Genomic DNA, 72089 nt, shown 5'->3' with positions numbered 1-72089 from the left:
CACCATTAACGGGTCTTCAGGTCTGTTTTCTGAGAAAAGAATGTGAGATCTTAAAGCCAAAGTCCAAGGGAAGCTGAATTCTCCTCTCTGCAAGGGAGTCAAGGATGTTTTGTTAAGCTGTCAAACTTCCCCACGGTTGTTAAACAGAATATGCAGTACTGTGTCAGTTGCCCTATAATTGTTAATAGGAAAACACTTGAAACAAAAAGGATCATATGCATGTACCAGGTATAGCAAAGGAGAATGGGAAACTGGCAAAAGGTGTAAATAATGTCCAATTATTACTGTATTTCCGATGTTGTGTTAGGTGCTTTTTGTTAGGTAACTTTTGTTACCTCATTTAACTCTTCATATCTTCCATTATTCCCTCCTTGGGCCTCTTGGCACTATGAGTTACATAAATTATTCCCATCTTTTTTCCAAATTGAGATATAATTGCCATTAACGTTGTATTAGTTTTAGGTGTACAACATAATGATTTGGTATATACATGTATGTATGGTGAAATGATCGCCAGAGTAAGGCTAGCTGACATCCATCATCATACATAGTTAGATTTCTTTCTTTCTTGTGATGAGAAGTTCAAGGTTTACTCTCTTGGCAACTTTCAAATATATAGTACAGTGTTAGAAACTACAGCCACCATGTTCTACCTGACATCCCCATGAGTTATTTATCCTATAACTGCAAGTTTGTACCTTTTGACCACTTTTACCCATTTCACCCGCCTCCCAAACCCCACCTCTGACAACCACGAATCTGTTCTCTGTATCTGAGTTCCATATTTTTTCTTTTTTGATTCCACGTTTAAGTGAGATCATACAGTATTTGTCTTCCTCTGTCTGACTTATTTCACTACTCCCATTTTATAAACAAAAGGAAATGGTGGATCAGTCTCACGAAGTAATTTGCCCAAAGTTACACAGCAAGTAGGTGGCATTTGAACTCAGAGTGTGGCTCCAAAGCCTAGAGTCTTTCCTTTATACCTAGGAAGGGAGAAGTCAGGGAGACTTTTTCCTGAAGAAAGAAGACAGAACCATCACACTGAGGAAGCCAAGAGCAGCCCAGGAGAAGTAGGACAACCACAGTGTCCCCAGAGGTGTAGCCAGAGAAAGATCTGTGGAGTTTCCCCACAGGGGCTTTCTCTGGGTAGATTATACATTCTGGGAAAGCTTGGACCTCCCAAGAAGTTTCTGGCTGCACCTGGTCCAACCAAACTACATCCCCAGAACCCAGAAGTAAGAAAGAGGAGAAAATCAAGAATGGACAGTTGTTGCCTGGTGGCCAGGGAAGGTCTCCATATTGAAATAATTAAAAGTAGACTAAACAGTGGAAAGACTTCTCTTTGTCTTGTCAACATTGCTCAAGTCAGCCAGAAATTAAAGCAGAGGGCTTAAGAAGAGACAGGAGGTAGAGAGAAGAAGGAAGCTGCTTTTTCCCTGTCACCAGGTCTTCTCTCCAGAAACATACAGGAATAAACTGAAGACATTCTCCAGTCATTGCTGTCGCATTTAGCCCTCCAGTGTCAGAAGGCTAAGGTGCAGGCTGGTACCCAGAAGATAACTGCCAGGTGCCCTGAGCTGGTGGGCCCTGCCTGTGGCACAGGCTGGTACCGCCTTAGAGTCCAGAGGCACAGGAAGAGCTGGAAAAGTAGGACCATTCCCAGCTGAACGTCACTCTGTATCACCCACTTCCTGGGAAAGACTCAGCTTTGAGTGGACATCCACAAGATGGAACTTACACTGGTTCTCAGCCATGATAGGGATGTCTACACGTCTCTCAGATTACCTGTCAGTGTCTGGAAAGTAGGTAATATAATTAACATCTATTCTGTGGGTTCCATCACAAAGACTTAAACTGGTCTCTAGCTCTCTTCAACAGACAGGATTCCACAATGAGATTTCTGAAATTGGAGAGAGAAAAAGAGAGTGAGAGAGAGAGGAACCAAACTTTCCACCAGATACCACAGCAAACAGGACAACAAGTGAACACGAGGGATGGGCTCGATATTCAGGCCCAGAGAAGGCTCTTCACTGAGGGTTGATGGTCCACTTATCCCATGCACTATTTGCTGCATGACTTTCCCATGTAATCAAATAATACATAATCGGGCAGTTCTTGGGAGCTCGTCCTCATCTCTGTACCAGTCTGTACGTCTTCAAAGCCCCTACTAGTTAATTTCTTTAATACCTGGCTCAGAGTTTCCATTCCCGGTGACACCTTCCCTGATAGATCTTATCAATCCTTCATTGGAGCTCTACGCACCTTTTTTTTTTTTGCGATACGTGGGCCTCTCACTGTTGTGGCCTCTCCCGTTGCGGAGCACAGGCTCCGGACGCGCAGGCTCAGCGGCCATGGCTCACGGGCCCAGCCGCTCCGCGGCATGTGGGATCCTCCCGGACCGGGGCACGAACCCGCGTCCCCTGCATCGGCAGGCGGACTCTCAACCACTGCGCCACCACACTGCGCCCTCTACACACCTTTTAATCACCAAACTTCCTTACTTCCTTCCTTAAACATTTTAAAATGTTTTAGAATTAGTGAACCAATAACTGTTAAAATTTTATAAAACACAAAACTTAGGGGGAAAAAATGAGTTACCTGTAATCAGACCACCCAGAGATGAACAGTTACCACTGTCATGTGTGTTCTTCTAGTCTCTCTGGTTTTCTGTTTCCCTCTGTGTTGTTAACATGTTCTTTTTTTTTTCCTATGTAGCAAACTATCAAGTATCTCTTTTATACGTGTGTCTATCTGCCTATCTATATCTATATCTATTGGGTAGGCCAAAAAGTTCATTTGGGTTTTTCCATAAGATGTTATGATGCATAGTAGTTCACAGCGTTTTAATTAGCATCGTTACAGAGCATATCACATTTTACTATAGTTCATGATAAATAGTTAGCACTCACATAGAGCATACTATTCATTGGGTTGTTCTAAGTGCTTACATGCATTGATCTATTTAATCTGTTTAATCTGAGGTGGTTGGTTTAATTATTACTATCAAATTTCACAGATAAGGAAACGGAGGCACCAAGAGTTTAAATAATTTGTTCATGACTAGTATGTTTAGAGCTAGAATTTGAACCTGAACTAGACTGGCTTTAGACTCTTAATCATTGCCCATATAGGACTTTAACAGTTTTTAATTGAGCATCTAATAATCAGCAGTTTCTTTAAATATTTTATTTGTCAACTCTGGAAGTCAGGAGCAACAATGTGAGAATCTTGTCTGAGGTCAAACATCTTCAAGGCGGGGCAGCCAGGTCTGCCTGCTCCCTACACCCATCCACCACCACCACCATCAACCCCCAACACTACCACCAACACCAGCACCACTATCACTATTACCACCACGATCACTATCATCACCACCACCATCACCCCCACTACTACCACTATCACCACTACCATCACTACCACTATCACTACTGCCACCACCACCATCACCAACACCAACACCATCACCACCATCACTACCACCACCATCACCATCACCACTATCACCACCACCATCGCCACCATCACCACTATCGCCACCATCACCACCACCATCATCACCACCATCACCACCACCACCATCACCACTGTCACCATCATCACCACCACCACCATCACCACTATCACCACTGTCACCATCATCACCACCACCACCACACTGTATTTACTAATTAGCTGGGTATCTGTCTTTACTTTCTCTTTCTCATTCCCCAGAATATCAAGTCTTTGAAGTCAGAAAATGAGTAGTTTTATTCATCCTGTAACCCCAGCACCTAGCACAGTTCCTAGTCCATGGTTACCACGCAATAAATACTTGAAGGAATAAAGGACTCACAGACTTGGTTTGACTGACAGCCAACCAAAGAAGATATTTTGCATGAAGACATCAGTCAACACCTGTTTACACAGAATGTGCAATACATGATGTGAATTTGTCTCTGTAGACTTGACTCTCTAACACAAAGCAAAACGAAAAGTTTAAATTTTCCACTTTGAAAACCTCTAACCTTCGCGTGACAGATGTGGCCAGGAGCACTGGTATAGGCTAGTTCTGCTCTGCCTGCAGTTCTCTAACGGGAGGTGTGACTTTGTCTCCTTCTCGCTCACTTCCCGCCCGGACCTTTGTTCTCCCCACCTTCTACCCCACTGTGGCATGCTCCTGTATGTGGGAGCTGATTTCATCTCAGTATCCTTTGTCAAAGTTCTCTTTTGTCTGGTGGTTGATACTGTATCAGTTACTTCAGGGCAAGCCCAGAGCTCTGCAAGTCACCCTGGCCATTATTTATTGCCACATCCAGTTCCACAAAGCTTGCGCCAGCAGAGGACTCCAGTAGGTTTTGATGGCCCGTTCTCCCTCATGCATAATTGTGTTTTAAAACTCATGCAGCTGAATGGGCTGTTTTGGTGTCCTGGGTTTGAAGACTGGGGATTTCTTTTTACTGTTCACTGCAGCAGCCATTCAGTGCTACTCCTACTCTGTAACTCTCCTCACTTGAAATTTTCCTCTCTCCCACTTTTGACTTTGCAAAATCCACAGAAACAGGCAAACTCTGGTCTCGGAGCAGGGCTGACCCTTTGGTAGATAAAACTGGCAGAAAGCTTGAGTTTGTCGAAACTAGAAGAAATATACCACTAGGAAAACAGCTTATGCACAAAGCAACGAATACTTCCTTTATTTTCATAGTCCCACGGGAGATGTACAGAGAGTGGGTGGGAAAGGTCCGACTTTGTCAGTTTGCTGGGGTGGGTTGAGAAGAAATTTGGGGTACTTTCCGTGGTTCATAAAACACAAGGTTTCATACGCAGGAAATTGCCAAGAGGTCTGCTTTATCTTCTTTCCTAATTACAAACTAGAAGCGTTGACTTTCCAACATGCCAAAATTCCCCAAGTGAATCAAATAGAAGCAATGGTAGGTCTTCCAAACCGAGCCAGAGGATAACAGCTAACATTTATTGAGCACTTAAGGTATGGCAAGCTCTGTGCTATGTGCTTTACCTAAACTGACTTGCTGAAGCCTCACACCTATCTGAATCTGAAGTATTAAATGCTATTGCCACACTGGCTTTACAGATAAGGAAATCAAGGCACAGAAAGGTTAAGTAACTTGAATGCTCACATGTCACAATTATGAGTGGTAGGCAGGAAACAAGCCTGGGGAGCTTTATATATCACTGGACTCCCATAATCAGAGAACACATTTGACAAGATCACACTGATTTCAGTGAGCGTTTCCCTTGAAGATATCCAAGGCCAGTCTTATCACTGTGAAGTACTAAAATAAGTATCATTTATTTACTCTACAAATACTCGTTGAACACGTTCTATCTGCCACTTGCTGGGCAAGGCTATGCCATTGTAATTACTAGTAACTATTCCTGATTGAATTAAATCCTTCATGTGCTTTATTTCATTTAATCCTCACAACTCTTTCAGGTAGGTTTTGTTATTATCAGGTAAAGAATTGATGTTGTAGGGTATACAGAAGTAGAAAATATAACACTGTACACATGAAACTTATATAAGTCAATGTTACCTCAATTAAAAAATTAATTAAAAAAAGAATGGCGGTGTAAAGAAGTATTTGTCAAATATGTGCTGCTATAATCACTGCCATCATGGGTAGTGGAGTCAGGATTTGGACCCAGTTTGATCTGACCCCAAAACCAATGTGTTAAAGACAAAGTAAAATTGTAGAAATTGGAGGTTAGCAATATGATGTGAAATTAGGGAAATGGAAAAAGAGGATAGATACATAGAAGAAAAGTCTGAATTCTACTATTTAAACATTTCCCTCAAAATGCCCTGTCATAGCTCCTCATGAGCAAACACCCTGTCACTCTAAGATGAGGTGTACAGATCTCCTGCCTTCTGCAGTTCACCAGTCACAGAGACCAGGACTCCTTCCAGCTTGCTCGTTGTCTCCTCTTCACAGTCTTCCAGGGACTAAACTTAGTGCATAACGAGATGACTTGAATGTACTCAGCCAGGTGACCCCTGGAAGAGTTAATATACATTTCATGTAAATGCAGACGGTGCCGGGAATCGTGAGAAACAGAGGATTAAATTAAATGATCCATTAAGAAGGGTTTTTCAGCAACAGTAAGATGCCTGGACCGTGACAAACATTCTATAGACAATGAAGATGTTTCTGAACAATTCATAATTGTCCCAGTTATTCTGAAACAATTAAAATAGGTTTTGCCTTTGGGACACAGAGCCATGGGGTCCACTTTGAACTCGACCTGCCACCTTGTGGAAATTGGAGGCAATAAAAAACATGGCCCTTGAATAATACCCTAATAATAATATGATCTGGGCTAACAGTTTTTGAGGGCTTACCATACGCTAAGCACTATACGAACCATCTTTTTCTTTTTTAATTGAAGACCTTTATTAACAGGTGCTTGCAGTTTGTTGGCTTTTTTGAAAAAATCAAGCTGTAAACTTTTATTACAAATTAAAAATGAGATTCTTAAAAATCTCAACTTGACCAGATATGAAACAATTTAAAAACCTTTAAAGATGTATTGAGAAAAACCAGGCTTTTTTAAAAAAAAAAAAAAAACACGTTTGTCATTACTAAAAAGAGACGTCTTTAGGTAAAAATAATAAAAACCCCATGCTGCATAGGTAACGCAGATCGTTCTAGTTATCCGGTCAACAGGCAAAAAGCAAGCACTTTAGTCTTTAGCTCCAATCTTTCGTTCATTTCTTATTGCTGGAATTTCATATTCATTTCTTCGTGTTGGATGACTAAACCGGATGATGGTAGAGATGGTAAGCCAGCATTTACTCAGCCCCGCCCTGCTCAGCCTCGGGAGCGGACGCATTCTCAGCTGGTAGATCTGCTGCTTTTGTCTCTTTGCCACCTTGTGGTTTAGGGTTTTCTGGGCGTCTGCGTCGGTAATTGAAGTTGCGGCGGTACCGACGTTGAGGGGGCGGCTGACCTTGGGTCTCATGTCCTCGATTTTCCATATCCTCTTCACTGCCGTCCTCTCTGCGCTGTCCTTGGCGAGGAGGGCCCCTGCGGAACGGTGGTCTATAACCCCGATACATATTCTGTGTCACTGGTCTACCTTGTTCTCCTGCACCCTGGTTGTCCGCACCCTCCATCACCTCTCTCTGCACGGGAGGGCTGGAACGCTGTGCTCGACGCCCATAGGGTCTCCGCATGCAGTAAGGTGGGCGCCTGCGCCTGCGGTAGGGCCGGCGCTGTCGGGCCTGGCCTTCGGAGACACTCTCGGATCCCTCCGCCTTTTCCCCACTCTCACTCTTCTGGTACTTCTGCTGGAGGTTGCGTGGAGGACCGCTGCGACGTGGAGGACCGCTGCGACGTGGAGAGCGGCTCTAGTGGTCGCGGTGTGCGGCACGTTTACCGCCTTGCGCTGGAACCGCTCCAGGGCCTGCATCGTTTGCTGCTTCGCACCCTCTTCTCCTTCAACGACATCGGACTCCACGGTCTCCCCATCTCCTACACCGCGAAGGTGCCTCCTGGGGTTCTTCTTCTTTATGGCACTCCGGTGAACAAATGCATCTTCCTCGGTGTCATTCCTGTTGATGAAACCACACCCGTTTCTCACACTGAACCATTTTGCTGTTCCCAAAACCTTCGATGCGATGGTCTTTTCGTCTCCGCCGGCAGGCGCCGCCGGTGTGAGGCCGCCCGGGCCGCCGCGCCCGGCGCCGCCGCTGCCCGTCGTGCGGGGCTTGGGGTCGGCAGCGCTGAGGGCGGGGGGCGGCGGGCGGCTGCCGGGTCTCGGCCTCGCTGCTTGTGGTTGCGGCGACGGTGACTGGGGGCCCCTGCGGCAGCTGCGGCTCCTCCCGGGCTGGGACGGTAACTAGGCCGGCGGCAGCGGTGAGGCTGCTCGGGGCTCTCTCGGGGTCCGCTCTCCGCTCCCGCTACCGATAGAACTCTGTGCTAACCACCTTTTAAATGTTTTCTTGTTTAATGATCAAAATAACTTTATGAGATAGGAACTACCACTGTCCCCATTTTAAGGGCGAGGAAGAGGTGACTTAGCAAGGTCAAGTAATTTGCCTACAGTCACAGATCTGGGCAGCATGACCTCAGGGCCCGTGCACTAAACCACGCACTGTCCTGTGCCCTATACAGCCCCTCTCATTCTCATGTAGTATTTAAACATTTAAATAAATATTGCAGTTCTTTGGAAGGGTCAGTAACAACCTTCCATCTTGAGATAACCACGTTCCATCAGAATCATCAGAAACATACTTTTAGCAGCTACCAGCTGGCCCAATGCATAGGAGGCAAGAAGGATGAGAGTAGAGGGGTTGGAGGAGAGCTTTCCTTGGAGTCTTTCATTATCTCAAAGTTCCTTTCTCTTTGCAGGGTTCTGTCCAGTGATCACCACTCCCTTCATGTTCTTACGTTTCTTCATACTCACTCATGCACAAATACCATCTGACCTAGATCCTACACCTTGGTTTTCCCGCTGTGTAACCTTGGGCCTAACCTTTCTGAGCGTCATTTTCCTCATCTGTAAATGGCGATAACATTGACACATATAACCACGCTCTGAGAATAAATGAGATCTAAAATATCTAGCATAGTACTCAGCACACAGTAAGTCCTTGATTCATATATACAACAAAAATGATAATTTTACTATCAATTCTACATCACGTTTGAATAGCATTCAATACTTTTCACAGTAGCTCCAAGCATTATTTCCTGTGCTCCTTACATCAACCTATTTGGTGCAAAGGGCAGGAAAGATCTACAACCCCACTTTACAAATAATCGTCATTAAGATTTGTCATGTACCTACTCTGACTAGGGAACTGGACTAGGAATTTAGAGATGTATAACATTTACATTGACTTTCACAATGGTTTAGTAGCTATCCTTTTTTATGACAAGGTACACAGTGAATCCCTGGTGAGGTAACAGAAAACATATATATTGGTCTCTGCCCCTCATTCATGGCACAGGACTCTTAAAACCCTTGTAATTTCCTAAGTGGTAAGAGCATTAGGAGTATCTTTTGTCCTAATATTTGGTCTTTGCTAAGGAGGTGACTCTGGGTGGCTCCTGGATGAGGGCTGGTCATTGGAAAGACAAAGCCATGATTAGAAGCTTGGAATTTTCAGCCCTGCCCCTCGTTTTCTTGAGAAGGGTAAAGGGCTGAAAATGGAGTTAATGATCACTCAAGCCTACGTGATGAAGCTTCTATGAAACTCCAATAGTCTGGGGTTCGGAGAGCTTCCGGGCTGGTGAACACATGGAGGTACTGGGCAGGGGGGTTGGAGGGGGTGGGCCTGGATGGGGCATGGAAGCGCCACACCTCTTCCCACCCACCTTGCCCTACACATCCCTTCCATCTAGACGTTAATCTGTATCCTTTACCATATTCTTTTATTATAAACTGCTAAACATGTAAAGGTTTCCCTGAGTTCTGTGAAGCACTCTAACAAATTGGTCACACCCAAGGTGGAGGTTGATGGAAACTCCAATCTTTAGCCAGTCAGTCAGAAGCACAGGTGACAACCTTGACTGGTACCTGAAGAGGGGGGTAGTCTTATAGGACTGAGCCCTTAACCTATGGGGTTTGCTAGCACCAGGTAGACAGTGTCAGAATTGAGCTGAATTGCAGGACATCCAGCTGGTATCAGAGCATTGCTTCTTGGTGTGGGACCCACTCGCCATCTTCATCTCCACCCCAACCGCTGCCCAACATGGGAAATTGGTGATCAGAGCCCGTTAAAGAGAAAAACCCAAGGCCCTCCTAGTTTTGTGTTTTTCATGTTACACTCTGCCCCTTACTGACTGGAGATGAAGGCTACTTCTGTAGCCATAGTGGGGCACCATCACTTCAAGAAGCACAAAGGGAAGAGATCCAGATAAAATGATGCTTCCCCTACTTCCCCCAGGGCAATCTTGTGGCCTCCTAGAAATTATACTTATGAATATATGACTTACACAATGGAGTGATACGTAGCAGTCAAAATAAATAAAATACATGACATGCAATGCTATAGATAAGTGCCTTTTACATGCCAAGCACTTTCTAAACACTAGGGATATAGCAGTGAATGCAACAGACAAAAATCCCTGCATTCCAATAACTAAGTTCTAGGGTTGAAAAGAACAGTGGCCTTGGAGTGGGATAAATTCTAAGGCAAAATAGTGGTTAATAGCCTGGACACTGTGAGTTGGGCTGCTTGGGTTTAAATCTTGGCTCTTCCAATGGGCAAGTTACTTAATTTCTCTAAGCTTCCATTCCTGTATCTGTGAGTTAACGCCTACATTGGAAAGTTCCTTGAGGATTAATGATTTATCATATACTACACTGTTTAACATAGTGCCTGATATACAGTAAGCACTCAATGAGTATCAGCAATGATTTATTGCTTGGTGAGACACTTACTTACCAAATCACTTAAGCCGAAATCGTGAGGGTATACTTGACACCTGACCCTTTTGATTATTGTGTTCTGTCAATTTTACCTCCTAAATACTTCTTGAGTGTGTATATTCCCCCCCCTTTTCTCCCTTGCCATTATCTTAGCTCAGACTGACGCGTCTAGTATTGATTAGAAAATTAATTTGCCAAGTGGGCTCCCTGCCTTTAGCTTTCTTCTCCCACACATTCCTCTTCCTTGATCAAAAATTTGACCAAAAAATCATTTCCCTGATTGAAATCCTCCTTGAATGCTCCTTCCATGACTCTCCCTTGCTTGTAAACTCTTTAGCATGGTCTGTGAGACCTTCATAATCTAGCCCCTGCCTATCACCGGTCACCTCCCCTTGTACTCTAAGCCTCCACCACATGGGTCTCTCTCCCTAAACAGATTTTAAGCTCTTTGGGCAAAGGAAACGAGTCTTCGTTCCTCTGGTGTACCCAACACTTAACTTAGCACAGGGTGTGTCACATGGTAGGTGAACTGAAGTCTATTGAAGAATGGTTGCAATGCTGTCATGATCATTTTGATGTTGCTTGGTAATAATAAATGATAACATGGTAACTGAACACCTGCCATGTCCAGGCACAGGGCTAAGTGCTTCACAGGCATCATTTCACTTAATCTTTTTTTTTAAAAAAACAAACCTATGAGAGAGGTAAGTGCTGTTAAGATGAGACAACTTTGGTTTAGCAGGGTTTCGTAGTTCTCAGCATCACAGAGTGGTAAATGGTAGGGCAGGATGTCAAAACCTGGTATGTGGATTCTAAATCCCTGTGCTTTGTTCCCATATGCATTTTGGAAATCTCAGAATGAGAAATAACTTCTCCATCTTTCTTCAAGGCCTCAGAAATGTTGACCAGTGGAATCCACTGATTAAAAGTCCTGGACATCACTGTTTCTCATACAGCTATCATTTCTATTTTAGTTCAGACTAACAACTCCAACTAGAATTTTTTACCTTATATATTTCCTTTTAGTCTAGGTATTTCATCCTAGGTCCCTTTCAAAGGTAACATGAAAGATTTGTTGAAATGTGTAGTTTTGCCAACTTATTTTAGAGGAAAAGCGTATCTTAGAAACTTGATTCTAAACACCCCTGTATTTAACATGAAACGACCACAATTCGTGCTGCCATTCAGATGGGCAATGGTTAGATCAGTAGTTCAGCAGATGTTTTCTGAAATAAATTATTATGCATTGCCACTGCTCTAGCTTGATCAGACGAGAAAGGGGAAGCCAGGAGTACATACATCTTCGTTTTTATTCCTTTCTTAAGGATGAATGTGATTAATAAGACGGTAGACAAATGGAAGCAGCAAAAGCTTTATAACCAAAACATGTTTTAAAATGTCATTAGTTGTCAGTGCCAGGTACCAAACAATACTGGTTGACGATAACAACAGATTACCTTTTACAGAGGCAAGAACTTGTATTACACTGTTTTGCATTTTATGTTTTAGAACTGAACAAAGAGTCTCACTTCCAAAGCAGAAATATAATTTGGATAGTATTAGCTGATCCTTAATGTCATTTAAAAATTTCATTTATAAACGGCTACGTTATGATGAGATGTTCTACGATAATAATCACTTTGTTGTTGTTATTATTAAGGAACAATGAAAATCTCTATTAGGAAAACAGGTTGCTCTTGACACTTGCTTGTACTTGTAAATACTGCGAGAAAGAAGTAATTAGAGCTGTGGGAAAAGTCCGTCATGGGAGCACGCAGCCTTTAGAAATGACATTCTTGACTCAGTCATCTCCTCCACAGATCTTTACGAGTGTGATTGCATAGTCTCCAGAAGTATCTGACTGTAAGGGACAGGACCGATGGAGAGAAGGACAGACATGGCGTAAATAATGAGGGGACCATGAATGAATCAAATCGCACAGCACTAGGGGATTCACTGGCATGTAAGGCTCATGACCTGTACCATTTAGTGAAATGCACCTGTAATTCCATCACCCATTCACACCTGAGTGTAATCCTGTTCCAGCCTAGCATCTTCTTTATAACATATGATGTTTAAATTCTTCCTGATATACTGCAATTAAATTTCAATTTGGGTTTAAAAAAAATGAGTGCATCAATTACCTAATATTACATAATCGTATTTTTCTCACAAAACTTTAGGAAATTATAGTTTTAATAATATTTATATTAGTATTTATCTAACACTTGCTCTTCTAAGGGTTAACTCCTTTAACCCTTATAATAACTCTGTACAGTAGATACCATAGTAGCTCCACCTAACAGATAAGTAAAACGAGAAAAACAGAGGTGGGGAAATTTGCCCCAGACTATATAGAGAATAAATGCAGAGGGAGGATTCGAACCCAGTTAATCTGGCTCCTTAACACCAAACTATACTTCCTGACTTAAGAGAGTGAAATGAACTACATCCCCACAGAGTATGTTTCCCAGTTCCTCTCGCCTAGGCTAGCCAAAAAAGGATCTTGGTTTAGAAAAGATACCAGGTGAGATTGAGGCTTACAGTACAAGATGCCACGTTTGTTATGAGTCTGGGAGTTAGAAACCTGGGAGTCATCCTCGACTCCTTCCCTTCCTTTCTCCTCACACCAAGATGTTCATACCAAGTCCCTTAAGTTTTAACTCCTAGATATCTTTTGAGTCTTTGCTCTTTCCTCCTTTTGTATCACCAGTAGCTTTGCATCACTATTTTGTGTTACAGTCAGAGCTACTCTAATATGACGAATATAGTAACTCATCACCCCACATACCTTCTATCTTATGTCCAATTCATTCTCCACAGTCACAGGGATCTTTTCTAAATATACTTCTGGTCATGACACTATGTTCTTAAAATTTAAACACTTCACTGGCCTCCCATCGCTCTTAAGCAAGACAAAATCCTTAGACATTGTCAGAAAAAGTCCTGAATGATCTGGTCCCGCCAGCCTCAATTTTCATTAATGTTTCCTCCACCACGAGATCTTTCCACTTGCAATTCCTTTTGTTAGAAGGCTCTGCTGACCTCTGACCCCCACAGCCTTCGCCTTGTTAAGTCTAGTCATTTTTAGATCTGAATCATAACCTTCCTATCGGTCAAATCCTCCTGTTATGTGATCTTATAGCACAATCTCCTTTACATTGAACATGGTTGTAATTTTACATTTATTTCTAATTCCATAAGGACAGAAAACTTTTTTCTTTACTTATAATTGTAATCCTGAACCTGGCACATAATATACATTCAGTAAATATTTTAAATGGAATGAATGGAATACGAATTCTGTGATCTCAAGTCTTCCTTTCAACTGAATGCATATTGCCACTCAGATTTTATTTTTCTATATTCCCAAGATAGACTCCTAATCAATCAAGTGCCTCATTAATTCTTATCCTCCTACTTCTCATCATATATATGTTTCTAGAGCATTCCCCTTTGAGACCCTATTGACCGGCATAGCACCTGGCTCATGCGAGGCACTTAACACATGCTTATTCACCTGAAAGGCAAGTTCAAGACCCATTTCCCAAGAAATATTCCCTATCTAATCCCAAACGTCTTTTTTTTTTTTGCGGTACGCGGGCCTCTCACTGCTGTGGCCTCTCCCGTTGCGGACCACAGGCTCCGGACGCGCAGGCTCAGCGGCCATGGCTCACGGGCCCAGCCGCTCCGCGGCATGTGGGATCTTCCCGGACTGGGGCACGAACCCGTGTCCCCTGCATCGGCAGGTGGACTCTCAACCACTGCACCACCAGGTAAGCCCCATATTATTTCTTTATGTCAGCCACTTTATTCTCTCTTTTTTAAAAAAAAATTTTTTGCATTTATAATCTCACGTTTTAGTATGTACTATCAATATGAAATATTATTAGGCAGAATACTGTGGTAACACATATTATTATCTTGTAATTGTTTTATTTATGCCCACCTCAGTCTCCACATAGATTATGAATTATTGAGGGTAGCTATTATATTTTCCTTTAAAGACCCTGGAATTATGCTATTTATTAAATAGCTACTCAACTTGTTGATAAAGGAAATCTACCAAAAACTGTAATTTCATCCAATTTTTAAATTAAGATCCTATTATTAAGAAATACAGATTTATTCTCACCTACTCTCTTCCTCTTCTCCTCCCCTCCAGTCATCATTTGAGAAAGGTGTTAATGAGCAGAGAAATGTCTAAATTAAAGGCAGAAGGAAGAGGAACCCAAGGCTGGGATGATATACAAAATGGAACTCTAGCTCCTGAATTACAGAATTTTAACCATCGAAAACATCCTATTCGTCAGTCTTGAAAACGTAATGAGATTACTTGATAATGTATGTTAGGTGACAGAAGTGAAGAAACCTTAGATAATTTTAAATTACACACTGAACTCTGCAGCAATGGATTTTTCTTTTCTGTCAAGATACACGTTGCTTAAATGTTTCCTAATACAATAAGCCTCAATTACCCAGACCATGGAGGGGGGCAGGGAGAGCTACCAGTTAACTGAATTTCCTGGTTTGCCAAGGGTGAACTGAAGGCTTTCTTCGTGTTTCAACCTTGTTACTGGCAATCTTTATAAAACATATGCCTCTCCTTTTCTGCCTTGGTAAAAACAATTTGGTTAACGTTATTGTATCTTTCTCTGTTGATTGAAACTATTGTAATGTGTCAGATCGATTCAAATTCCGTTGAGTATGAGCAGTTGATGGAATCTGTGCTAAGCCCCAGGCACAGCCTGACAGCTGCCTTTTTGAGTAAGTTTTCTATTTCAACTTAGGCATGCATCTTTTCCCGCAAAGGTTTAGTGCAAAAACAACGGCTCTCATTAAAAACAAAAACGATTTTGGTGAATGAATCTAGTTGACTAACTGAGGTGCAGTGGAAGTCAACTGGTAATATTTACCAAAATTATGGGTATATTTACATCTGTCTCAGCAATCCTACCAACTCATGAGAACTTATCCCTCAGATACACTTGTACCTTATGAAATTGTATATGCGTATTGCAGCGTTGTTTATAATAGCAAGAAACTTGAAACATCTGTTGATGTGGTAGGTACAAATATACAAATAATGGAATGATATGCAGCTGTTAAGAAGAATGAGAAAGCTTCCTATATCCTGAAATAAAAAGAACTCCAAGGTGCAGAACGATGTTATCTTTTGAGTCAAACAAAGAAGAAATTTTAAATACGTACTTTTCTTCTATTGTCAGAAAGAAAAACTGAAATAAGTCAAAATACTGCAATATAAAAAATAGGTTAAGCAACTTGCATATGCAATTCACAAAAGAAGAAAAATTAGTGGCCACTAAACCTGAAAAAAGTGTTGAGTGTCTTTTATGTGCCTGGGATCTTAGAGCTGAAAAATAATCACTGTCTTTAAGGGATATTTTGTTATTACTCTTTTAAACTCAGGAAACACATTTACACACTGACAAGAGAGAGAAACCTAAGTCACATGTCTCCATGTTTTGAGAATCATAAGGGAAAAAGGATGGGTAGAGAGAGGCATGATATGTTTTGCTATTTATAAGAAGAGACTTACTTTAATTGCTGAATGTAGGGAATAGCCATACTGCTTCTTAAACTCTGCTCGAATGTCCAAAAGGTCAATTTCTGATCTGGAAACCATTATTCGGTTCAGAGTAAACTCATCAGTCCCAGCGCCCTGTTGAGAAATGCAAGTGTCCACAATACCAATCTCATTGCTCACAAAACAACATATAGAACTATATTTACAGGACATAGATAATGGTACACAAAATATTCAACCACAGTGACTCTCCTTCACTCATTTTTCATCAAACATCAACATCCATTTATTCAAGAAATATTTATGGAGCACTTTGTGCCATCACGTTGTCAAATGCTGAAAACAGAGATGAGATGCCCCGGTTAAACTTTCAATTTTGTAAAGGATACAGGCGAGAAAATGGGCCATTACAATAAAACCTGACATATGGGAACGACTGGGTACTATGGGAGCATATGCTCGGGAGGCCTAAGATAGATCAAAGATTAGGAAAGGTCTGTTTGAGAAAGTGGTATTGAAGCTGGGGCCTAAATAATCAGCCAGGGGAAGAAGGAATGGAGTTCTTACAGAGAGGAAAACAAGTGTTCCTACACAGGAAACAGCATGTGTGATGGTTTAGGGCAAGAACATCAATAATCAGAAGGAACAGCTAGAAATATGTCTAGAAAGGCCAGACTTTGTAAACCGTGAAATGAAATTCGACTTTATCCCAAGTGTGAAGAACTACTGCAATCTGTTAAACATGAGAGTGTTGAGATCAGATCAGATTTGTGGTTTCAGAAAATTCCTTTGACAGCAACAGTATGAAGAATGGACTGCAGGGCAAGGGTGGGATGAAGATAACAGAATAAGACTAGAAGCTTTGGGACCCATCCAGAGATGATTACATAACCAGAGCGAGAAGGGGAGAGACAGAGAGACAGAGACAGAGAGATGATGATGATGATGGCCTGACCTAGAATAATGGCAGTAGGGATGGAGAAAATGGATAGATTGAAGAGATGCTCATAAAAATTGATTGACAAAACTTAATGATATATCATCTGAGGAGAATGAAGGAGAGGGAAGTGTAACATTTCTCGCTGAACGGTTAGGTGAATATTGACACTACTCATTTATTCATTCATTCAACAAATGCTTATTGAGCACCTCCTATGTGCCAGACATTGTGCCATGTGCTGTGCATATGGTAGTGAACGACACAGATGATATCTCTGTTCTCATGCAGTTTACGTTCTAATAGATGGAGATGGACAGTACAATGAACAAGTTGCTCAAGTACATGGTAATAAGAATGATGGGATGGAGTGTGAGTGAAAGGAAGCCAGCTGACCGGTGTAGTGAGGGAAGGCCTCTCCCAGGAGGTGACATTTGAGCTGAGACCTCAGAGGTGAGAAGGAGACAGCCATAGGCAGACCTGGAGGAGAGAGGATGACACATGCAAAGACCCTGACATGGGAAGAGGCTCAGCACAGTCAAGAAACAGAAAGAAGGCTGTGGCTGATGCGTAGGAACAAGGCTGGGGAGGAAAGGCATAACTTCAGCGACTTGGGCAAGGCTAGTTCCTGCTGGGGTTATCCACTAAGATGACTGAACGCAGGATGGGGGGCAAGACTGGGGTGGGAGGTGAGGTGAGGAAAATGATGTGTTTGCTCTGGACACAGCCTTGTAGGAGCACATGGAGTTCCACAGGAAATGTCCAGGAAGAACCTGAAGTAAGCACCTTCTATGTGCCAGGCTCAGTATGAGGGTCTAAAGACAAAAGAGCAAGAAAACCTCCTGAACAGATTCCTGGAGCTCCCCATCCAGCAGTGGCAGCAGACGAGAAAATACAGGGTTTCTGTAGCATGAAAGGCCGCTGACGCAGTTTGGTTTGAGTAAGGCAGCTTGAGAGGCTACTGGCCCACGCTGGAGGTCTGTCATCCTAAAACAAGTCGACTGCCCACATTACTGTGAAGTGGGGGAAATGATTTACTCAACACTTCAGTGTACCTACGTCTGTAATGATGAGGATACTCATTAACAACCAATGAGCCAAATTAGTAGACACATTAGCTACAGAAGAGAACTCATCAAGGTGGAAGAGAAATACGAAATTCCATCAACATTAAGCAATATTTTTACATTCTCCTTGAGGCAAGTTAAGAATATATATGAAATTTCCAGACCAACCTTCAAAGCTTGGTGCAGTCTTTTAGCTAAAAAGGCAGGCGTGTTCCTTGCACAACAGACTGTTATAAAAAAGCAAAGTAATGTTCAGTTTCATTTAATAGAAATTGAGTTAATCTACAGTAATAGGTTTAAAAAATTTTTTTTTAAGTAACCATACCACTCTCCTCCCCATTCCTGGCTTTTCTTTAGAATGAAAGAGTGAATGAATGCTTAACCTGAATTTCAAAGCCTTATAATGTCATACTTGCATGGAACTTTAGCACGGTAATTATCCTTAGCCACAGGGAAAATAAAATTACCTGCCAAAGAAACTCTCACAGCCGCTGACTCATTTCCAGATCCCAGACACACCAACACCTACGCTTACATTGATAACTCCCTAGGGTGTACCACTGCTCCATTTCTAGCATCTTTGACTACTGATGAATAGCTTGGGTCTAAAGACTGCAGAGGTGTTGCTCCAAATAACACATTAGGTAAGCAAGGGCACTGCAGCTCAGTTTAAAACCAGTTTTTCCAATGGAAAGATTTTCTCTTAAATGACTGGATTAGAATTTATAGGTTGATTAATTACATTAGAACCAGCACCTATAATCTAAATTCAGTCATCAAAAAAATACTACAATCTTTCAATTCTTTATTTTGAAATAACAAGTAAAGCAGAATAAGGAAAAGATAATAGGCAAAAACATAAGCAAATTAATTATCCTTTAAGTAAAGTGAAAACAGCCAGGACTAGAAAAGTCTGTAGAGAATAAATCTATTTATTGCAACACAATTATTTTTATCATCTTAAATCTGATCTCTAGGTAGGAATCTGACCCAAAGTGAAGGAATTTTTAATGAATTTTGGAGAACAGAACAAGAATAGTGACTTTCTCATGACGCCTTTCAGACTCTCTTAAGGAAAGCTAAAAGGCCTTTTGTGTAAGTGATTTAAGGGAAACAGAAAGAGAAATATATTAGAAACACGGAATCTGGGAGAAACATGAAAACAGTTATAGATTTGAAGCTGTCTGAGAAGAAATCAAGGATGCAAATTGATATTACCTGTTTTTTTCTCAAAGTAATATTCGGCAAGCTTTAATCATTTGATTGAAAGTTTTATGCCCACTTTTAAGCTATTAAGCTTTTCAATCATCTCCTTCACCCCAGACTAAACGCAGAGAATCCTTTCTTTTCATAACCCTTTACCTTGTTCTCCGCTTTATGTTCTTAAACACACGATTTGTTCCTCAGGAATATTTGGGGAGATGGTGGCATATGCAGTATAAGGAAGCTTGCTTTAAGACCCAACCCCAGCAGGGAAACTCAGGGAAATTCCTAAAAATCAGGGAGTCCACTGAAGTTCATTATGATGAGCCAGTGTTGACAGCTGCCCGCTTCTTACCCTCTGTGTTCTCTTGACCATTACTCAGGCCTCTCCCCTCCCCCACACAGGCCCCTGAACCCTAGCTTGGCCCCCCAGCCTGAGCAGGTGTTGAAATGCAGAACGTGTCCCCTTTTCAGCTGGTCCTGAGAACCAGTTGACACAGCGAGACACATTTCCTGTCAACCCCCAACGATTATGCCGCCTTGCTTGTCCAACTTCCCTTTGAAAGTTTCTGCTGAGGTCTGTTTATCTCCTCCCCATAAAAGAAAAGCTTTTTCTGTTTGATTTTCAGACTCTTGTACGTTTCTGAGACTCAACTATTCTCCCTATTGAAATAGTCTCTTTGAATAAAGCCTCTCCTTATCTGAGTCCAGATCTGACAGCTAGCAATCTTCCTATCATGCATTTCTAAGATGTTAGAACTCAGACGGTTTTTCACGTCAAAAGCTACGCGTTGACATACTGTATTAGAGTCCTTGTATATGAAATAGCCAGGACAGGCAGATCTATCAACACAGAAAGTAAACTGGTAGTTGCCAGGGGCTGGTGGCTGGGGAGGAGTGGGGAGTGACTGTCAAGGGGCACAGGGTTTCTTTGGGGGCTGAGGGAAATATCCTAAACTTAGATAGTGGTGACAGTTGCACAACTCTGTTAAGACACTAAAAAGCACTGAATTGCACACTTTGGGTAAGTTTTATGGTACTTAAGTTATAGCTCAATAAAGATTAAAAATAAAACTGTTGTATTCCAATGGTAGACTGAAATAGAAAATGAAAGTGTGACATATCTTGAACTTTAAATTATAAGGTCTTTCTTTTACTTGAAAAAATAATGTATATTATAGCCCTAATTTAGTGCATAATTCAATGTCTATTTCCGACAATGCTTCTTAGCTCAATGAAGTGAGAATTTGTACATCTCAATAAAGTTTTTCAAATATTACAGCAGGCAAGGGAAAAAGCAGCAAAATTGTTGTAAAGATTAAAATATGAAATGGAGGGACTTCCCTGGTGGTCCAGTGGTAAAGAATCTGCCTTCCAATGCATGGGACATGGGTTCAATCCCTGGTCAGGGAACTATGATCCCACATGCCATGGGGCAACTAAGCCTGCGTGCCACAACTACTGAGCCCATGCACTCTGGAGCCCGTGTGCCACAACTGGACAAAGAAAACCCGCGCACCACAACTAGAGAGAAGCCCGCACGCCGCAGTGAAGAGCCTGCGCGCCACATCGAAAGATCCCACGTGCCGCAACTAAGACCCGATGCAGCCAAAAAAATTAAAACATAAAAAACAAATAAAAACCAAATAAATATTTAAAAAAAGAAATGGAAAAAAATTAACTGTCTATATCATTGCCACTGGAATATTCTCACAGCTAATTATGGAGGCTGATCTCTAATTCCTTTTTTTTTTTCTTGGCCATGCCACGCTGTACGCCTGTGGGATTTTAGTTCCCCGAACAGGGATTGAACCTGTTCCCCCTGCAGTAGAAGTGCAGAGTCTTAACCACTAGACTGCCAGGGAAGTCCCTGATGCATATTTTTTAATTGAAGAAGAAGCTTGTTTTCCTTCTTGGCCTATCTTTTAGCAAATCAATCAGAGTCATATATTTTAAGCGGCATTTGGATCAACAGTACTATTCTTGGCACTGAAGAGAGGCTCAGAAGTTAAATGAAATAACATATGTGGAGGAAACGCCCAGACTTTAGTGAGTGCTTGCTCCCTGGGATATTTTCTGCAATTTAAAATATCAATAGTTGAGCATGGACTGTGTGATGCATGCAGGTTTCAGACTCTGTTTACGCTGCAGCACATTGGAGGGGTTGGTTGACATCATAGGCTGTGGAGCCCAAGTGCCTAGGTTAGAATTCCAGCTCTACCACACTTTCCCTGGGTAACTTGGGGAAGGAACTTAACCTTCTGGTGCCTCAGGTTTGCCACGGGGGGAATAATAGTCCCTAATCATGGGACTGTTACGAGGCTTAAATGGGTTGGTATTTGTAAAGAGGTTAGCACAATGCTGAGCGAGGTGCCTGATGAGTGTTTATTTGAAAATACAATTTGAGGCACCCTAATGGGGAGTTCACCCTCCAGAGATGGTAATTAACATTTGAAAGATGAATCAGAGGCTCACCCCAGAGGAGGTTACCCTCAGACATCAGCTATCTTTAACTCACCGTAGAAGCTATTAATTATCATGATGGACGTTAGATATGATTTTTCATCGGCGAAATGACAGGCTGTGTGGAGTACAGGTACTCCTACCCTGGCATTAATGGAGAAGCAGCCTGGAGCAAGCCCAACAGCCACCCAACATTGGGTATTTAGGATTCTGAACAACTTAGGATTGTTCATAACAAGTTAGGATTGCTATTTAGGATTCTCTGTGTGTACGAGCACTTAGAGTTAATTGCCTGACTCTGACTAGAATGGTCACTGAATCCTGTCTTCCAAGAGTGTCTCATTTCTCTGAATGCAATCTTTCTTGCAAGGTGGGTTCCTAAAAGCACAGACTGCAGAGACCTGATTGAGAAGACAGATCAGCTTATATAACCGTGTTTTTGTCTGCTTGTTAATCCATGTGTCTCTCCAGGAACGGGTTCAGTCTGTGACTTATTTTCTTTCTGATATTCCCTGTTTGCATCACCAAGAGGGAGGAGACCTGTAGTTCCGACCTGAGTTTAACTTTGGGAGGCCACTGCCAAAAATAACCAAATATGATGAATTACCAAATGGGCTTAGGTCTGTGTTTTCAACAGGCTCCATAAAAATGCCAGCAAGAACATAATATTTTTATCTCTCAAGGAGCTGACGATCCAAACGTGGTAACAAGACAAATACAGAGTTAAAAGGCAAAGGAAGACCTAAAAAGATAACTTCTTCCCGCATCCATTTAACAATATTTGTTGAGCATATTGTGTGTACCATGGACGGTGCTGAGGTCTATGAGAAGCATAAGGATGAAATCAGTCAGGATTCTGAGACGAAAAGAGCTAATCTTGAGATTTATTTAAAAGAAGTGCAAAGTAACTCAGTTTATAAGCACTAAAGGGCTTACCTATGGCTAGCAGTAAGTCTTCAAAATGCCCAGACAATTCTCCTTTTATGCTGTCCTCAATGTCCTTCTGGCTGATATTTCTGTATTCATCAAATGCTAAAAAAAAAAACCAGCACCACAAAAATATTTAAAGTATCCCAGTTGACCACACTTGAATATATTGTGGTTTTTGATTTGATAGGCAGCAAATCAGGTTATTAAGTGGCAAGCTCAAAAACTCCTTTAAAACATCAAAAACTCAGGCTTCCCTGGTGGCGCAGTGGTTGGGAGTCCGCCTGCCGATGCAGGGGACACGGGTTCGTGCCCCAGTCCGGGAGGATCCCGCATGCCGTGGAACGGCTGGGCCCGTGGGCCATGGCCGCTGAGCCTGCGCGTCCGGAGCACGCAGCGGGAGAGGCCACAGCAGTGAGAGGCCCGTGTACCGCAAAAAAAAAAAAAAAAAAAAAAACAAACATCAAAAACTCAGCACAGAAGTTTTTGTTTTTTTATTACTTTTAAAAAATGTCATCTGCAATAAAACCTGAACTTCATAGGCCATTTTCTTCAATGATCAATCTCTCTCTCTCTCTCCTCTCTTCCCTCCCCATTCCCAGGCTGTAAGCATTTAAAATAGCCTGAAAGGTTAACAGATAAATAATTTATCTAATAAGGTGGGCTACTTTTAAATTATAGCAGCACCAGGGAAACAATAATGTGGTCATGAGTCAAATATGTTTTAAATCTGCTGAAGAAATCTTAATTATGAAGATTTTGTGCTGAGTCAATCATTCCCTAAGGCAGCATAGCCTACTTCATACTTACTAGAAGGCATTCAAAGTATTTGATCAACATTTGCCCAAAAGCAAAACCTGTACATACGTCACCGAGCATGTAGGCGTACTTTGTAAGCCAAGTATATTTTTTCCAAGTGAATTTCAAAAAAAGAAAATTTGGAGAGAGATCTAGGATTGTTTGGTCTTTATTTTTCAAATAAAGACATCAATAAAGCAACTATAATATACTACTGCCATTGTTTTATAAAAAGGATGAAATGTTAATGCCCAAGTTTCCTCATTTTCCCATGAACTCGGCATAAGCGTAGTCATCACTGTGGTTGTTCTCTAGACCAGCACTGGGGAGCCACAGTCAGATGTCCCTAGTTAAGTGGAGATCTGGGCTTCTGGGTGCCGTTGCTTCCAGAATGACTCAGAGAGATGCATGAGTGAAGGGGTGGGTGCTGAGGTGTTCCATGTAATAGTTGGTCTGATAAAAAGTGTTCCCCCTCACCCATGTACCTTCATATCAGAAAAAGCTGAATGTTAATCTGCATTAATGCATTAACAAAGACTCACCCGCAATGCCTAGTTTTCCTGGAAAGTGGCTAACTAGGCAAGAGATGGGCTGGAAGCAGTGCCGTCAGGCTCCTCCATCCCACGGGAACCCTCCTCTCTGCTCTCACCCCAGAGAGCTGCTCCTCTCTTCTCCCTGCCATCCCTCCCACCCCCACCCCCCAGGTTGTTTCCTGAAATGTTTGTACGTAAAAATGGGACAGGCCTTCACGATTTTTCACTTCATTTTCCAGAACTAGGTATGTTAAACCTTGAAATATTTGCCAAAACAATACAATGCAAAAAAGGATTGTAATGCGAGTCCATACTCAGTTTCAGTTGAGGAAAGCTCCTTAAACAGAGGATCTCAGTGAACGTATCTTCATCCGTGCCCCATTTGTTCTCACCAGCATTATACAGAATCTGTTGGACACGGGAGAAGACTTAAATGTTATTACAGACCCAATTCTGTCTCTTTCTGAGGAGGTGGAATGAGAAGAGGGCAAGTTTATTTTACAGGTCATTGAGATCATCGATAATCCGTGTCTCTCACTTTTAGTGGACTGGAAATCTGACAGTTGTGTGGCAGGAGCCGGGGGAATAATAACCACCACTGGGGAAGGAAGAAAGGTGGGGTTAGGGGATCCCCAGGTGTCAGGCTTCTCCTCCAGACAGGACAGGAGACAGCATGACCCCGGCTGGTGCCGTAGAAGTGAGAACGCAGTCAGGAGGGAGAATCGTTAAAGGAGATGTTTTCTTTGCTCTGTTACCGACCTGGGCATCCTCTTTGGCCAGCTGTTCATCCACTTTCAGACCCTCATCTCTTCTGCCCTAGACAGGGAAGATAAAAGTGAGGGCAATCCTTTTAAAAATAAAAATTCCATCACTCGGCATTCCAACCAGCAGGGCATCTTAGAGCTGCTTCTTCAGTGGCGACCATGCAGCACAAAAGAATCAGGCACTTGGGGCTCTCGTTCTGGCACCGACTAGCCATGAAACCTGTAGCAAATCACACAGTTTTCTGAGCCGCAGTTTCCTCCCCTGAAAACTCAAATGTCTGAATGGAATCAAAAGACAAGCCACACACTGGGAGAAAAATATCTGAAAACACATATCTGATACAGGACTTGTATCTAAAACATATAAAGAACTCTTAAACCCCAACAATAAGATAACAAACAACCCAATTAAAAATGGGCAAAATATCTGAATAGACATCAGATACACAGATGGCAAGAAAGCACATGAAAAGATGCTCAACATCACAGGCCATTAGAGAACTGAAAATTAAAACAATACCCCTACACACCAATTAGAATGGCTAAACTTCTAAACAGTGACAACACCAAATGCTGGCAGGGATGTGGAAAAACAGGAAATCTCATTCCTTGCTGTTGGAAATGCAAAATGGGACAGCCTCTTTGGAAGACAGTTTGGCAGGTTCTTACAAAACTAAACATACTTTTACCATACGACCCAGCAACCGTGCTCCTTGACACTTACCCAAATAAGGTGAAATCTAATGTCCACACAAAAACTTTCACATGGATGTTTACAGAAGCTTTTGTTCATAACTGCCAAAACTTGGAAGCAACCAAGCTGCCCTTCAACAGGTGAATAAACTGTGGCATATCCATACAATGCAATAGTACTCGGTGATAAGAAGGAAATGAGTTATCAAGCCATGAAGAGAGGCCGTCTGAAAAGCCTGCATACCGTATGATTCCAACTATAGGACAGTCTGGAAAAGGCAAAACTATAGCGATAAAGAGATCACTGGTTACCAGGCGTTCAGAGGGAGAAACAGAGGGGTGAAGAGCTGGAGCACAGATGATTTTTAGGGCAGTAAAACCATTCTGTATGATACTGTAATGGTGGACACAAGACATTACACACTGGTCAAAACCCATAGAATGTATAACACGAAGAGTGAATCCTAATGTAAACTATGGACTTTAGTTAATAATAATGTGTCAGTTCATTCATTCATCATCTAATTCATCATCTAATTCTTTTATCATTCATTCATCATCTAATTCATTCATCAGCTATAACCAATGTACCACACTAGTGCAGATGTTAACAACAGGGCTATCTGTGATGGGGGGGTGGCATATGGGAGCTCTCTGTAGTTTCTGCTGCATTTTTCTGCAAATCTAAAATTGCTCTAAAAAATAAAGTCTATTAAAATAAACCAAAACCTCAAAGATTCCCCACTAACTCTACTGTTGAAGGCTCTGTGGCTAAGTGTGTGTGCTTGTACACAAATAATTCAGCACATTATAGCAAGATGGGAGACGGAGAAGGCAAAGAAGATTGCCTGAATTATTTCGCAAATTATAGGTGAATGAAACATTTGGCTATAATACTTTAAAAATGCATTTGTTCCAAACTAGTGGTTACCAGCAGGGAGAGGGAAGGGGGCAGGGGCATTATAGGAGTAGGGGAGTCAGAGGTACAAACTATCAGGTATAAAACACACTCTAAGGATATACTGTACAACACAGGGAATACAGCCAATATCTTATGATAACTATAAATGGAGTATAACCTTTAAATAGTGTGAATCACTATACTGTACACCTGTAACATATAATATTGTAGAGCAACTATACTTCAATATAAATAAATAAATAATAAATAAAAATTTTAAAAATGCATTTGTTCCTATTTGCAAACATTAGGTCTTTGTATGCCTGCCTGATTTTTTTTTTTTAACTACTCTTTTTTTTTCTTTTTTAATTAATTTATTTTTGGCTGCGTTGGGTATTCATTGCTGTGTGCGGGCTTTCTCTAGGTGCGGCGAGCAGGGGTGCTACTCTTCCTTGCGGTGCGCAAGCTTCTTATTGTGGTGGCTTCTCTTGTTGTGGAGCACTGGCTCTAGGCACGCGGGCTTCAGTAGCTGTGGCACACAGGCTTCAGTAGTTGTGGCTCATGGGCTCTAGAGCGCAGGCTCAGTAGTTGTGGCACGTGGGCTTAGTTGCTCCGCGGCACGCGGGATCCTCCCATACCACGGTTCGAACCCGTGTCCCGTGAACCAGCAGGTGTATTCTTAACCCCTGCACCACCAGGGAAGCCCCGGCCTGCCTGATTTTTGCATGATTTCTTTTCTCGGTTTCTTTCAGTGCTGCTGCTACTCTGCTCTAACTAGTCATCCCTAGTTTGCTGCCTTCTTGTTCTCCTTTCATCAGTCACTCTGCTCCAAAAATAAAAACGCTGATGATCACTGGTATTAATTACAATAAGCCAGCACCACCACGTACTGACGTAGTGATAACTTTCTCTGTGCTAAGTATTTCACACTCTTTCTCTCTTAATCTTCTCAACACGCTCTGAGGCTGGTACTGTTATTATTTTAATTGAACAGATGTGAAATGAAGGCTTTGAGGCTTGACTTAAGGTAACTCGTCTCAGCATATCAAGCTAGCAGGCGGCAGAGGAGCAGCAGACTCCAGGTCTTATCCTGAAACCCTGCCCAGGAGCCTTGCTCTCCACTGCCTTCTGTGGGCGTGTGTGCTCACGTGCACACAAGCAGATCTGCACTTATGAATACAGACCTGGGGGATCGTATGTTTGCAGCGATACCTCATCAGTTTGGGTTTGTAGGTTCAAACGTCATAAGGTTGTCACCATTGGAAACAACTGAAACCATAATTAGGATAAACCGTTCCTTAGTGGCATAATGCCTCACTTTGCCAAGTGCTGCTTTAACCCTCAGGCTGGGATGGTTGTTGGGATTTTCTCACACATTAAGGGCTGTTTAAATCAGCTGAAAGAGGCTGTTGAGATACGGCTTAAATCATTTTCTCTCTTACACACACCTATGACTCTATCTCATCCTTGACCTCACCACCTTTTTTATAAAACCAAGATCCTCCTAAAAAGAGACGGCAAGGTGTGGTCTCATTTGGTCACATGGTGATGAATGGTTTAGCAGCTCTTCCAAAGAGGGCAAGGATGAAGTTCCAGCAAGCCACATTTTTTTAATCCTGAGACTGATATACCCATCTCTGAAGATAATTCATCTGTATCATGCTTCCTACTTAATTTACGTGCTACCAAAAGAAATATATTTTCTTTCAAGTCCAGAAGAAAATCAACATGTTCTTAAAAATGGAGACAAAATGGAAATGAACAATTATTTTCCTTCCAGATGAATGTGCAGAACATTTTCTAATGTATTATGAAACCTGATCAAAATACATTTAATTCATATACTGACCAAAACAAGATTTTTTGGTTACATCACTATGTTATACCTTTATGAGGGTGGTTAAATATTATACTGTGTGGTGGCAATGCAAACGTAAGATGAACAAATCATTTCATAAGGAAAACTGCCATCTCAGCGTCTCACTTTGGTTATTTTCAAACACCCTAAAAACTATTATTGACCATGCAGCTTATTGGGGACTTAAAAAGTAAAACATAAAACCTTACATCTGCCAAAGTCAACAGAGCTTTCCGGAAGTCACCAGATGTTTCAGAACTAATTTCATCTCCAAGACTCTTCTTATACACTGAAACCAGATAAGAATGAAATTAAGCCTTGATGAACTAAAAAATATTATTATAAAACACAGAAAAGCTTAAAATGTCAACATTGGCAAGGAATGAATACCTGATAAAATAAATCTTGTTTCTTCTTTTTTTTAAAAATCTTTTAGTGCTCTCCTGATATGGATGCATTCTTCTTGTAACTATTACTGCAGTGTGTGGTGTGATAGATGCACAAGAACAGAAACAGCTGCCATTCTGGGTCAAATCATGGTTCATTTTATCTGACAAAGGCACTAAGGAAGGTATAGTGAGAAAGCTAGGATGGGCAAGCTGTTAGTTTGCCTTCCAATTTCTATTATGTCCGCCTTCCATAGGAATAGAACCCTGGCCTTAAGCAAGGTATAATGCACACAGCGTAAAGACCACATTCTCAGCTCTCCTCTTGGCAATGAAACGTAGGCAGACCTACGTGACATTGCTGGGAAATCTCCTTAATGATGGCTCATGCCAATCTTAGTCCCTTACTCCATCCTACTGCCTGGTGTGTAGATTGATCCTTGCAGCTTGGGCAGCCATCTTGGTCTAGGCAGGACTATATCTGAGCGATGGCATAAAAATAAGCAGGAAGGGGCCTGGGTTCCTGAAAGTTTTGAGGCGTTGTCATGCCAGTCCTAGAATTGTCTATCTCCAGACTGCTTCTACATAGGAGATAAATAAATGTTTATCTTATTTAAACCACTGTTATTTTTCTGTTTTATTGACTCTAACCCTAACCTTAACGCATACAGTTAGAATGTATTATTTCATAGCTCTCAAAAGTAAGAAAGCTTCCCGAAAACATACTCTTTCCCCATAACAAATGCCAACTGTGTGTTCGCATATTTTTAGTACTGAATAGTTGTAGCTCCTTTCGCATAGCCTGTGATGTGCAGTGTCCACTGAATTTTAAACCTCTGTTCTGCTCCACCCATGGAGCAGTGATTCTCTTCGAGCCACTGTATACCTGGATGCAGCTGACACCAGGTGGCTATTTGAACTCCACCTGCATCATCCTCAAGACCGCTATAAAATTAGTCATATGAATGCTTGTCCTTTCAAATCAGTAAAAGACGACTATAGAAAGTGATGTGAGATTATCTAATAGCAAGAACTGTGTTGAGAGAGAAATTCTTCCAGCATGATTTTAATAAGTCGCTTTTTATGAAATCTATAATTTTCCAGAGCAATTCAAGTAAACAAAACCACTATAAAGACAGATTATTTACCTAAGTAATAACATTTAGTAGGCATCACTTTCCCTAATAGTCATATTGTTGTTACATCTCTCCTTCCTTCACTCTATGAAAAAAAATTTTTAATTTAAAAATATCAAGCCAAGGGCTTCCCTGGTGGCGCAGTGGTTGAGAGTCCGTCTGCCGATGCAGGGGACAAGGGTTCGTGCCCCGGTCTGGGAAGATCCCACATGCCGGGAAGCGGCTGGGCCCGTGAGCCATGGCCGCTAAGCCTGCGCGTCCGGAGCCTGTGCTCCGCAACGAGAGAGGCTACAGCAGTGAGAGGCCCGCGTACCGCAAAAAAAAAAAAAAAAAAAAAAAATCAAGCCAAAAAAATGAAGCTCTCAATTGTTAGAATTTGGGGAAGTATTTTATAATTTTAGAATTATCTACATGAGTCTCACACAGCCTCCCATGCCTCTCCTCTACCCCAGGTATTTTGCAGGAAACTAGACTAAAAATATGAACATTATTTTGATGCAAGTTGAAAACTACCTTATGCATTTTGAGACACAATAGGGTACAGAAAAACAGATACAACGTTTTAATAGTGCAGAAGCTGAACTTAGAGTTCTTGATCCTGATTCAATGTTCTCTCATGCACCATTAACTTTAGAATACTGCAAAGAGTTCAGAATTTAGCTTTCTATTCATTTAGGTGCTATTGTATCATTGTAGTGTGTGAGCCACTCAGTATGCCTGGTCCTTTTATGAGAGCCAAGTTGATAGGTCCTCTGATGGTCTAATGCATGGGTCACCACTGCACATTACATGATGCCATCACTCTTGCTACAGTTGACTGCACCAGGGCTGGCATCTGACTATAAATGGCCAGCTGTCTACAAGGTGACCTGGTGGGAGAACTTTGCCCAAAAGAAGGCTCTCTACTAGACAGTGCCTTTCTGAGCCCATTGAATCTTCTCTTAGGGAGTGAGATGTACAGAATTTTTTAAAAAGAGTAACAAAGAAGTGGAAAGGCCCCCAGAAATACGGCACAAAACACAAGTCAAGAATAACAGCCAGAAACCATGGGCAAATAGAAACCTTGAGTAGACAAACGTCATGTGGTAAGGGAAGAGAAGTTTCTTGGTGGCGTCAAGAACAGTAGAGGCAGAAAGGCAGGGCAAAGAGTTACTAGGATGAAAATGTGCACAGGGAGCAATGGATGTCTGATGCTGAGGGAGTGACTAGACAGCTGAGTCCCTAGCTGTGTCCTGAATCTCTGTACAGCTTGGCTATATCTGATTGAGACTATTTCTTTCTTTTACTTCTTGTGTATCATGAATCCCTACTTACCAAGGGAACCTAGATGCAGTTCAATTCCTTGTAGCCTTAGAGAACTTAACTCACACAGATACCAGAGCATCTGGTAACTTTAAACAATGACCACTTGTCATATTTGCAAAACAACAGTCCTAAATGCTAAGACATTCACTGGGCTCTTAAGATCCCAGGTCTCAATCTTAAGGATATTCATTCAACGAATATTTGAATTTATCCCCCACTGTTCTGGGCACTGGAGATACAGCAGTGAGCAAAACAGACAAAAATCGCCCCCTTCATAGAGCTTACATCCTAGGGTTGTTTGTACATAAATGCTGAACTCCAGGGAGAATCTTGGGGCCAGTCAACTCATGGAGCGGTAACTCTTCTAAGAAACACAAGGAAGTAACATAGCCTCTGGGGGTAGAGCCCCTGGATCTGATGATTTTTTTACATGTACATCTTGTTGAACTGAGGGAACCAAATATGTTAAACACCTGCCATGTACCCATTTGTGCCCATTATTAAGCAATTATCTCATCTACCCCAAATTTGCCCTTCTATACCTTGCTTTGTGGAGCTGGGGTTGGGACTCTGCAAATAACATTTCTCTTTTATCCCCCATCCTCCACCTCCATGTCAGTTTCCACCAATGGGGGGAGCAGAGGGAGATGAGATGGAAGGCAGGAGGAGGAAGGAAGGACGCGCTATTATTGGCTTGTGATTCACATCAGTGTCAACCCAGTGACAGGCTTTCACCCTGACAGCAGCAGTTGGCTCCAGGCTCCTAGAACAAGTCACCTGTTTACATGCCCTTGGAGGTACTAGCTCCAGCTAGATGGAGACCCTTCCCCTTCACAGAGATCTGAACTCCAATTCCTAGGGCCTCTCCTCTGAGCCGCTGAAGTACCAACACCAGAAACTGATGCCCTCCTCTGAGCTTCTAGTTTCTGAAAATCCCAGTCTCTTCCTTTGTCGTCCCAGCCTTGAGGATTATACCTCTGAGGTGTGTTTCTGTTTTGCTTTTTCAGTCCTCCAAAAAGGTACTGAAGCAATTCTCTACATTAAATTCGCTCTGTTAAAATACCTAGTGCATTTCTGTTTTTCTGACTAGACCTCATTGGCATATCAACAATGAAACAGGCACTTACCTATCATTGAGGTATTTAACTTCTAATGGAAATTTCTCAAAGTAACCTCTTTAACACCCACCGGGGGCCGGTATATCCATTTTTTGTACCTTTCCTACCGCAGAAGTTTCCTAATACACAGCTGACCACCCTGATACAAAAACATAGAAACCATGGCTCCCTTAAGGTACTTGGAGGTGGTGACAGGGAGTGGTTGTTTAATAAGAATTGGGCTGGTCTTCGTCCCTTACTCCTGGGAGGTAACTTCTAAATACTTACAATTTCCCCAATAATAAGAATTTCATTGTTATTCGTGGAGGGTCCCCTGAACCACACCTGAGTTTATGCTAACAAGATGACTCCGGATGGAGCTTGGTCACACCAGAAAGACCAACCAATGCGACTAAAGGGTTAAGGCTTTAAGCCACATGATATCAGCCTGACATCTAGCGGGAGGAGGGGACTAAAGATGGAGTTCAGTCACATGGCCAGTGATGGAGTCAATCATGCCTGTGTAATAAAACCCCGCTAAAAACCCTGGACACCACAGATCAAGTGAGCTTCCCTGGTTGGCAGTTAGACATGGCTGGGCTGGGAGGGGGATGCACCCTGAGGACATGGCAGGACCCTCCCAGACTCTTCCCTATGCATCTCCTCACTCCACCAGTCTCGATTTACATTCTTTATAGAAAACCATAATTGTAAGTATAGAACTTGCTTGAGTTCTGTGAGCCACTCTAGTGAGTTATTGAACCTGAGGGGGTAGTAAGAATCTGTCGCCATTTGGTCAGAAGCGCATGTGGCCTGGGAACACCTGAGCTTGTGGCTGGTGTCTGAAGTCAGAGTGGTTTTGTGGGGACTGTGCCCTTAACCCATGAAGTCACCCTAACCGTGAGCTGTTAGTGTTCGAATTGCATTGCAGGGGCTTTCCACTTTTTACACAGCTAACAGACTATTAGGGCTTTAGCTAATGATACTGAAGCCACATGCTCAGCACATCCTCTAAATGGTTCACCTAATTTCCCACACCAGAAATCATGAGCGGTTTTTAACACATAATATGAATATACAATGATTTGAGTGTCTTACATTGATGAAAATGGTTGATTCAATTAAGCAGTGATTGCTGAGAGTGAAATCCACTATAGCTGTAATGTTACAAATGCAAAGCATTAATGCCATTGTTATGTAGCAGTTCCCAGCTCAGATCATATTAAAATTTTCTTCAAAAATCCACAGTCCTTAGCCCATTTTAGAATGTGTCTTCCTTTTTACAGTCTTGCTTCACTCAAAACCACTTGTGAAGAAAGATTGGTGGGTTTCTGGGAAAAGCAGCATTGGCTCCTATAGGTGTGAACAGGGGTAAAGGTGGGCAGAAAATAAGATCACCTGTATAGTAGGCTTGGCCAATCTCCTTCATCTGCCTGCTTGTCCTGGTGGTTAAGATTTCAATCAGTGCATCTTCATTTGTTCCCGTGCCCTAAGAAGAAAAAGGAAATCTATTTTTAGAACAATTAAAAAAAACCCTAGTTTCATGCATTGCGGTCTTAACATCTTGTTTTCTACAGGTGAAAAGAACAGCTTTTAGTCAATCAACATAAGGTCCTCTATTGCTCTAAAGTGGTTTTCTAACTGTCCATATATTATAGTATTAAAATAACATGAATCATCTGAAGTTAATTGATATTAAGCTTCTACAGAAAATGTCCTACTCTAGTATAAAACTCCTTTGAATAATTCCAGGAAGAACTAGTATAAAGGGAAAGCCTATGTCATTCAGTACCAAAAGTGAGCATTCACATACGTCATTGTATTTAGAAAGGGCTCTGCAATTCTTTTGAATGAGACCATACTTGTACCAATGCACCTGGTTGGTCAGCATGGATCGTCCTCTTCATTCAGGGAGATTTTTAAAGCCTCAGTAATGTATGTCATGAGCTAGTTGGTTTGGGGACTAGTGTTTCCTGAGTCTTGGTTTATACTGAGGTCACTGAATCACACTGAGACTTCAACAGAAGCCATTTACATTAGGACTTGACCAAATAAGGCCAAAGTAGCATAAGAAAAGAGGCTGAATTCTGTCCCTCTGTGACAGATTCCTAGTTCCCTTCAATAGCTCTCCTTTTCAAATTATTTATTTATTTAGTTAGTTAGTTACTTTTTTTTTTTTTTTTTGCGGTACACGGGCCTCTCACTGTTGTGGCCTCTCCCGTTGCGGAGCACAACCTCTGGACGCGCAGGCCCAGCGGCCATGGCTCACGGGCCCAGCCGCTTCACGGCATGTGGGATCTTCCCGGACCGGGGCACGAACCCGTGTCCCCTGCATCGGCAGGTGGACTCTCAACCACTGCGCCACCAGGGAAGCCTGTTAGTTACTTATTTTTAAATAAACTTTTTTTGGGTTTTTTGGTTCTTATTTTTTAAAATTTTATTGGAGTATAGCTGATTTACAATGTTGTGTTAGTTTCAGGTGTACAGCAAAGTGATTCAGTTATACATAAACATATATTCATTCTTTATCAGATTCTTTTCTCATATAGGTTATCATAGATTATTGAGTAGAGTTCCCTGTGTTATAGAGCGGGTCCTTGCTGGTTATCTATCTTTATATTGTAATGTGTGTATGTTAATCCCAAGCTCCTGATTTATTTTATTTTATTTTATTATTATTATTTTTTTCCCTGATTTATTTTAGAGCAGTTTTAGGTTTAGGGCAAAACTGCGAAGATCCAGTATCTCTTTTATCTTCCTTGATTAGTCAGAGAACCCCCATTTTTTAACTTAGCACAAAGCTAAGCAAATAAAGACCATATTTTTCAGCTTCCCTTAGAGCTAGGTTTATCCATATAACTAAATTCTGATCGACGGAAAATATGTGAAGCATCACGTCCAATTTCAGAGAGTCCTTAAAGAGAAAGGATGAACACGTCTTTGTCTCTTACTCTTTCCAGTTGACTGCAATAAAGATACAATGGCTGGATGCTGAGCTGCCATCTAGCCAAGAAGCGGAATCTACAGGCTGAAGATGGCAGAACCTCAAGACTGAAGGTCTGATAATGATGGTTCCATGATACCCAGCTCTGGGTTGCTTCCTTTGGAATTCTTTTACATAGAAGGGAAACATTTGTAATCCTTGCTGGCGAATCTAACTCTTATCATTTCACCTGCTAAACTGTCCCCCATGTGGCAGCCATAGAAATGCACTGCTGAGATGTCATGTCTGGAGAATATACTGCCAAGAATGTAGTTAGTTGGCAGCCTCCAACTGCCACACCTTTGGTTCTGTCACACAGCTCACACTAAGGTCATGCTCTCTCCAGGCTGCTCTCAGCCATGACTGCGCATGGAATGGGAACAGGAGCTGGGCCATTCCTGCCCCATGTAGGACCCTCCAAAGGGCACACTTGGCTCAGGGGCTCCCCATCAGCTTGCCGTGGCCTTCTTACAGCAGCACTACAGACTGAGGCTCTTCCTATCTGAGCCTCCTTCTGTCCCTCTCTCCTTTCACAGGTGTCGGACCTGTATTGCAGTCAGAAGTTTCACCCCACCTACGCTGCTCTGTCTCTTCTTTATCCTTCACAAGGATTTCCCCCAATAAATCTCTTGTACATTTAATTCCATCTTGCCATCTGCTTCTTGGGTGCCCACACCTCTTCCACAGAAAAGAAAATAACTCTGATGGGAAGGCAGAGCCTTGCTTCAGACCTGGACTCCTTCCTTTCCCTCCTTCCTGTCAACAAATATGTTGAGCACCTATCTCATTGCAGGCTTTCCTCTAGGAAGAGAGGAGGTTCCTCGAGGGATGAGGTTCCCTGATATGATGGAGGTTTGCCTTTTAATTGGAATGAAAAAAAAAAAAACGTAAATCAACAAAACACCAAATATGTAAAATATCAATATGTAAAATACCAAAAAATTAACAAGATAATTTTAGATAGTAATAGATAGCAATTTAAAAAATTAAACTGAGTGAATTAATAGAAAATATCTGGAAGAAAATCATTCCTGAGGGAAAGAACGTCACATATAAAGACCTCAAGATAGGCATAAGCTGAGAATGTCCAAGGAGCAGCGAGAAGGCCAGTACAGCCACAGCACTGAATTGGGGCGGCCGGCAGTGGAGGAGAGGGTGTGACGATCAGCTTTATGTGTCCATCTGGCCAGGCTACAGTCCTCAGTTATTCAATCAAACAGTAATCCAGTGTTTCTCTGAAGGTATTTTGTAGCTAAGGTCCATTATCAATTGACTTTAAGTAAGGGTGAGTACCTTAGCTATTCTACGTGAGCCTAATTCAGTCAAAAAAGCCTTAATTAAGAGCAGAGCTGAGGCTTCTCTGAAAAAGCAGAAATTCTACCTGTGGGCAGGAGCTCCAGCTTGTGCTAAGAGTTCCAGCCTGCCCTTCCTAACAGCCTGCCCTACAGATTTCAGATTTGCCTAGCAAGCTGGATAATCGTGTAACCAATTCCTTGCAATCAGTCTCTTACTCTATACCTCCTGCCTACTGGTTCTGCTTCTCTGGGGAAGCCTGACCGATACAGATAGAATTTTAAAAAGCCGTAGAGATAGACAGGAGCCAGACTCTGTTGGGTGATGAAGGTCATGATAAGGAGTTTGGATGTTCAGTAGTCAAAACCATTGGAGATTTATGCAGGTGAATAGTATAATCTGATTCTAAAAGTAACTTTATACAAATAATTTTGGCTATTCTGTGGTGAATGGATTTGAGGAGGGCAAAAATAGAGGCAAAGGGACCAGTTCCGGGGATACTGACATGGTCCAGTCAAGAGATGATAGTGGTTGAACGAGAATGAAAGCAATGGATCTGGAAGGAGGGACATGCACACATTTTTGATGGATTATGGAGTGGAGGTAATGGGCTTGTTGATAGATTTGGGAGCTTTGAAGTGTGAGAGAAGGCAAGGGATCAAGGATAGTTCTAGGTTTTTGACCTAAACAATGGGGTTAATGATGGTGCCATTGACTCAATAACAACAAAATAAAGAATTTGACACCTCAGGTCAAAACAAACAAACAAAATTAGGCTCTGACCATATCCTTTCAGGCCAGGAACATGTGGGCTTAAGGTTCCACAACTGCTTCCCATTTCAGGGCTGTTCTACTAATTGGAGAGCACAGAATCTCCAAATCCATCACCTTTACACCCATATCTCAAGTGTGCACCAGAAGAAAGTCACTCTTTCTGATAATCAAGTGCTGGGCAGAAACAGCTTGTGTAGGTCTCATACCTTCATGGATTTCTTCAGCTGTTTCGCATCAAACACTGCCGGTGGGGTCACGAGGGCCACCATGAGACACTTGAAGTGGCCAGAGAGATCACCCTTCAAGTCATCTTTCAGTTCCTAAAATTAAAAACCCGAAGAGAAAAGTATGAAATACTTCTCCTTTCTCTTCCTCCAAAGTCACCTAGTGAAAGACAAACACGAATGTATGAATTCAGACAAAAACATGCCCATCCACAGGAGATAAACAGAAATGGTGCAAATATTTCTATGGATATTAGTCTGCATTTTATGATCACTTCCAAAATGTTCTGTTTTATAGACGGTTTTCTGAAGGGAAGCCAGTGAAGAAGTTTCTCTGAGGGCCACAGATAGGAACTGTGTATTAAAATGTATTTCCCAGGCCCTTGATGCTCTCAATGCTTGGGTTGGGGTGAGGGAAGAGGAAGGGGAGGAGGAACCCTGTAATTCACACCCAGCTTCACTGGGAGGTGCTCTAATCCAGCCTTGCTTCTCGGTAACTGCCAAAGAGTTTTGAAGGGAAAAGGGGAGGGAAGACAGTGCTTGGTCATTTGCCTCTGGTAAGAGCATGGAACTAGGAGGCATCAAAAGCAGTTTTCTGGCAACAACAACAGGGGAAACCCAAAATGTGGTAATAGGGGAACCTTACTTATTGATGCTGTCCTTCAGCAGTGTTTTCATACATTACATAAGTACGGGCCATCTCCCCTGCTTGAAGGCAGGTAACATGGTTTCCATTTTTAATATCCAAAGGAGTGTTATTGAATAATTATATTTCCTGCTCTTGATTATTTTCAGCCCTGAAACAGAGGCTGGAAGCCTCCCAGACTGCTATGACAATGTGGGTACAGACCAACATCTTCCATAACACTTGGGGGCCCAGCAGGGGCATGCTCCTGCCAAAACAAATGGGATGGAGCGGAGCCACTGTAGTCATCATGGGGTGTTTCCTCTCCAAATGCTAAATTCCACCCCTATCTGTCCTCAACCCAAGACTTTCCAACTGAATCTTACTTCACATGCTCTCATTCTGTCCCACTGTGAGACATGGTTGTCACCCTTCAGCTCCATCCTTCCTCCATATTTTGGAAATCCTGAAAGGCCAATGGATCACTCACAATCCCTGTACATGAGTAGGCTGCCTTGCCCAGAAGCTTGGCAATTCAGTTAAGCTGACAAAAGTTTACGGGGCGCCTGCTCTGTGTTAGGCACTTCATTGGTGAGTCAGACACAATCCTTACCCCTAGGACATTACTCCCTAATGAGAAAAATGGAAATAGTCAAAGTTAAATTTCCACATAATATGTTAAGTATCTAATAAAGGGAACACAGAGAAGGGTGTCTTAATGGAGCCCAGGGGCTTGGAGAACACTGACAGGTGATGCCTCAGCTGCCTTGGATGGTCACTACACACTCTCAGTTCTGGACCCAAAAGCCTGACTGGTTTGTGTTTCCACCCTTTCCCCTACACAGTTCATCAGCCACGAAGCTAAAATAATCTTCAAAAAATATAAATTAGGTTATAGTATTTCCTTTCTTACAAACCTCCAATTGTTCCCTATTGTTCTTAGAATAAAATCTAAACTCTGCACCAAGACCCCAAGGTCCGGCATGTTCTAAGCCTCTCTTCAACCTCATCTCTTCCTTCTGTCACCCTTTACTGTCTATACTCCTGCCATATTAGAACTCTTCCTGTTTCTTAAGTACTCCCAGCTCGTTTTGGCCTCAGGGCTTTTACATTTGCTGGACATTCTGTCTGAAATGCTCTTCCCCAGATCAAGCAGAGCAGAAGCCTGAGTATTGTTTAGTCTTCATTGAGAGTAAGGTAACAACCTGTCACTGACGTTTCTTCACCACATGATCTAAAGGAGCCATTCACCAGTCATGCTCTAGCATATCATCCATTTTAATACTTTCATAGCACCTACCAATATCTGAATTTGTTTTATTTATGTATTTATTATTTTTCTAATAGAATGTTAGGTCCATTAAAGAGAGGAGGCTCTGCTTTTTATTCCAGTGAATCTCCAGTGTCTAGAATATCTCCTGACATAGAGTAGTACCCCACTCCTGACACACAGTAGTTTATTATTGAACAAATAAACTGCTTGGAAAAGACACACAAAATGTTCTTGAATAGTTCTTGTATAGTTTCTGGTACTGAAGAAATATTCATCTGCCGAACAAATTAAAAAAAAAAAGTCTATAATTACATAAACATATTAAAGTTGGAAAAGAAATTAAAGATCATGTAAGACAGGATTAATCAGGTAATTGAACAGATAATTCTTTATTGTGGGCGACTGTCTTGCGCACTGTAGGATGTTTAGCAGCGTCCCTGACCTCTGCCCACGAGATACCAGAAACATCCCCCCCCCCCACCAGTTGTGACAATCAAAATGTCTGGAGACATTGTCAAATATCCCCTGGGAAGCAAAATCCTTCCCGGTTTATAGCCACTGATCCAAGGCAACTCTCCTTATTCAACAGGTGAAGATAACTGAGGCCCAGAAAGATCAAATAACATGTCCACGGCCACTCAGACAGTTCAGGGAAAAGCCCAGGACTCCTATTCCAGGCTGTTGACCGGATACATAGGGGACTTTCTGTTACACTTGGCCTGAAACAAAAGATCCGTGGGCATAATCATATGGGAGCAGCCTTGGTCCATTAGTGATTAGGCCTTTACTGCCTGTTACGTTAATGAAATCTTACCCTTCCGTATGCTGCTTGGTATTCCTTAGCAATCAGCTGCCGCTGTGCGTTCGACCTCTCAGTCAGAATGCTAATGAGCGCTTTCTCATCGGTTCCTAAATGAAACGAAAATAATGGTATTCACCATCAACTCAAATATGCTTAATATCTGTTGTGAACAAAAGAAAAATGATTCTGGGTCTGAAACAAATGCAGAGAGGAAGGCATTTTAATTTTTAATTTCCAGGTCTTACCAGGTTGGCATCATTATTTCTTTGATTGCTTGGCTTTTGGAAAAGAAAATGAACTTTATTTGGATAGTTTAGGGGGAAGAAAACCATCACTGCCCAAATATTCCTATCCGTATATCAGACAGAGAAGTGGCACAAAGAACATACTGCTTTGGAAGTAGGTTTTTTCATCCTTCTGAGGTCCAGTTACTGTCTTATCCCCTTTTATCTTTCTATCTCCATATTTGATATAAAAAGTCATTTTTGTTCCTCTAGAAAAAAAGGAACTGACATTTATCAAGAACCTACCACACACTAGGCACCTTTTATTCATTGTCATAGTTAATATTCACGAGGCCCTGGGCAGTAGGTATGATTAAGCTGTTCTAAAGATAAAGACACTAACATTTAGAAAACTTACCTCACTTGCCAAAGTCAGGCAGCTTTTAAGTGGCACAGCAAGAATCTGAACCCAAATCTCTTAATCCAAAACATCTACTTCTATCAGTGGTCCATACCTCTTTCAGGCATTTCAGACCCATATACTTAACCACCTGTTGTAAGTACAAGTAAAGGGCTGATGCTGGCCTGCCTGAAAACAACCTCCAGGTCACTATTTTTTTGGTAATTATAGTATTAAGATAATGTGAGAAGTTGTGTCTGCTCCTTTGTGGTAGAGGACTGCCCCTGGGTTGGGGGCTGTGAGTTGGCTTCTGTCTTGGGCCTGCATGACTAGAATGGTATAAAAGATCCACTGGAATTCAAGGCTCAACTTCCCTGTGTTGAGGTGACCACACACACCTTACACCCACGGCAGTGGTACACACGCTACATGAATGACGGGGCAAAAGAAACGGTGTACTTGATTAGCTGCTGGGACTCCTAGTGACAGATGTTGCCCCACGGGGTCTTTGGTCTTGTATTCTTCTGCATAGTTAAGTAAACAGAGTTAGATTAACCCTCATTGTGCCCTGTGAGTCTGATTATCAACTTGGACCTATACAGGTATGTGAGTTGGTGCACGACTAGACACCTCCAACTACAAGTATCTCAAACTCAGCTGCTCCAGGTTGGATTCATTCTATTTCTTCTCTAACTTGTCTTTCATCCTATGTTCCCTCACCAATGACACCACTACAGATGCAGTCATCCAACCAAAGATCCTGGGAGTTATACTCCTTTCTTTTCCTTACTTTTTACATTGTAACAATCACCTGCATCTCTTGGATTTGTCCTCTTCTCTGCCACTGTGCACTCATCATATTTTACCTAGAAACTTCAACAGCCTCCTAACTTGACCCCCTTATAATTTATACTGTATATTACTGCCTAAGTAAATTTTTTTTCTAAGTAAATTTTTTTAATGCAGCAGATCATGTCAGTTCCTTTTTTGAAATTCTAATGATTCTCCATAACCTTCGGGATGAAGTTTAAGCCCCTTAGCTTGTGCACCAATTAATTAGGACCTAGCTCCCACCTCATATTTTAATTTCCTACCCCCTTCTCTGCATCTCTATACCCTTTGCCGCTAGACTCCAGACATAACTAACTACCCACAGTTACATGTAGGTTGTATGCCAGGCAATTTCTCCTTTCTTATTTCTGCACGTGCTACATGCTCAAGACCAGAAATTAAACCAAGATGTCTCATGGTTCAGAGGCTGGATCTGACACGTCTCTAAGGCAAATGCCACCATGACGCCTGGTTTTGGTGTTGGGAGTAGTGCTTACAAACAAAAGCCTCCTTCTCAAAGCGGGCCTGCCAATCAAAATGTGTAAATTAGTGAAGAAACATAATGTTAAGGAAGAAACACAAGCGATAGAATTTAAAGACCATTAATTCATTCAAATTGACATTAACTTCATGGAAAAGTCTATTCAACCCTGTGTTTAAATAGGCAATCAAAGAGATAGAGAAAGAAATAACTTTCATTTTAAAATAGCAATAAAAAAACCTAAACAGGCAGAAATACAATAATATTACATTGATAGTAATAGTATAATTACTATTATGAACCTTAATAGTATAATTCATGGAACTTTACAAACTGACCCTCAAATTCATAGGACAGGGCAAAGCCAAGAAAATCTCTTGCCTTACTAGACACTAAGTGTCATTATAAAATAATAATAATTATGTAATAGTCATAATAGTAATTATGACAATGTTATATTGAGACAGTGAGAGGCAAACAGACCAATGGAATGTAACAGAGAGCAGAAAAATAACAAAACTTATAGGACAGCAGTGGCATTACAAATCAGTGTGGCAAGGATGAACTCTTCAATTGATTGCACTGGGACACTTACATAGCCACTTGAGATAAAATAAAATTAGATTTAAATGCCATTCACAAACATTAATTCCAGGCAGATTAAAGATCTCAGTGGGAAAAATAAGATTATAAAATTTTGGGGAGAAAATACAGGAGGATATCTTTATGAGCTCATCATAGAAAAGACACAATAAGTACAAATCATTACAAAAAATATTGGTAAACTTAATTTCACTAAAATTTAAAACTTCTACGCGATAAAAGTTACTGTAGCCAATATTAAAAGAAAATTACAGGTCTTCCCTGGTGGCGCAGTGGTTGAGAGTCCACCTGCCGATGCAGGGGACACAGGTTCGTGCCCCGGTCCAGGAAGATCCCACATGCCACAGAGCGGCTGGGCCTGTGAGCCACGGCCACTGAACCTGCACATCCGGAGCCTGTGCTCCGCAACGGGAGAGGCCACAACAGTGAGAGGCCCGCGTATGGCAAAAAAAAAAAAAAGAAAATTACATTCTTGGAGAAGGTATTTTCATAGCTTGTAATTTTTTAAAAAAGTTTTGTATCCAGAATTTATTTTAAAAAATAAAATTTAAATTAAAAAGTAAACATTTTTTCTTGCCAAGCACAAAGAAGACAACCCAACTGAAAAATGGATAAAAGATATGGAGGTGTAATTCATGGAAAAAGAAGAAAATAAACAAGAAAGGATGCTTAACTGCATCAATAATGGGGGATGGGGAGGAGGAAGGAAACAGATACAGAATGAGGTACAATTTTAGATCCACTCAGTTGGAAAAACTGATTAGGAGGACTGCCGCAAGTACTGATGAGAATACGGAGAAAGAGGAAGTCTCATATATTGCTGGCAGGAATACTAATTTGCATATTTATTTGAGAGAGCAGTGTGGCAAAATTTCTAGTTAATCTGGAGATGAACATTACCTTCAACCCAGACATTTCAACCATTATACTCTGGAGAGGTGCTAGCAAATGTGCACAACAAGACATAAGCATGACTATTCAATGCAATATTTTTATATTATAATAGAAAAGAACTGTAGGCAACTTAAGTGTTCACTCACTATTCCCATCTTACAATGTAATAATAAACTATTCCGCAGTTAAAAATTAATGAACTAGAGCTAAACATATCAACATGGATAAATCTCAAAAACATAATGTTAAGGGACAAAAAAACAAGTTGCAGAAGAAAACATAAGGTAAGATTTCAAGTTATACTGTTTGTGCCCATGCACAACAATAGGTACATACATATGGAGTACAGAATTAAAAGTTTGGTGGGAATAAATTCTAATTTAGAATGCTGTTTATCTCTAGGGAATGAGGTGGGAATGAGATCCAGGCAGAATCGTCAGGGACTGTATCTATAATGATTTACGGTGATGATGATGATGATGATGGTTGTTGGTAGCAGTGATGGTCACGGTAGTGTTTAATATTAAGTAAACATGGCAAATATTAAGATATAATAAAACTGGGTTCCCTATACTTTGCCGCATTATTTCACAATTTTTTTAAAGTACCTTATAATTTCTCTAATTGAGTAAGGCAACTTGGGCAACCTGAACCCATGCACTTTTAGCTTTAACTTCCTGATGTGCTTCAACAATAAAAAAGGAATTGTAAAGCATCACTCACCAATTCCTCTGATTGCCTTATGAATCGCTTCAGCGTCCCCTGATGCGCTAAAGCTGGGATAATCTCTCATTGTCCCTTGGTGTCCAACCTAGAAGAAAATATCTGACAGTCCCACTAGTCCACAGTGACATCTTTACTTATGTTACATACGCATATTCCCATATGCCTACTGGAAACACACAACAAACCCATAATTTGCACACCTTCTTATCACTTCAGGAGTGGTTCAAGAGAGTCTCCCCACCCCAGATATGCAGGCAATATGACAGCTACCACATTTATAGTAAGACCTCTCCTTTTCTTCTCTTGTGTAACAAATTGAAAATATAAAACATTCATTCTCTAGAGCAGTGGATTGTGTTAATCATGGTGATTCTGAAGAATATTTGCTTTAAAGTGATATCTGCATGAAAGCAGTGAGAAAGTGGACATTTCCTACATCTTCTTTTTTCAAGTGATACTTCAAAGCTCTTCACTGTATCTCACCTAGAAGTAACTGCAGTTTATAGACTTCAAGATGTTTTAATTAATGTTCACCATTGTCCTTGGGAAAACCTACACCAAAGGATCCATAAGTGAAAACCCCATTAGGACTGTCTGTTCTTAAGCTTTGTTTAATGGATGTACAATTGTGGCAGATAAATTCCCTTCTGAAAGCTCCACTGACATAGGTCTTCAAGAATAGCATGGAAGTAAAAAATGCCATGATACTAATTTTAAGCACATAAACTAGAAACTTGTCAGTAAGCTGAGAAAGACCATCCTACAGAAGGAATAAAATATCTTAAAACTGCTTAAGAGAAATTGAGAAAAATCCAAGTAAACATGTACTTCTATGGTACTTCCTAACTCTGAATAAAAGTCTGTCTTTACAGTGACAATGTTTTCTTTCTAACTGATGTTTCTATCCTATTACTGAGTAATATTGGCTCTGTTGTCTTATGTTAATATGGCTTCATTTAGGCTCTCCTGAAGTGTTGAATATTTTCATGAAAGGACATTATCTTGTCACATTAAAGTGAATGGAAAATTAATGTTTTGGCACAGTAAAAAATGACAGTCTGTTGATTCAATAGATTGGATTGAACAATTTATTTCAGTACATTCCAACACTGTTTCACCTTAAAGTACCCAAAATAAAGTTTTGATTCCAAAAAAGTAATTATAACAAGTTAGGAACTAATTGTAAATGTGCCTGATCTAAACCACCTGTAAGAAATCAGTCACTTCAACACGATCTTTGGAGAATTCTCTTTCTTCAAGGCTTAATAAATATTTTATGGATTCACACAGCCAACTGGCTTCCTTTCAGTTCTATTCATTTATGAACTTTCGTGTTTATCTTATCTGTCCACCTTCCCTGTCTGGCATTTTAGAAGAACCATCACAATATCGGAGCATTTGAGCGCTTTGTGCCCAGCACTGTGGCACCTTTTATACATTAACTATCGCCTGCACAATGGCACCGATGAATGAGTAAGAATGATCCATGTCACGTGTAAGACACCAAGATTGAAGGAGACTGGAGAATTTGCTCAAGTCCACATAGCTAGTTAAGCAGCAGAATTTAAAAGCAGTTCTGAACATTGCAGCCCATTCCTAGTCTGTCTTAAAACGTAGTCTTGGTACCACCTGGGCTGACTCTTTTGTGAAATAAAATTCATATTTTATGGCAAGACAAGAAAAATTTAAACATAAACATTTTTTTCTGCCCTTTGGCCTCCTCTCTCCCCTCTACGGTGCACTGTGTATCTGCATTCTGCATTGACCAAACCTCCCCCATTGGCAGGAATACCTGCTCAGCCATAAACAGCAACATTCTCCCAGCACCAACAAGACAACTCCTTAAAAGATAACATTCCTTCTTGATCACGACCTACCCCTTTGTACTTGCAGATCTGGATTGTGTGAACTGTCAATAATACATCATTTAATGGACAGCCCTCTGTCTCAAAAAACTTATACAACTGTGCTTTGACTTCTAGAGGGTGGAATAGCTCTCCGAGCTTTCTGAGAGGCTGTTCCTGGGTCATAATCCTCAGCTGGGCTCGAATAAAATTTTCCATTTCTTTCTTAGATCGGTTGATTGATTTTTTGTTGATTAAAATGCATATGACCAGGCCCTGCCCTAGACATATGGAACCATGGTCTTTAGAAATGAGGTGTCAGACTGCACATGTTTTAGAAGCTTCCCTGGTGCTTCTGTGCCATGGAGATATTCACATGGCTGCTTTTGAATACAAAAGACAAAACTGTAGTCAGACTCTAATTATCCATGAATTATGAAAACTCAGGGTTTCCATTCTAGCTGTGACCTTTTCACTGCCCTCTGCTACCTATACATCAAAGTATGCCGAATTTCCAATGTACAAAACTAGAGAAGGATGAAATTCCCAATCCATTATGCAACTTGCTACCTAGTAAGAATTTAATGGGGAGGAACTACTCGTTTGATTAAAAGGAAAAAAAACTACACACACACACACACACACACACCTGTGTGAAAAATGGCACAGGACTTCTGAAATGGAATCTTAGTGAAATCTTTCAAAGTGTTTCAGTTATTTAAATGAGCAGTGTATTCATTTGATAGACTTCATTGCCCAAAACATTCAGAAATAAATATATGACTTATGAAAAAAAATCTTACAGTAAAAGAAATTAATGGAATCTTTTAAAGTAATACATGTCACGCAGTGAACAAGGTGCTTCACAGACATCTTATTCAACTGTTACCATGACCTTAAAGAGGGGGATTTTATTATTTCCATTTAAAAATGGAAGACAGGCTTCCCTGGTGGCGCAGTGGTTGAGAGTCCGCCTGCCAATGCAGGGGACATGGGTTCGTGCCCCGGTCCGGGAAGATCCCACATGCCGCTGAGCGGCTGGGCCCGTGAGCCATGGCCGCTGAGCCTACACGTCTGGAGCCTGTGCTCCCCAACGGGAGAGGCCACAACAGTGAGAGGCCCGCGTACCGCAAAAAAAACAAAAAAAAAAAAAAGGGAGAAACTGGATCTCAGAGAGATTATTTGCTTGACATAACTCTGCTACTAAGTACAGCCCCAGAATTTGAACCCACTTCCTTGTAACTAAAATGCCTTGAGGTCTCCACCACATCATAAGGCCTCAGGAAATTCCATATTAGTGGTTCTCAAAGTGTGGTTCCTGGATCAGCAGCGTCAGCATTGCCGGGGAACTTATTAGAAAGCAAATTCTCAGGCCCCACCACAGTCTTACTGTATCAACAACTCTGGGGCTAAGATTCAGGATCCGGGTTTACACAAGCCCTCCAGAGGATTCCAATGCACTAACGTGTTTGAGAATCACTGCCCTATTTCGTTCTTAGCTGCCCAGAAAACCAAAACAAAATCGAGCAAACAAGTCATAGATTCTTTTGTGGGCGTGGAATAAGAATTTGATGATGAGCTCATTGTTTCAGGAATGTTGGCATTTTTACAGCCAAACCAAACTGCTTGCAACGCCTGCTCCATTGCAGGCTTAATTCTTTGACATTTAAATTACTAATCAATACTTGACTTAGTTTATTTCTATGAACCCTACTACCCTAACAAAGTGTCAGCGCTAGTGCAGGACATCCCATGAATACTTGGCAAAGTCTTTTTTTTTTTTTTTTTTGCGGTCCGCGGGCCTCACATTGTTGTGGCCTCTCCCGTTGCGGAGCACAGACTCCGGACGCGCAGGCTCAGTGGCCATGGCTCACGGGCCCAGCCCCTCCGCAGCATGTGGGATCTTCCCGGACCGGGGCACGAACCCGTGTCCCCTGCATTGGCAGGCGGACTCTCAACCACTGCGCCACCAGGGAAGCCCAATACTTGGCAAAATCTTTTTATTTTTAATCATGTTTGATCGGATTTCCATCCACATCCCTTAAACACATTTAGTTGCTTTTCTTCTCTCAAACTTGACCTTCAGATGCCCCCAAAGGGAACAGGATCCTGAAACCAGTTGGAAAATAAATTTACCGCAAGGAATGTCCAAATAAAGGGGGGAAACAACAGGAGCTCTTTATATTAATAACAATTGCTGCTACTCACTATTTGCTAAGCACGTTTCCTGCATTAGGTCATTCAGTCCTCACAGTGAACTGATAAAGCAGATATAATGAATCCTATTTGCAGATGACGACTAAGCTGTTGCCCAAGTTCTCACAGGCGGCAATTGGTCAGTCTTTGCTCCTAATAACTAGGCTAGGATGCATCTTTCTTCTTCATGCCTATTTAACTTTCCCTGACCCTCTAAAACTATCCTTCAGATGTCAGTCATAGCCCATGACACCTTGAAGCCACTGGTGTGGCCAAGCCAGGCCTGGGGAGCTGTCTGCCACTACCCCTGAGAGACGCCAGTCTGTCCTTGACTCGGGAAAGTCAGTCGTCTCTATTTCTTCATGAAAGCGCACTGCGTTTGCAAGAAGTCAAACATTTATATTCAGGAGAATGGATGAAAGAGAAAAACACAGGGTGCCAATCCTGCTGACGAGGAACATATTTAAAGCCAAACACTCCAGAGCAAGAATAGCAGCTGCTGCAGGTACGTTTTGAAGGTGAGGCAAAGCCAAATCCCGTATCACTTCCTAAAGCCCTGGAAAGGCCATGTCCCAAAGTTAAGCTTTCAAATCAGAGCCTCATATAAACCTTCAGGACTTAGGAACTCTCGAAGAGCCAGGGAGAAATGATCACTCTCTGCTCAGTGTCAAAGCAGTCTGCTGGGTCATGAGGATTTTGGATAAAAGGAAAAATGGAGTCGCCTAAAATAAATAAATAAATAAAAGGATCAAAACTTGGAAAATATAAAACGTATTCAATTTTCCAAGAAAAAATGGTTTTCAAAATCAAAGAAAGTCTACTCTAAAAGGCCCTGAAATGAAATATGGTCAAGTGAGGCAGGTGGCATGGGTTGAATTGTGCCCACCCCTCCCCCTCAAGAAATGTTGAAGTCCTAACCCACAGTACTTCAGAATATGACCTATTTGGATATAAGGTTTTGGCAAATATAATTAGTTAAGATGAGGTCTTAACTAAGGATGGGCCCCTAATCCAATACGATTGGTGTCCTTAGTAGACAGCCATGTGAAGACAGAGATATACAGGGAAATTGTGAAGGGAAGGTGAAAGCAAAGATTGGAGTTGTGCAGCCTCAAGCAAAGAAGCACTGAAGACTGCCAGAGAATCAGAAGCTGGAAGGGGTGAGCAAGGATCCCCTACAGGTTTCAGAGGGAACATGGCCTGCCAACACCTTGATTTCAGGTTTCTAGCATCCAGAACAGTGAGACAATAAATTTCTCTGGTTTTAAACCACCCAGTTTGTGGTACTTTGTTACAGCAGCCCCAGGAAACCATACAGCAGGGAAGAAGCCAGAGAAAAGGCTTGGTAACCACTCAGGTCCTGCAGGGCAAAGGGTAGCGTCGTTTTCTTTTCCCTCAGGCTGGCAGTGATCACTGCAGACAGAAGGCTCCCATCACCACTGCAGGCTCGCTCTCCACCTGGGGCCAGTAAAGAGAAGCAGGGCGTGGGGACAGCAGGGACTGGCAGCCTCAGGGATGCCTGACAGGAGCAAGAATGCCATTATGGTTTTGTCTGCATCATCTAAGAGGTTCAAGGGAGATGTCTGCATTTCTTCCTGTGCTCACTCAAAGGAGAAAATACCCACACTTGCCAACTTTTCCTGTTCTGATTTCATCAGGGGAGTCCCAGAGCCAGAGCACTGGAATGTGATAACATTCCAGTGTTGAGACTGAGGGTGTTGAGCTGGAGTAGAAAGACGAATATGATTCAGAAATTAGGGAAGATGGGGACAAACAAGCGATGTATGTTGTGTTTCTATGAAACACAGATTATAATAAGGAGAAACCCAGATTCCTTAGAAGTATGTGTCACTCAGGGTTAACCCAGCCAGACCTCTCCTGGGCCTCTCCTTTGTTGGCTCCTCCCCTTTGGCTGACATCTATAAAGTAGGTTCTAAAATGGAAAGTCTCTTTCTCTTTTCTTTCCCTCTACTCCTGCTGTGGGTTATTTCTGCCACTTCCCTTTCTATATGCAGACAACTCCCACAGCTGTATTCACAGCCCAGACTTCTATTTTGAACACTGGTTATATCTGACGTATCAACTCATTATTTCCTTTCAAAATGATTTCTTCTACCATGTATCAGTTACATGGTACTCACTTGTGCTTTATACATATTTGCTCATTTAACCCTCAGAACCCATCCTATTATGATCCCATCTTACAGGGGAGAAGACTGAGGCACCGAGAGTTAAAAGACTTGCTGACAGTCACATAACATGCCTGTGGCACAGCCAGGATTTGAACCCAGGCAATCTGGCTCCACTGTCTGTGCTCGTCCCCAGTTTGCTCTTCTTCTTCAATCCCTTTAAATGGTACCACCAACCACCAGAAACCTGGGGGTCTCCTTCAATTCCTTCTCTTTCCATCCAAATGCAATCATCTGCAAGACCTGATGAGACTACTTCAAAAAAAAGAATCTCCTGTGCACTTCTCCCCACCTTCTTTGGCACTCCTGTCATCCAAGTCACCATCATTGCTCCCCTGGACATGGACATCTGCCCTAGTCTCCCTTCCTGCGTCCTTCTATGCCTACCTCTAGCCATTTCCCACATCTTCTAGCAGCCCAGGGATCTGTGAAAGATCTAAGTCAGGTCATGGCATTCTCCTACTGGACACCCTTCTCTGACCTCCTATTGGATATTCAATAAAGTCCAAACTCCTTGCCCTGTCCACGCAGCCCTGCAACATCTGGCCCAACCTTCCTTGTCACCCTCACCTGGAGCCAACTCTCCCCTTTGCCCATCCCACTTCAGCTCTCCAAAACTCCAGCTGATCTACTGTGATCTCTTTCTCATCTTCATGCCTTTGTCTGTGCTGTTCCCTCTAGCTGGAATGTTTTCCTACCTTCAGTCTTCTGATTAAGGGCCATCTTCTCTGACAGGTCTGCCCGGGGCCACTTGACCCTGACTTAACAGGGTCCTCTCCCCTTATTCTGTCTCAGCACCCTTTCCCCCTTAGGGCACTCAGCATTCCTCAATATCTCTGTTTATATCTGTGTCTCCACCTCCTCTAAATTGAAGTTCCAGAGGGCAGAGACCTTTTGTTTTACTCACAGTACACCCAGCTCCTAGCCCAGTGTTCAGCCTCCAGCTAGGGGCTTAATAACTGTGAGTGAGTCTGATGGAAGTAGATGGAAGCAAGACAATGATATCCCAAGGTGTGGGCTTTCTCCGAGGTCTACACTAGACAATTGGCTGTCTGATGAGGTTGCTTCCTTCAAATATTGATAGTCTAGAAATCAAAGTGATCATTGTATCTTGGGAGATTTGGAAGATGTCCAGACTACATAAAATGACCTCTTTCAGCACCACAAGCTATGCTAAGTCTTTCAATCTGGTTCCACAAGCCCAGATGGATGCCTGGTGCACCTGGGATGTTTCTAATGATTCCATTGTATCTTCCTTCCTGTCTCTCCAAGCGCTCAGCATTTCTCTGTCAAAGGCAGCAAACCCAACTATCTGGATTGAGCCTGAAACACTGGGCCCCTGAAAAGACTTCATCAACACAAACTTCTTTCTCAGAATCATTTTCATTATTTGTTTGCAGCAGATTATAAATAAGCTGTATTCATCTTCTTTTGAGTCATAGAGCACCAGTGTCTGAGAATTATTTTTTTGTACCACAATCAAAGTCAGGAGCTTAACTTAGCTAAGACTTCATGACCAAATTCTCCTCTCGGCCAAGGGCCACAGAGAGTTGAAGACTATTCTTGCCTCACCTCTGTGCATCTCTAACTTCATCTTACGGGGGAGACACCTGCATTTAAGGGACCTTCACTCTAACTGTGGAAGATACAGGGAACTTGGCTCACTGAAGTGAGAAATCTGGCTTCATCACATCTTCTTGGCTGGGGAATGGTAACTGGCTTGGCAGGATTTGGGGAGTACAGTGGGGACACTCCCTCTCCTCCCACTTCACTTCTACGGGAATACGGATCCACCTGAGAGGGGCTAAGATCAGGAACATTTACTGTTTGTAACATCCTGGGAAGAAGATTTCTTGCATCGATGACCCAAGTCATTAATGCTCACGTGGTATGATGTTAAAATGCACCGTTTCATGGATTTCGTATGAGTATGTTTGTTGTTAATCCTAACAACAAGTTGCTACAGATTTAAAAATATTTCCTAATGCAAAGTAAACCTAGACGGTGGAAACTCCTTCTACAGTTCATGCAAAGGCTGTCAGGACTAGAGGGATTCTTTGTGGCCCTTGGAGGACCCTGAAGTAACAAAAGAAGATAATTATAATGCTCCCCCAAATCTCCTTGTCCCCCTCCTATCACTTCACTGGGGTTTTCTCATTGCTCTTCTGCCTCAGGGCTGTGTACCTGCTGTTCCCTCTGCCTGGATGGTCTTCCCCCAAATATCTTCCCAGCTCACTCCCTCACTCCATGTTGACTTCTGCTCACATATCTGAGCAGAAAATAATGTACCCTATCCCTCTCATTCTCCGCCTCTGCCCTTCTCCAGAGTACTGAAAACTGACTTAATATACTATACACTTATTTCTTTGTTTACTAGCTCTCTTCCCTAATAAAATCACAGGCATGTAAGCTCCACGCTTTCTTATTTCTTTCCCTGCTGTATCCTCTGAGCCTAAAAGAGTATCTGGCACATAGTAGATGCTTAGTAAATATTTGCTGCATGAATAAATGAGTACAAAATGCTTTCTTGTTCTGGGTCTTGTTTTCTTTGACAATTCTCAAATGCCATTACCAGACTTTTCAGAGCTCCATGCCGTATCTCAAAAATCTGACAAATGCACTCTTCACCTTTTGTAAATCCTGTTCACATGAGACTGTCACTACTCTTATTTAAACATGCCTCCAGAACCTAGGCGCGGTATTTAATCAAACACAAGTAGTTGAAGATGAAAGGAGCAAAGATCTGAGAATCGAGGAAGGGGCAGACTTGAGAATTTTCTACCCTTTTGACTCTCTTAATTCATGTGAGACCTCTGTATTAATCTTATTTCTCAGTACTCTAAAATACTTATTTTTTCTAACTGCTTTGCATCCACCAAAAAAAAAAAAAAATAGACTTTCAAGAGAGTCAAATGATACCTTCTCCTCTTCACATTCCTTGCTCTCAATCTAAAATGTTTTCAACAGCAACAAGTTAGATTGTCAAATTACACTTTTTATTATAATTAAATATAAAAGAGGGACCCTCCCTCCTTGGTGGTTAAGCTTGGGTCAGGGAGTGGCAAACAGCAGCCCTTTAATGTTCATTCCGTTCATTCCCAGGAAGTCTCTCTCTTTTCACTCAGATTGTATGGTATTTCTTTCCAGGGTTCGTCCTAAAACAAAGCTCTAAATGTTTTGATTTGAAATCCAGGTCTAACCTGTTTTTCATTAACTTCCTGCAGAGGACCATTTGTGAAACTCTCTGAGTGCCAGTATTTACCTAAAGAAGCTTCAGGAACCGTGGTTTGAAACACACACCAAATAGGAAGTTACAATCATGTCGAAAGTACCTAATCGGGCATGATGCCTATACTGCTTGGGATATGAAAAGTCCATTTCCATGAAAATAGTTATACGCCAGATCATCCAGCCCTGAGATGCAGTAGACAGGAGGGAGACCACAGAAGAAGTTCAGCACATCCACATGCATGTAACACAGGTGCCTTCTCCGTACGCGGTTTAAATTTGCATGGTCGGAATAAGGACTATTAAAAGAGACAAAGAAGGACACTACATAATGATCAAGGGATCGATCCAAGAAGATATAACAATTGTAAATATTTATGCACCCAACATAGGAGCACCTCAATACATAAGGCAAATACTAACAGCCATAAAAGGGGAAATCGACAGTAACACATTCATAGTAGGGGACTTTAACACCCCACTTTCACCCATGGACAGATCATCCAAAATGAAAATAAATAAGGAAACACAAGCTTTAAATAATACATTAAACAAGATGGACTTAATTGATATTTATACGACACTCCATCCAAAAACAACAGAATACACATTTTTCTCAAGTGCTCATGGAACATTCTCCAGGATAGATCATATCTTGGGTCACAAATCAAGCCTTGGTAAATTTAAGAAAATTGAAATTTTATCAAGCATCTTTTCTGACCACAACGCTATGAGACTAGATATCAATTACAGGAAAAGATCTGTAAAAAATACAAACACATGGAGGCTAAACAATACACTACTTAATAATGAAGTGATCACTGAAGAAATCAAAGAGGAAATAAAAAAATACCTAGAAACAAATGACAATGGAGACACAACGACCCAAAACCTATGGGATGCAGCAAAAGCAGTTCTAAGGGGGAAGTTTATAGCAATACAAGCCCACCTTAAGAAGCAGGAAACATCTCGAATAAACAACCTAACCTTGCACCTCAAGCAATTAGAGAAAGAAGAACAAAAATACCCCAAAGCTAGCAGAAGGAAAGAAATCATAAAAATCAGATCAGAAATAAATGAAAAAGAAATGAAGGAAACAATAGCAAAGATCAATAAAACTAAAAGCTGGTTCTTTGAGAAGATAAACAAAATAGATAAACCACTAGCCAGACTCATCAAGAAAAAAAGGGAGAAGACTCAAATCAATAGAATTAGAAATGAAAAAGGAGAAGTAACAACTGACACTGCAGAAATAAAAAAGATCATGAGAGATTACTACAAGCAACTCTATGCCAATAAAATGGACAATCTGGAAGAAATGGACAAATTCTTAGAAATGCACAACATGCCAAGACTGAATCAGGAAGAAATAGAAAATATGAACAGACCAATCACAAGCACTGAAATTGAAACTGTGATTAAAAATCTTCCAACAAACAAAAGCCCAGGACCAGATGGCTTCACAGGCGAATTCTAACAAACATTTAGAGAAGAGCTAACACCTATCCTTCCCAAACTCTTCCAAAATATAGCAGAGGGAGGAACACTCCCAAACTCATTCTACGAGGCCACCATCACCTTGATACCAAAACCAGACAAGGATGTCACAAAGAAAGAAAACTACAGGCCAATATCACTGATGAACATAGAGGCAAAAATCCTCAACAAAATACTAGCAAATAGAATCCAACAGCACATTAAAAGGATCATACACCATGATCAAGTGGGGTTTATTCCAGGAATGCAAGGATTCTTCAATATATGCAAATCTATCAATGTGATAAACCATATTAACAAATTGAAGGAGAAAAACCATATGATCATCTCAATAGATGCAGAGAAAGCTTTTGACAAAATTCAACACCCATTTATGATAAAAACCCTGCAGAAAGTAGGCATAGAGGGAACTTTCCTCAACATAATAAAGGTCATATATGACAAGCCCACAGCAAACATCATCCTCAATGGTAAAAAACTGAAAGCATTTCCACTAAGATCAGGAACAAGACAAGGTTGCCCACTCTCACCACTCTTATTCAACATAGTTTTGGAAGTTTTAGCCACAGCAATCAGAGAAGAAAAGGAAATAAAAGGAATCCAAATCAGAAAGAAGTAAAGCTGTCACTGTTTGCAGATGGCATGATACTATACATAGAGAATCCTGAAGACGCTACCAGAAAGCTACTAGAGCTTATCAATGAATTTGGTAAAGTAGCAGGATACAAAATTAATGCACAGAAATCTCTGGCATTCCTATATACTAATGATGAAAAATCTGAAAGTGAAATCAAGAAAACACTCCCATTTACCATTGCAACAAAAAGAATAAAATATCTAGGAATAAACCTACCTAAGGAGACAAAAGACCTGTATGCAGAAAACTATAGGACACGGATGAAAGAAATTAAAGATGATACAAATAGATGGAGAGATATACCATGTTCTTGGATTGGAATAATCAACATTGTGAAAATGACTCTACTACCCAAAGCAATCTATAGATTCAATGCACTCCCTATCAAACTACCACTGGCATTTTTCACAGAACTAGAACAAAAAATTTCGCAATTTGTATGGAAACACAAAAGACCTCGAATAGCCAAAGCAATCTTGAGAACGAAAAAAGGAGCTGGAGGAATCAGGCTCCCTGACTTCAGACTATACTACAAAGCTACAGTAATCAAGACAGTATGGTACTGGCACAAAAACAGAAAGATAGATCAATGGAACAGGATAGAAAGCCCAGAGATAAACCCACGCACATATGGACACCTTATCTTTGATAAAGGTGGCAAGAATGTACAGTGGAGAAAGGACAGCCTCTTCAATAAGTGGTGCTGGGAAAACTGGACAGCTACATGTAAAAGTATGAGATTAGATCACTCCCTAACACCATACACAAAAATAAGCTCAAAATGGATTAAAGACCTAAATGTAAGGCCAGAAACTATCAAACTCTTAGAGGAAAACATAGGCAGAACACTCTATGATATAAATCACAGCAAGATCCTTTCTGACCCACCTCCTAGAGTAATGGAAATAAAAACAAAAATAAACAAATGGGACCTAATGAAACTTCAAAGCTTTTGCACAGCAAAGGAAACCATAAACAAGACCAAAAGACAACCCTCAGAATGGGAGAAAATATTTGCAAATGAAGCAACTGACAAAGGATTAATCTCCAAAATTTACAAGCAGCTCATGCAGCTCAATAACAAAAAAACAAACAACCCAATCCAAAAATGGGCAGAAGACCTAAACAGACATTTCTCCAAAGAAGATATACAGACTGCCAACAAACACATGAAAGAATGCTCAACATCATTAATCATTAGAGAAATGCAAATCAAAACTACAATGAGATATCATCTCACACCAGTCAGAATGGCCATCATCAAAAAATCTAGAAACAATAAATGCTGGAGAGGGTGTGGAGAAAAGGGAACACTCTTGCACTGCTGGTGGGAATGTGAATTGGTTCAGCCACTATGGAGAACAGTATGGAGTTTCCTTAAAAAACTAAAAATAGAACTACCATATGACCCAGCAATCCCAGTACTGGGCATATACCCTGAGAAAACCAAAATTCAAAAAGAGTCATGTACCAAAATGTTCACTGCAGCTCTATTTACAATAGCCCGGAGATGGAAACAACCTAAGTGCCCATCATCGGATGAATGGATAAAGAAGATGTGGCACATGTATACAATGGAATATTACTCAGCCATAAAAAGAAACGAAATTGAGCTATTTGTAATGAGGTGGATAGACCTAGAGTCTGTCATACAGAGTGAAGTAAGTCAGAAGGAGAGAGACAAATACCGTATGCTAACACATATATATGGAATTTAAGAAAAAAAATGTCATGAAGAACCTAGGGGTAAGACAGGAATAAAGACGCAGACCTACTGGAGAACGGACTTGAGGATATGGGGAGGGGGAAGGGTGAGCTGTGACAGGGCGAGAGAGAGTCATGGACATATACACACTAACAAACGTAAGGTAGATAGCTAGCGGGAAGCAGTCGCATGGCACAGGGATATTGGCTCGGTGCTTTGTGACAGCCTGGAGGGGTGGGATAGGGAGGGTGGGAGGGAGGGAGACGCAAGAGGGAAGACATATGGGAACATATGTATAGGTATAACTGATTCACTTTGTTATAAAGCAGAAACTAACACACCATTGTAAAGCAATTATACCCCAATAAAGATGTTAAAAAAAATTTAAAAAAAAATTTGCATGGTCGGGAAGAGCAAACACACTAGGAAAGAAAGGTCTAGCTGTATGTCCCACCAAAGCAAGAAATATGAAAGTGGATGGGGCTCTTACGAATCCTTTGTACCCAGTACCAAAAACATCCAAATGCCCGGGGCTGATGTCATCCATGGGGCAGAATTTGAAAGGCACTGCCTTCCCAAAATTCCCTGGACGTTAGCACACTGCACCTTTCCTGGGAGCCCTACCACTGGTGTCCTTCCTCTGCAGAAATGGGAACATTGTATCCTCATGTGTCAACCTACACCAATCTTGTTCCCAGGAAAGAGAGGAAGGATGGGGCGGGGAAGGGAAGCTGTGCTCTCTAATTCTCACCAAGGACTTATTATGATGGGGTAGCTTCTCCTATTAGCAAGTTTCCACCTTAGATAAACCTTCCCCAACCTTTCCACCATCAAGCATCCCTTTTTGTATTTCTTCACGGACCCCATGTTTTGAGTGACCCTGCCTGCCAATCTGTACCTATTACAAAACATTAACTCACTTCCCCCAGTCTTACTTGTGATTAAAGATGTAACTTCCAATCAGAGCTTCCTCCGATCAGCCTAAGATAACCAGTACCTTAGTGCTGACAGCATTTTAGTAAAAAATACAGGAATATGATGTTTTGAAAACTCTCTGCAGCCTTGATGTAAGGTATATGTTTATGGGATAATAAAGATGTATCTGATCTTTGTCCTGGGTTCCAGCCACAGAGCTTCAAAAACCACTGGAATTTACTGAGCGATGGGATTGTCTTTACTGTGCCAATGAGGTGAGTCATGAGTGGGCCATGAGATAGCTGTAGCATCAGGCTGGTTACTAAAAAGACCCAGCCATGTGATTAGAGGGTTGGCACTTCGGGAACGCAAGGGGACTGGAGACCGAATTCAATCGTGGCCAGTGACTTAATCAGTCACGGCTATGCAATGAAACTCCAGAAAAAGCCCTGGATGCCGAGGCTCAGAGAAGCTCCCTGGCTGGTGAACACACTGATGTGCAGGAAAGGTGAGGTGCCCTGACTCCACGGGGAGAGGACTTGGAAGCTCTGCATCCAGGGCCTTTCCAGAGTTTGCTCTATGTGTAGGTTTTATAATAAAAACTGTAATGGTAAGTACAGCACTTTCAGTGAATTCTATGAGGTGTTCTAGAGACTTACTGATCAGGGTCATGGAAACCTCCTAATTTACAGCCCCTGGGTCAGAACAGCAGGTGACTCTGAGACTTGCCGCTGGTGTCTGAAGTGAGGCTGGAGCCCTTAAACCTGTGGAGTCTGATGCTAGTCCTAGGTAGTGTCAGAATTGTACTGCGGTCCACCCACTGGGAGTGAGAACAGAGCATTATCTTTAAATATATATAAGCATCCAAACCCACAGAATGTACAACACCAAGAGTGAACTGTAAAGTAAACTATGGACTTTGCGTGATAAAGATGTGCCAGTGTAGGTTCATCAGTTGCAACAAATGAACCCCTCTGGTGGGGGATGTTGACAATGGGGGAGGCCATGCATGTGTGGGAGACAGAGGGCACATGGAGAACCTCTGTACCCTCCTCTTAATTTTGCTGTGAACCTAAAACTCCTCTAAAAAATAGTCATAGTGTATATATATATATATATATATATACACATAAATGCAAGAAAATACTAAAAATAGGTGTGGTCAGAAAACATCTATTTGGGGAAAATCCATTGGTTTCAGGTGGCTCTGAGAGAATCATTCCAATGGGGAGGAGGATGCTGTTGATGTGTACTAAAACCAGGCCCAGGAAACAGGCAGAAGCTTCCTCACTAAAACAGTTGCAGGGATATTAAGTATCAAGGAATATGTTTTTAGAAAAAAGCTAATATACCGAAATGATAATGATTACAACATCTACTGAGTGCTCACTACATGCCAGGTACTGTTCATGCATTTCACATGAACTGATTGAATGCCTTCAAAGCCTAGATGATGTAGGTACTGTTATTACACTTATTTTACAGATGAGGAAACAGACATAGCAAGAGACTAAGTAATTTGCTCAAGGTCATATTCAGGAGTTTGCCTTTTAATCAATTAGAGAGTCATGAAAAGTAGAACTGGCGTTGTGGCTGGATGGTCTTCTTTCTGCTCCGGTAGAGCCCACTGCACTAGGTACATGCTGCTTTCATTGTTTAGCTACCCTTTGGATGAACTCCTTCGTGTTAACAGGAAGTTCTATTTTGATAAAGTTTCTTTTATCCCTTGGTTCCAGAGTCTTTCTATGTTCCCCTTCCTCATTTTGCAAATTAGCATTTGGAATGGGGAAGGAAGAGTATATAGTTAGTTCGGATGTTACAACAGTTCATGATGATTATAGTGATTATGAGCTAATGTTGAAAAATTTTAGTAGCATAATAAAAATATTAATTTGAGGGTTCAAATAGTTATTGCATTCATTATTATTCTGTAAAAGTAAGTTAGGAATTGACCAAGGAGCAAAGAGCTCAGAGTATTCCTATGAGAAAGCCAGCCTTGTAGAAGGCACACATAGGAAAAATACTGCTATGGTATCTTAATAAAAATGTTCCAAGACATTCTCATTTGTGTGTTGCCTGAGTGCTTGCTATAGATGTAAAGGCAACATTTGACAAAGACCTTGAGTTCAAAGAGTACAAACTGATAAGATACCAGGCCCTCTCATCAGGGGTGAAGTAGTAGAAGCCAAGCCTGAACAGAGATACACAGGTTTCCCCCGTTATCTTAATGCAGAGCATCTCTATGAAACTTTCCATAAGCTGAAATGGTGTAAAGCCAAGGGTAATACCCCAGATTTTCAAAAGTTCATTTTATGCCACTTCAGTTTTAAGAAAGACCTACTTTAATACATTGACGGCATAAAAGCAAAAATCCTCTTTGGATTTCTTTCAGTTACCAAAAACAGGTACAGGCATATCATGTCTTTACTGCACTTCATTTTGCTTTGCAGATATTGTGTTTTTACAAACTGAAGGTTTGTGACAACCCTACATCAAGCAAGTATATCAGCGCCATTCTTCCAACAGCATTTGCTCATTTCGTGTCTCTGTGTTGGATTTTGGTAATTCCAGCAATATTTCAAACTTTTTCATTATTACTATATTTGTTACGGTGATCTGTGTGCAGTGATCTTTGATGTTACTACTGCAAAAAAAGATTATGACTCCCTGAAGGCTCAGATGCTGGTTAGCATTTTTTATCAATAAAACATTTTTAAATTAGAGTATGTACATTGTTCCTTTAGACAATGCTATTCTACGCAACAGACTACAGTATAGTGTTAACGTAACTTTTTTATCGGCTATATTCCCCATGTTGTACAATATATCCTTATAGTTTATTTTATACTTAACAATTTGTACCTCTTTACTGCCCTACCCTTATATTGTACCCCACCACTGGTAATCACTAGTTTGTTCTCTATACTTATGACTCTCCTTCTCTTTTGTTGTATTTACTAGTTTGTTGAATTTTTGGATTCCACATATGTGATATCATATATTATTTGTCTCTGTCTGACATTTCACACAGTATAATGCCCTCCAAGTCCATCCATGTTGCTGCAAATAGCACAATTTCATTCTTTTTATGGCTGAGTCGTATTCCATTGTATGTATGTGTGTGTGTGTGTGTGTGTGTGTGTATATATACACACACACACACCCCACATCTTTATCCATTCATCTGTTCTGTTGATGGCTTAAGTTGTTTCCATATCTTGGCAATTGTAAATAATGCTTCTATGAACATTGGGCTGCATGTATCTTTTCAAATTAGTGTTTTGGGTTTTTTTTGGATATATATCCAGGAGTGGAATTGCTGGGTCATATGGTCAAAACTAAACTACTTTTAGTTTTTTGAGAAACCTCCATACTGTTCTCCATAGAGGCTGCATCAATTTACATTCCCACCAACAGTGTAGGAGGGGTTCCCTTTTCTCCACACCCTCTCCAGCATTTATTGTTTGTAGATTTTTTTATGACAGCCATTCTGACAGGTGTGAGATGATATCTCATTGTGGTTTTAATTTGCATTTCTCTGATGACTAACGATGTTGAGCATCTTTTCACGTGTCTGGTGGCCATCTGCATGTCTTCTTTGGGAAAACGTCTATTCAGGTCTTCTGCCCACATTTTAATTGGGTTGTTTGCTTTTTTGACGTTGAGTTGTTATATTTTGGATATTAACTCCTTATCGGTCATATCATTTGCAAATATTTCCTCACATTCAGTAGGTCGCCTTTTCATTCTGTCAATGGTTTCCTTTGCTATGCAAAAACTTTAAGCCTAATTAGATCCCATTTATTTATTTTTGTTTTTACTTCCTTTGCTTTAGGAGACAGATCCAAAAAATATTGCTACAATTCATGTCAAAGAGTGTTCTGCCAATGTTTTCTTCTAGGAGTTTCATGGTTTCCAAAACATAACTTTTATATGCACTGGGAAACCAAAAAATTCTTGCGACTTGCTTTATTGCGATACTTGTTTTATTGCAGTGGTCTGGAACCAAACTGCAATGTCTCCAATGTGTGCCTGTACTAACACAGATCTTTCATAAAAGCAAAGTTATGTAATGCAAACTTTCGAAAAGTGTGGCTACCATATTCAAAAATTTTAACAAAGGAAATAGTAATGCAACATCTGAAACAATGAGAGGGTTCCAACACTCCTAGATAGAATATACAGACTCAGGAAACCAGCTAATCTTTCATCTCCAACAGTAATGTACTGAAATTGCAACCGAAATCTTCCCTCTTGATCATATCACTCTAATAAACTCACCATACACTGGTAAACACAAATGATCAACCATGTTGTAGAAAAGCAGGGACTGATTGCTCATTTGTGTTTGGGTGTGTATGTGCTTTTGTGTTAAGAGGGAAAAAGAGAACAGATAAAACAGTGATAAGAGTATTTACAGAAATCTGAGAGTTTTCTAAATTGTGGTTAAAAAAAGTGTAACATAAAATTTACCACTTTAAACATTTTTAAGTATACAGTTCAGTAGTGGCGAGAATATTTACATTGTTGTAAAACAGATCTCCGGAACTTGACTTTTTCACTGTATGGAACTAGAACTCTATATCCATTAAGCAACAAATTCCCCTTTCCCCCTCCCCACAGACCCTGGCAACTACAATTCTGTTTTCTGTTTCTATGAATTTGACTACTTCAGATACCTCATATAAATGGAACCATACAGTATTTTGTCTTCTTATTACTGGCTTATTTCTCTTAGCATAATGTCCTCAGGGTTCATCTATGTTGCAGCATATGTCAGAATTTCCTTCCTTTTAAAGGCTAAATATTCCACAATATGCATACCCCACGTTTTGTTTATCTATTCATCCATCAACGGACACTTGGGTTGCTTCCAGCTTTTAGCTATTGTGAATAATGCTGCTATGAACACAAGTGTGCAAATATCTCTTCAAGATCCTGCTTTCAATTCTTAGGACATTTATCCAGAAATGGGATTGCTGGATCATATGGTAATTCTATTTTTAATTTGTTGAGGAATCACCATACTGTTTTCCATAGTAGCTCTGAGTTGTTTTTAATATTTGCTCTCAGATATCTCACTCATAAATGTTAGTTCTTTAATTTGAGACAGGAGGGAAATAGGAAAGAAAAAGCGAGGCAGTAGGAGCCCCTTTCTGACTAGGGCCTCTTTCTTCCCTCGAGCTCCCCAATCTCCCCTCCTGCCCACAGCACAGCTTCCCTTTTCTAGTCTATTCCTGTCCCTTCTTTCCTGCTGCCTGATGCCCAATGCTACCGTCCCCTTGTGGTGGGCAGAATAATGGCTCCCCAATAAAATGTCCACACGGTAATCCTTGGACGCTGTGAATGTGATATGTTACATGACTAAAGGGACTTTGAGCATGCAATTATGGTTCCAAACCTTAAAATAGGGAAATTAGCCTGCATTACCCAGGTGGGCCCAATCTAATAATGTGAGCACTTAACAGCAGAGAACTGTCTCCAGCTGGAGGAAGTAGAGGACGGCAGAAGAGAGATGTCCCAGAAGGGCAAGCTAGAGAGACTGCAAGCGTGAGAAGGATTCCATGCGCCGCTGCTGTTCTGAGATGTAGGGGGCCACACACAAGGACTGGCAATGGCCTCCAGGAGATAAGGATAGCCCCCACTGACAGCCAGCAAGGCACTCAGTCTCACAACTGCAAGGAACTAAATTTTGCCGACAACCTGAATAAGCTCAGAGGTGGATTCTTCCCAAAGTCTCAGAAAGGAATGCAGCCCTGCCAACTCCTTGATCTTTGCGCTATGAGACCCATTTTGGGCTCTAACATATAGAACTGTGTGGAGATAATAAAGGGGTATTGTTTTAAGTTGCTAAATGTGTGGTGATTGTTTATGGAAGCAGTAGGAAACAAATATACCCTCTCTCACACTCACCTGGGTCTCTCCCAGCCCTTCAGAAATGTGCCATAACTTGGAAGGTGTCAGCTGTAGAGCCTGAACAACTAATTCCATGTCGATTCACTAATGGACAAGGGCTAGAGGGAGACTAATTTTTTGGAGAGATGAAATTTTTTTTCATCTGACTCTACTAGATATCCATAACAGCAGCAGGAATTTCAGACCTGGAAAGGGGGAGATCAGCCTACTGGCCAGTGACAGAAAATAATCTGGGACCAAGCAGAGCCTCACAATAGCACATCTACCGACACCGACACCGCGCATAACAAGGCCTGCTCATGCCTCCATATGGGTTATTCTCGAAGCCTCTCTGCCTCTCGCTTATAAAATACAATGTATTTTCATCATTAAAAAAAATCAGAGGGACTTCCCTGGTGGTCCAGTGGTTAAGAATCTGTGCTTCCAATGCAGGGGACTCGGGTTCGATCCCTGGTTGGGGAACTAAGATCCCACATGCCGTGTGAACGGCCCCCAAAAAAAAGAAAAAAAATTTTAAAAAAAGAATCAGAGCACAGAAGGTGATGCACTGAAAGTGAAAGTGCCCCTGCTCATAGTTCCACCTTTCCAGAAAGTTTTCATGTAATACAGTCCTTATGTGTCTACTTTCTTCTTTTCTTTTTTCTTTCTCTAAAACAGAATCACTCTGTATGTACTATTCTGTGACTGGATTTTTTTTTTTATTGATTAGTATATCTCTGGAATTTTTTTTGTCAATACATAGACAGCAGACTTCTCATTTTTTAAATGATTACATAAAAATGGCTATAAGTTACAATTGAGAAATATCATAACCCATGGATGGCCATTTATTCTGTGTATTTTCATTAGTACAAATGAATACCCATCAGCCTTTATTTCTTCAACCTTATGCAAGTGTATCTATATGACAAATACCCAGAAGTGGAAGTACTGGGTTACACAGGGTGAGCATTTAAACACTGACAGATATGGCCAAAATACCATCCCCAAAGAGTGCCAACTTTACTCTCCTATGAACAGAGTATGAGAGTGCCCGTCTTGCCCACATCCTCTGCAACACTGGTCTTCTTTCATTTTTTTTCACCTTTACCAATACTTAGATAGAAATGATTTCTCATTGTGTTATTTACATTTCTTTATTTCTCAGTGAGGTATAGCACCTTTTCACATGTTTGTTGGACATTTATAATTCTTTTTGTATCCTATTCATGTCCCTCACAAATTTTTCCATCGAGTTCATTTTTCTTATTGATGTAGTGAAGTTATTTTTATGTTAATGAAATGAGTCTCTTGTCAAATGTGCTGCAAATACTATTTCCTGTGGGTTGTCTTCTGACTCCACTAATATATTGTTTGCCATCATAAATTATAAATTTGTATTTAGTTCAATAGATCAATATTTTTCTTTTAGGCTTTCGGTTTGTATCTTGGTTGTAACTGCCTTCCCCACTCCAAGATTATTTTTAAAATTCACCCATATTTTGTCTTTTTCATTTTGGTATTTTATCCATCTGAAATTTAGTTTCATGTAAGAAGGGAGAAGGAATACAGATTTACTTTTTCCCTGAAACAGTGAGAAGTTTTCCTAACATCATTTATTGAATAAGCCATCTTCTCCTCTCTGATATGAAATGTCTTTTTCTTATAATAAATTCCCAAATCACATAATTTATTCTCTATTATTGACCTCCCTGCTTTGGTGTCAGTACAAATTATTTTAACTATGTACCTTTACAATACATTTTAATATTTTCTTATTTTTAGACATCCTCTAGCTTTGGGGGCATGTTAATTTTTTCACATAAACCTTTTATCAACTTATAAAATTTTTTCATATTTTGATTTTCTGTATTTTGATTTGACTCAGATAAGTTACTGTGCTATAAAGGCTTGATTTTTACTTACCCAGATAGATGCCATGATATCCCACCTTTCTCTTGAGTTGAGATCACACTAACCTATTAAAAGGAAAAAAAAAAAAGTACGAACAGTATAAATCTGGGACTCAGAACACAATAATCTCAGCCTAACCCTTAATCTCTAATCCAGAAAACAGAAGTCAACATTCAAAGAGAAACCACCTCTGGAAGAGGATGTTTCTCTAACATCAGGTACTGCATTTGCTAAATAAACATCACCGAACACCAACTATCTATCTACAAGAGACTGTGCTAGACCTGTGAAGGGCTCAAAACAAGAGAGAAAAAAAATCTCTGTACCTAAGAGGTTTGCAAATATGTTTCCTGGGAGCCAATTTTTGACTCATTTAACATCCAGGAGAACTACAATGATTGTTGACTTCTTTTAACTACCATCATAGGGAACAACATAAACTTGTCCCCCTCCCCCAGTTTTCAGCTGGCTTGTTTGATCCCTTGTGTTTGTGAATCTTCATTTACATTTTACAAGGCTTCCAGTCTACAGCCTGTTATAAACAGACATGCCTGCTCTTTGAGGAAGGTCCAGGCCTTGGTAGGGCCCATAGATGAAAAAGGGCAATTCTTTGATGGATGCCTAGTTGGGAACCCAGACACACTTTCATATGTAGACATTATTCAAACATGCTGGCAAATCTCCAGGATTGGCTTAGAAATAAAGTTGCTCCCACCCTTACCGGAACAAAATATTCTAAAAATTCAGTGATAGCCCCAGAGCAATGCGCAATAGGAAATGACACTATTAGTCTCTGGAATTTAAATATTTCTAGGGACTTGATTTTCTCAGGCTTTCTGTAGGGGAGGGCAGTCAGCTTTCTAGTTACAAGGGCTAAGGGCTACATCCCTCTAAATATACAGCAGATTAGTTCTGGTTTTGCCTCTGAAAGCTAGACACAATTTCTTTGAACCTCAGTTTCCTCATCTGTAAAAAGGGGAGAGGACAGCTGTTGCTGGCACTAAATGAAATAATATGTGTAATCACATCAGCTAATGTTTTGAGTTCTTCCTATGTTGCAGGTAATATAAAAAAAACACAACAGGGAATTCCCTGTCAGTCCAGTGGCTAGGACTCCGCACTTTCACTGCCCAGCAGGTTCAATCCCTGGCTGGGGAACTAAGATCCCACAAGCTGCGTGGCTTGGCCAATAAATAAATTAAAATTAAAAAAAATTAAGAAACATTGTAAGGTCAATTCCAAAAGGCTGGAGATTTTTGTCAAGTTTTTTCACTGAGGCACAAAAGTACTAAATAAAAATGCTTATTGAATGAATGAATGATATCAGCCTCACAATAATCCAGGGGAGCTGGGTATCATTAAGAACATCTCCACTTTGCAAATGAAGAAGTTGGGGCGCAGAGAGGTACAGTCGATCTCTCAGCATCCACGGTTCCAGGCCCCCTCCCCCACCTTGCCCCGCGTTTACCCAAATCCTCAGATGCTCAAGGTCCCTATATACAAAGGCACAGTACAGTCTCCTTACCCGCGGGTTCTGCATCCGCTGTTTCCACCAACCGCGGTTCGACTTTGAAACCCGCGGCTACGGAGGGCCGACTGTAATATAACGTTCCAGTCTCACAGCGAGTAAGTGTCCCTCTACGGAACCTAGGCAGTCACAGTCCAAGGCTATACATTTAACCTTCAAGCTGCTGCCTTACCCAAGTGCCCCGCCCATACACTGTCAAAGCTAATGCTCAGTATGTGTTGACTCAGTATAATTTGTAAATTACAAACATTTACTACTGATTTCAGTTTTAAGAAGTGAAAAATTACTCCACAGTGGAGGCTAAATGACTTAACAACAGAACCTTAAACATCCTTTTCTGAAAGAGATTAGAGCGTTTACATCATTTCCTTTACTTCCTCCTCGGTCCCTATATTTACGCCGATGTCTCTACAGAACCACGCGGCTCTGGGAACAAGCTTCTGGTTTTCTTTATTTATTATTTATTATTATTATTATATTTTATATTATATTATATAATATATTATATATATTATATAATATATTATATAATATAATATATAATATAATAATATTATATATTATATATAATATATAATATATATAATATATTATAAATAATATATATAATATATTATATAATATTATATTATTATATAAATATTATTATTTATTATTATTATTCTTTATTTATAATTCAAATTTCTTTGAATTTCCTTTCTCGTCAGTTTGAAGTTTTCTGCCTTCATGAAAGCTAATGGCGATATCTTTGCAGAATAATGTTTTTATGAGTTACAATTTTCACGAAGTTGATTTTTAGAAAGTTGTAAATGTACCTCTGGCAGAGGAGAGACTCTGACTGACTGTGTAGAACACAAATCCTTGTAAATAATTTAGCCGGGCAGTGTTACAACCTTATTAGCAGCCTGAGGGGCCACCAGAGACCCAGAACCTCCTTGACCCAGAAGCTCCTTGACCCGGCAGAAACCACAATTTCCTATATATGGTCACTTGCAAACAAGTACTCAGATGCTCTACCTGCTGACTCAAATGCCAGGGGAATGATTCAGGTCCAGTGAATCAGACTCTTGGAATCAAAGAAAAAGGTGAGTCTTTTCATGGAAAAGCAAACTTCTCGGACTCCCAAAGCCCAATATGTAAATACACTTTTATCCTACCTCCTAAAAAAATTAAGTGAAATAAAGTAAATTGCCTAAGTGAAGAGGAGGGACGTGCTCACAAGGATGGGTGGGGTTCAAGTCCTCAGAACAGCTTGGAACCAGCCCCTCTTACGACGCCAGGGACCGGGAGAACCATCCGACTCTCCGCTCTTTTTCTGTTCCCAAGACCTGAGGGTGGGGGGAGCCAAGATGGCCAACTGTATCCCTGCGCGGCTATCTGTGACGAAAAGCCAAGGGTCGAGGGCGCCGGGACAGCTGGTCAGCTTGCGCCCCGCCCCAAGCAGAACTGGGTGACCCTCCCAGGACAGGCAGTTCTGCTGTTCGGGGCCTCAGCTTCCTCGATTCTGAAACGGGGGCGGTGGCCTCCACGCCCGCCGGGGCCCCTGGGCCCTGCACTCCGCAGCCGGGTCGGTACGTGGCGTGGGTGCCAGCCCAGCGCTGACCCGTGGCCGCGCTGCGCTCGCGGGGGAACCGGCCGAGGCGCGACCCTGGCTCCAAGCTGCGGGGCAGCCGGGGTGGCTGGTGAGGCTCGCGGCGACGCGGGGGAGGTTGAACTTACCTGGAGCGCGGCCCCAGGAACGGGCGTGCGGAAGAGCGGCCAGCGAGGGAGTGCGCCCCGGACAACGCTGCTCCGCGCTCGCTCCCGCCCGTGGCCGGACCGCGCCCCTTCCTCCCGCCCCTCCACCGCCTCCCGAGTCCACCTGATCGCCACCGGAGGCTGGGAAAGGGAAGCCGCGCCCCGCGGCCGTCCGGGCGCCAGTTCCGCGCAGGCGCGCCTTCGGCCCTTCGCCCTCGGCGACTTTAAAACTCTACCGCCCTAGTCTCGCATCATCCTCAAAGTGAAACCCATGTCCTCGATTTTCACTTCTCCTTAACTTACATTAAGCTTTTCTTCAGATTTTGTGCAAGCTTGTTTTGTTCTAGGCGTTGTGGATTCAGAGATCAGACAGTCCCCACTCCCAAGAAGCTCAGGGCCTGGTACGGGATGACGAACAGCTAAACACTAATAACAGTCCGTAACACTTATCTAGCATTTCCTTTGTGCCGGGCACTGTTTTGAATTCTTCACAGATATGCACTAATTTAAATCTTACCATAAACCTATAAGGTAGATACTATTAGCCCCATTTTATAGATGAGAAAACTGAGACACAGAGAGATAAGGTAAAGTGAGCAAAGTCACAGAGGGAGTAAATGGCAGGTTTTTTATCCTGCCAGGCAGGGAGAAATTTTCTTCTACCCTTCTAGGTTCTCCTGGCTGCTCTAAGAATTAAAATGACATAAGACACATTAACGGAGAAAAATACACAAAAGTATATCACTGTATCCTCACACCGTGGAAGGGACAAGAGAGCTCTCTGGAGACCCTTTTGCAAGGGCACTAATCCCATTCAAGAAGGCTCCACACTCAGGGCCTAACAACCTCCCAAAGACCCCACCTCCAAGGACCATTGCTCTGGGGATTAGGATATCAACATATTAATTTTGGGGGGACACAAACATTCAGATCATAGCAAGCAGTTTATAATAACTCCCACAGCCGCTCCTTAAAAACACTGCTATTAAAAATGTTAATTGTAAATCTTTGAAAGATACCAAGAAAAAATGATAATATTATAATAATATTGATACCTGTGTACTCACCACCCAGTTTTATCAAATCTTAAACATTATGCTGTATTTTTTTAGAATGTTTTCAAGACAGTTTAAAAGGTATGTTGATAAAATTGATGTTCCTTTTGTGCTTTTCCTGACCCATGTCCCTCACTCTTTCTCCAAAGATAACCCAGTAGTAATCACAGTGTTATTATTCTCATGCATGTTGTTATACTTGTTTCAAAATATTGATATAGCCATAAACATATGATACTCTTTAGCAGATTTTTAAACTTTAAATATATGGTATCATGATGTATATTCTGCCACTGGCTCTTTCTGTTCAATGCTAGCTACTCTAGTAGCAATGGTTCATCATTTATTTTAAGTGCTGTATAGTATTCCATTTTATGGCTATATCATGGTTTGTTCCTCATTCTCCTGATCATGGGTATTACATCGTTTCAATATTTTGCTACTTTGAATAATGCTGCAATGAACATTATTTTATACAGCTTCTTGTTCACAGGTGTGTGAATTGATGACATTACCATTTGAAAATAAAATAAGGATAGAAAGGGAGAAATTTTTGACTGTATGGCATAGGGAGTGATTGGTTACTAGGAGAAGATGTGAACAGGCATACAGATTAGTTTAGTTCAATGATTAGTTTTTTGTTTTTCAATTAATTTATTTATTTTTGGATCTGTTGGGTCTTCGTTGCTGCACGGGCTTTCTCTAGTTGAGGCAAGTGGGAGCTACTCTTCCTTGCGGTGCACGGGCTTCTCATAGGGGTGGCTTCTCTTTTGCCAAGCACGGGCTCTAGGCGCGTGGACTACAGTAGTCGCAGCATGCAGGTTCAGTAGTTGTGGCTCGTGGGCTCTAGAGCGCAGGCTCAGTAGTGTGGCGCACGGGCTTAGTTGCTCCGTGGCATGTGGGATCTTCCTGGACCAGGGCTCGAACCCGTGTCTCCTGCACTGGCAGGCAGATTCTTAACACTGTGCCACCAGGGAAGCCCCAATGATTAGTTTTTAATCAGGGCTGTATTGTGAAAACTCTTAAGAGGATGAACAAATGTATCAGTTAGCTGCCGCCACCATAATGCTATATAACAAACTACCCTCAAACACAGGGGCTTAAAACAAATCATTTATGTATTCTCTCAGCTCTGCAGGATGGCTGAGGTGTCTCTGCTTCACAGGTCCATTCTGGGTCCATTCTGGCTGAAGGGGCAACAGCCACTTGGAGGAAGTTCTTCTCCTGGTGACGTCAGAGTACAAGAGGGCGCACCCAACTGTGCACGCATGTCTCAAGCCCTTGCTTGCGTCACTGCTGCTAACATCCTATTGGTCAAAGCAAGTAACACGACTGAGCCCAATGGCGAAGGAGGGGGAAGTACACTTTTCCCATTGGGGGTAGGGCAGTGAGGGGATAGTTCTGAACAGTAAGCTAACCCATCTTAGCAGCATACAGAGAGGCAATGGGGAGGAGTTGGGAGCTAGCGACATGGCCAAGCTTTGTCAAATGGAACAAGGACGACTACATCCAATATTCAGGTCTGGGGACAGGTAGAAATATTGAGAGTCTCTAGACCCCAGGAGAGTGTTAGGCATGGAAATCAGAGTTTCCTTGGGGAAAAAACTCAACCACTAAGCC

At 41.4% G+C, this 72089-nt stretch overlaps 1 protein-coding gene and 1 pseudogene across 5 annotated transcripts; both read right to left on the bottom strand.

Annotated features, from left to right (window-relative positions):
• Positions 1–6728: 6728 nt before the first annotated feature.
• LOC309961141 (Y-box-binding protein 1-like) lies at positions 6729–8493 on the bottom strand (annotated as a pseudogene). Its single transcript has 2 exons — positions 8479–8493; positions 6729–7903 (listed from the first exon to the last, which is right to left on the bottom strand). The product of its transcript is annotated as a Y-box-binding protein 1-like (transcript).
• A 3207-nt stretch (positions 8494–11700) lies between these two features.
• Positions 11701–69522, bottom strand: ANXA3 (annexin A3). Of its 4 annotated transcripts, XM_082837620.1 has the most exons (14): positions 69397–69522; positions 67675–67796; positions 66162–66214; positions 44127–44214; positions 39983–40077; positions 37253–37366; positions 33395–33485; positions 28282–28361; positions 24616–24672; positions 24171–24264; positions 22535–22630; positions 18101–18159; positions 15941–16063; positions 11701–12241 (listed from the first exon to the last, which is right to left on the bottom strand). In XM_082837620.1, the coding sequence occupies exons 3-14, from the start codon at positions 66174–66176 to the stop codon at positions 12182–12184; spliced, it is 972 nt and encodes a 323-aa protein (XP_082693746.1). In that variant the 5' UTR covers positions 66177–66214; positions 67675–67796; positions 69397–69522; the 3' UTR covers positions 11701–12181. The 4 variants fall into 4 exon arrangements, with proteins under 4 accessions (XP_082693746.1, XP_082693744.1, XP_082693747.1 ...); XM_082837618.1 differs by lacking the exon at positions 67675–67796 and having other exon boundaries at positions 69397–69494; XM_082837621.1 differs by lacking the exons at positions 66162–66214; positions 67675–67796 and having other exon boundaries at positions 69397–69426.
• Positions 69523–72089: the final 2567 nt, after the last annotated feature.

The sequence above is a fragment of the Leucopleurus acutus genome, assembly GCF_964270905.1.
Source record: "Leucopleurus acutus genome assembly, chromosome: 4".
Classification (NCBI taxonomy): domain Eukaryota; kingdom Metazoa; phylum Chordata; class Mammalia; order Artiodactyla; family Delphinidae; genus Leucopleurus; species Leucopleurus acutus.
This window is presented reverse-complemented; position numbering and strand designations above follow the sequence as displayed.

What these genes read in the sequence shown, in the direction of transcription:
- ANXA3 (XM_082837620.1), bottom strand. An exon ending in TGGCCAAAGAGGATGCCCAG is followed by an intron (nt 24,265 to 24,615) that starts GTCGGTAACAGA and finishes CGTGTCCAACAG; the next exon opens with ATTCTGTATAATGCTGGTGA. An exon ending in CCCTACATTCAGCAATTAAA is followed by an intron (nt 12,242 to 15,940) that starts GTAAGTCTCTTC and finishes TGTCCCTTACAG; the next exon opens with TCAGATACTTCTGGAGACTA.